General features: G+C 35.2%; 1 protein-coding gene and 1 pseudogene across 1 annotated transcript; both read right to left on the reverse strand.

Annotated features, from left to right (window-relative positions):
• Positions 1 to 24,750: 24,750 nt before the first annotated feature.
• Positions 24,751 to 25,203, reverse strand: LOC116116351. The gene has a single exon (XM_031402439.1). The coding sequence runs from the start codon at positions 25,201 to 25,203 to the stop codon at positions 24,751 to 24,753; it is 453 nt and encodes a 150-aa protein (XP_031258299.1).
• Positions 25,204 to 27,747: 2,544 nt separating this feature from the next.
• Positions 27,748 to 41,191, reverse strand: LOC116116352 (annotated as a pseudogene).
• Positions 41,192 to 68,268: the final 27,077 nt, after the last annotated feature.

Below are 68,268 nucleotides of genomic sequence, written 5' to 3' on the forward strand. Positions count from 1 at the left end.
GAGTGCTGGCGAAAGTTGATGGTCGGCGCTGGTGGTGACGCCGGCGGCCGACGCTAGTAGTGGAAGACTGCAGGCCACGGTGGTGGTGGTAGAGGATACCGGGCGGTGCTCGTGTGGTGTTTATTTTTCAGTTTCAAAGAGTTTTTATTCATTTGGGAGAGATAATTCATAATTAATATTTTGAACCACGTCAGTTGTACTGAATTTGTACACCTTATGGTAGTGCAGGTAGCTTTATTGGTGTTATAATTACCCGCAAAAAAAAAAAAATTAAAAAAAATTATATATATATATATTTTTTTTTGGGTAATTATAATATAATATCGAATTTGACAGACTTGACACCAATGTTCTGAAACCTGGTCGGACCGGACGGTCCCCAGACTTCATCAATGATTTCGATTTATTAAGTGTTAAAAACCAGTATTTTCATTTAAATCGCTTTCGATCCTTATTAGATCGTTATAATAGTATCAACCGCGCGTTTCAACCGATCAGTGAAAATCCGATCCAATAGATGTATTTTTTTTAAAAGGCAAAATCCATGCCTTTTTTTTGCTTCAGTCCTTCGTTTTTTTAATCTTTTTTTGTTTCTTTGTATTTCTCCTCTCCGCTTTCCAATCTAACTTCTTCATCTTCTCTTCCACCTTTATTCATCTTTAGTTAGATTTGAGATTAGAAAGTGAAAGAAAAGAAAGATAAAGGAAAGATCTAGAAGCAAAGAAGAAAAGAAGAGAACGGAGAGAAAGAGGAAAAAAAGATGAAGAAAAACCAAAGATGCAGAAAAAGAAAGAGAAGAGGAGGTGAGAAAAGGAGAATACGAAAGAATGAAGAAAGAAGAGAAAGACGGTGTGAAAGAGAGGGAAAAAAAATTAGACGTAAGAATAAGAAAGAGAGATGATATGACGTTTTGACATGTGAGAATATAGAAAAAGAGATGACGAAGAAGAGGGAGAACAAAAAAGTATAAAGAGAAAAAAAGAAGAGAGATAAATGACATGGAGGAAAAAATATATATATATATATTATATATATATTATTATATTATATATATATTTTTATGACATCACCACTCAAACCAAAACCGATCACTTGATCGAATCACCTTCCGTCTGGTTTCAGAATATTGTTTAGCACTATATATATATTTTTTAAATTGATAGTCATAATGATGTCACTTCTGTCAATACATGACTTGGTATCTATTTCTCGTAATTATTCATTTTCACATTTCTTAATGAGCTTTTTCGACTTACCTCCAATGTTTGAATTTGTTTGCACAAAGACTATAACAAATTAAATACACACAACATGATTCATAAATGAAAATACACTCTTAAAGGGGTGAGTGGTTCCAGGTATTTGTTGGAATTGTTAGGAACTATAATCGGTCAGTTCCTAGTAAAAGGAACTAAATCGAAACTTGAAATGTAGGTTCTGATTTATTTCTCGGGTATCTTATAAAATTACATTAGCTCTCTATTAATTTAAAAATTAATACACCTTGATAAAATAACAAATACACCTCTAACATTCAAAAAATTCACTTATAGACCCTTAGCTCCTAAACCGGTTTCCCCATAGGGTACCCAAATATAGTTTTAGTTCCGGTTCCTGGTTCCAACACTACAGAAATTGAAACCAGACTCAGGGATTCCCAAATCTAATTTTCCAAAACGAAACCTCCCCTGTGAGGGTTAGTTCTAGTTCCTACCCGTGAACCGGTAGTTTGGGTACCTGCCGGTTTTGGGTTTATCGTTTACCCATGCTCACCCTAGTTACATGTATTCCTTTGTGAATTATTTAGATATTTGCAAGTTTCATGTGCTTATTTGTGAACGTTGATTAATTTGAGATTGAGAAGATAAGTTTAAGAATATTTTTTTTTAAAAGTAATTTTAAGGACTTAATTTCTATTGACAAATGTTCAGTTTAGTGATTTGTTTTCCACTTTATTCGCATTGTAACATATGCTCATATTTTAAGGTTAAGTTTTGAAGTACTATAAGCCTAGGTTTAAGTCAACAAAATTTATTCATTGACTTGAGGTTGAATTTAGTCATAGTTGATAATTTCTTTTTTTTTTTTTTTTTTTTTTGGTGCGCACAAATATCAAATATTCTTCGAATGTAATTTACATATACTATAAAAAACTGGTGTACATTTGTTTGATCTTATGTTCATTCATGCACAGTATTACCAATCTTGGTATCATACAAAAGTTAGCAATAGATGCATAGCTACTAGATGGAAAGGCAAAGAATCTAGGGTTAGACTTGAACTTCACACGGATCAGTTTTTCTTTGAGTTTGAGTCAAAAGTAGCTATGCTTATAATGTAGGGTTTAGAAAGTAAGACCATTTGCCGTGGGTTGTTAACTAGCTAATAACTAAGTGAGGCGTTTGGTTTGGGGTAAAGGGAACATTTGGGCCGGTTAGTGGGTCAACCCTAACCCGACCCGTAAAAATACGGGTTAAACCCGACAGCAACCCCCGGGCGGGCCGAGTTGCACAATGGCAACCTGCAACCGGCAGGTTACTGTTTTGTCTCTTTTGCAAGAGACCCGCCAACCCGCCATTTGCCGAAAAAAATAAAAAGTTTATTTATTTTTCAAATTACCCCTTTACCCTTGAAATATAGCCGTTGGAGGGGCTTTTTTTGCATTTTTCTTTCCCCATTTTTTCCTATAATTGCCTTAAACTCTCACATTTTTCTCACACACTCAAATTCTCTCATCCTCTCATATTCTCTAATCTCTAATCTCTCAATTATTCATTTATTCTCTTAATTCTTTGTTATCAATTTGTTCGTATTTTTTTTTATTAGTTTTTGCAATTTTTAATTTATATTTCCAATTTTCCAAATTCCAAATTCCATTTCCATATTCCAATTCTCTTTTCTTAAATTTTTATTTCTCTACATCAATTTTTTTTTTTCAACTACAATGGATGATATTTCCTCCCCATCATTTACAATGATGATGGAACTACTATCCTAGTCCTAGTCCCCTGATTTTACTAACATAAATGCAGGAGAGTTCAAATAGTCCGGCTTTCCCATTCTCAGAATCCGATACACCTCAAAATATGCCCCCGATTACAACAGCTCCTGGTGGTTCTAGAAGTCATCCTCGTAATCGTCGTGCTCGTCTAACTTTATCTCAAGCTGAGCGGGATCATCAACTGCCGTCGAAAGTGAGACAAACACATCAAACATTTGGGCGCATTCATAAGTTTTACGAACAGAAAATGACGTTCAAGTCAAGAAAGCGAGATGCAAATACTGTGGAAATATTTATAAAGCTGATTCAGGTAATGGTACTAGTATTTTAAAAGGCATAGTAATAAACATATTAATCAACATGGGAATAGGAAAGCAATCAAACTCAAATACCTAATATGGGTACTAATTGGCGTTATAATTCTGATGTATATAGGAACAGTTAGTTTTATATATTGCTGCAATTGATCAACCTATTAATATGGCTGAAGATAAATATTTTGAAAGATTTGTTCAAAATTCATTTTTTTCTAGATTTAAAAGTTTTCTAAAACGCAACTAGAAATGATTTAATAAAATTGTTTAAAAAATGAAATTAGAATTAAAAAATAAATACATACTTGTCATGTTAGTGTGGCTCTAACTGCCGATATTTGGAGTGGTAGAGCTAAACAAGATTATATTTGTGTGACTAGTCATTATTTTGATAATGAATGTAAATTAAATAAATCTTTATTAGGATTTGATTAATGGATGTTGATCATATTGGTGAACAAATTTATAATAAAATTGTTAAAGTTTTAGAAGATTATGACGTTGTTGTAAAGTGATAAGTTTAACTTTAGATAATGCAAGTTTTAATAGTAAAGCTATAGATTATTTTCAAAGTAATTATCCTTTATATAACAATTTGAAGTTTTTTCACCAACGTTGCATGCCATGTTATTAATTTATTATGAAAAGTGGTATGAACAATTAAAGAAATATTAATAGAATTAGAGATTGTTTAGCTTGGATTACTAGTAGTATAAAGAATGCTGAATTTCAAGACGCTTATAAAATTAAATATGTCTCCTAGAACTTTTGCATTAGACATGCCTGTTGATAGAATAATACTTATTTAATGTTGATTATATTCTTATACATATATTTTTTTTATATTGTTTTTTTTAATAGCTATTATTGTAAAAATGATTTTGATTCTATTATGTATAGTCTCTACTAAGTTAATCGCCATTGTAATTTTTTTTTTCTATACCTTTACAATAATTAATTATAAATTTTCGAGTTATTTATACAAAGACAATGTAATTTTAAATGCACCAATAAAGCAATGGAATTTTTTTTTTTTTTTTAAATATGGGAACCCATTCCTTTTCTTATTTTTTAAGTGTATATTTGATCCTAGAATTAAATAGCAGGTTTAGAAAATGGTTTTGACAATTATGTAAAAATTTACAAACCGAAACATATGCCAATCAAATAGGAGAGGTAAAAAATACACTTTTCGAAGTATATTTCCATATGAAAACAGGAGGTGAACTCGCAAAGAGGCGAAACATCCAGAGAAGCTGCATCAGAAGAAACAAATGAAGACTTCACTCTTGGGGTGCACTGAATAGGCCGAAGGACCCGAATCCGAAGCACAACCTCCTCTTCAGACTCCACCACCAACAACAACTAATGTACTGTCTTCCATCAGTTGCAGAGTAATGATTTCAACAATATTTGGTAATCCCTGAAATGTTACCATTAGATCCACACAGAGACCAACATTGATCTCTTAGACTATTGGAGAGCCAGAAAATGTATTTTTCCGGTATTATCAAACTTGCCTTGGATGTTTTCGCTGTTCTTGTCTCAACCGTCTCATTCGAACAAACATTTAATGCAAGTGGAAGAATTTTAAATGAAAGGAGGACTAAACTTTCACCCAAATAATTGAAGTCTTCACTATTCTTCGAGATTGGAACAGTCGCACCATCAAGGTCAATACGAGGTTGTCGACATACTTTAATAGAATCATTTTAATTTTGTAATATAGATGATACGGATGAGGAGGTCCTAGTGACCCCAAATTAGTTGCTTTGTAAATTGTAACTTGACAAATTAATTGTCAATTCTTGCACTCTTTTTTCCTTACCAAGTTTTTGTCCTATTGGGTTTTTCTTGGTGAGGTTTTTAACGAGGCAATAATTATTGTAATTTCTTATTTTATTTTTTAATAAATGAATAAATTTAATTATTCTTATATTACAATTTTAATGTATTAAAATTGAATTAATATTTGGAATGTTAACAAAAAAAAAAAAAATTTAATTTAATTATTGATATTTGAAAAGAAATTAACAATTAACTAAAAACAATTATATTTATAAATTGTTAATTGTTCATTTGAAAAGTTAATTAAACATTTAAACTTAAACAAAATAAAACAAAAAAAAATTCAAAAAGTGGGTTAACCCGGCCCAACCCGCGCCTAACCCGGCGGGTTAGGGTTGGCAGTTCGGGTTGGGCCAGCCAATTCCTTAATATTGGCGGGCCTAACCCGGCCCGCCAATGTCACCGAGCGGGTCAGAACCGACCTGCCATTAACAGCAACCCGTCGTGGGCCAGGCCGAGTCAGGTCGGGCCGGGCAGGTTGCTTTTCCACCTCTAGTTTGGGGTCATAAAAGATCACATTGATAATCTATCCTTTAATCTGGCAATTACCACGTTTGGGTATTAAGTAATAAAAGATTCTGGTAATCGACCAATGCCAATAGTGATTACTGTAAGTAATATATGCGGTAATTCGATTATCGTCTAAAAGGGTGTTATTTTTTTATTACTGGGGTGATCCACTATTCATACCAATTTTACCCTTAACTAATAAAAATTTTGGACACAAATGCCTTCATATATCTACTAAATAACAATTAGCACAATTGTGCGGAATGACTATTGTAATCTCATATATTAATTTTTTGGACATAAATACCCTCACTATTTACATAAATAATAACCAAAATACCTCCAATCACCCAAGACGACTACCGGCCATCGGCCACCACCGTCGATCGCTATCGATTGTCATCAAAACGGCACACGAACGACTGAATCTGGTCGATCGTGCACCGATCTGCCCGTTAACGTGTTGTTCCCATGAGTTTACTTCAAAGACAGTTGATGACTATTGCACATCAATGGGAATTGATGTTGAACATATAGTACCACAAGTACATACCCAAAATGGTTTGGCAGAACTATTGCAAGAACTTGGCTATTATGTACGCAATTACATGTGCAGCGTGCTTCACTGCTCCAGTGCGACTGTGCTCCCAACTCTCCCATTTGTCATTCCCTTGTCGAGGTAAGCCACCTACTTCCTATATTTCATATTTGTTTTACAACATGTTGCTCTCGTGCTATGGATGTTAGTTGGTTGCTTGTTCTGGTGTGTCGGTGAGAGTTGGCAGTTTGCGATTTGGTGGTTGTTGGGCGTGTTGTTGTAAGTTCTTGTCTAGACTGGTGAGTGAATATATACGCTGGGTTTGTTTAGACTTGGGTAGGGACCGGTCCCAATCGGGTTCAGGTCTAGGCCCAATTGGGATCAGTCCCAACCGGGTTCAAGTCTAGGCCCAATTGGGATCAGTCGCTCATGGGCCCGGTCCTAGGCCCATGAGAAATTTCAAGGCCCGGATCGGTCCCTTGGACTAGTCCTGGGCCTATAGGACCGGTCCTATGGGCTTGGAAAATTTTTTCCACCCCCAACTTGTTTTATATTTAGGGGCCAAATAGGGGGGTTTATGTAATTTTTAGGGGCTTGGAAAATTTGTTTTACCCCTCTGGAGATTAGTAAAATTTTAATTAATTTTAAAAAATAATAAAATAACAAATAAATTAATGGTTAATTATATTAATAATTATTTATAAATATGGGGATTTAAATTTAAAATTTAAAGAGATAATATAATTAATTAATTTTAACATAAATGTAATATTCACACAATCACTCTTCACAAATAAACAATTAAATAAATTTGTTTTTATTAAATTATTCATTGTCAACAATATTTACATCGCTCAAATCTGTGTTCCTGAGGAGTTCGAATAGTTTGGGATCTTCAGAGTGCTGTTGTAGTCTTTTCTTGCATGAGTCCAATCCTGTAAATACGTTATCACTTCAATCATCTCATTGATTAAAGAACATCTTCTGTCTTCAACAATCTAGCCACTCATTGAGAATGTTGACTTGGATGCAATTATAGAAACTAGCACGATAAAATGTCATGTGCCATTTGGGCTACAATGGGGAATCGACTTTGATGTTGTTTCCACCATTGAAGCACATCCATCTCACGTTTCTCCTTCTTCATCATGTAGGACATGTATATTTATAGGTAGCGATTCAGCTCATTTGTTCCATGTATGTATGAGCTAGAGTTCCTACTTCCTCCTCCTTGTTCCATATACGTCCACATGCTCGATTCTTGATAGTTGTCTTCATCAAGGTTTTGTTGGTCATCTCTGCTAGATGTTCTAGTTCCATTGTACTTGCTCGAATATAAAGAAAAAAGGCTTTTCAATTTTTGCTCAAAGTTAATCAAATAATACGTATAATCATGTCCTAAATTTTGGCATATCTCAGTAACTATACAATTAACTACGTTTAATTGAAACCTAGGATTTACAACAAGGCCTAATCCATATAAGAGTGGAATACCTAAGGCCAATATTTCTCGTATTTTTTTTTTTTCCATCTTTGAAACAATTTCCATTAAGACGTCATTATATCTATATTTAACAAAAGTTTTAGAAATTTGAAGTAACATATCTAACGCTAAATTAGTATTAGAATAATAAATACCACTTAATGTATTAGTGGATTCATAAAAAACTTTAAGAAATGAATAAAAAAGTTCGCAAACCGTCTAATCATCATAGTTGACAACTTCTTGCGCTTCCAGTTGATGAAATCTGTAATTTGTTTTGCAGTTGACAAAACTTTTTCCAACATCAAGTAGGTGGAGTTCGAACAGATAGGCATATCTGTACATAACTTCAAAGGTCAAACTAGTGGGTCTTCTTGCTTACAATATTTGATGTACTCCTGCCATCTTTTGTTGCTACCGCCGACAATGAATCCGATAGCCACGTGCATCCTCTCAATCTTCGAATTTATAGCTTCTAAACCTGCTTTAACAATCAAATTGATGATGTGGCAAGCACATCTCTAGTGAAAAAATTTGCTTTCATCACACAGATCTAATCTCTTTTCAAATAAAAAGATAGTCGCGATGTTAGTAACTGCATTATCTAGCGTTAGCGCTATAACTTTATCAGTTAATACATATTCTTACAAAATTTCAAGTATTGTAAAATAAATAGTGTCAACATAATGTACAGTATATATTGGTCTAAAACCTATCAATTTTTTTGGTAAACCCCAACCATGATCTATGTAATGTATTATACAGCTAAAAAATCTGTTTTTGATCTATAAAAAAATCTGTTTTTGATCTATAAATCCATATGTCTGAAGTAAGTGCAATAGATAGATTCCTAAAATTTTGAAATTCGTTTTTAAGTTGAACATTTATTTGGTTATAAAGTTTTAATATGTCTCTTCTGCTTGTACTTCTACTAACAGGGGCATATGCTGGACAAAATATAGTTTTAATTATGTGAATAAAATAAGGATTTTCAGATAAAGAAAAGGGAGAGTCTGTAGCGACTATGTATTTTGCTATTTCCTCTTGTGCTTGGAGTGCATTGTATTGCCATGTTGACAAAGTTGAGGATTGTGGATTAAAATTAAGTTGAGTTTGAATTTGCTTACTAGGTGTGGTTGAAGATGAATCAGACAACTCTCCGACAACTGCATTATTTGGGGTGCTTCTTCTCCAGTGTCGTCGCATCGTCGAAATCTCCTTCTCAACGCCGATAATGGTTCCACAAAAATACATACCTGATGATTCTTCCCCCTCCCCATTTGCCTTTGCCCGTTTTGATTTGGTGAAGTCGCCATACATTAGACACAACCTCTTAACGACAGGGGGGAGGGGGGGGGGGGGGGGGGGGTGGGGTTTTGGGTCTGGAGTCGCAGCTCGCTGTGGTTGGTTGCACCCATCCCAGTTAAATGTGGTTGTTGGCGTTGAATTGCAGTTGCTGTCTCTGGAAAGGGTGAAAATGGATCGAACCCTTCAATTTCTTCGGTTGATGGAACTTAGAACTCATTTGGCCACCATTATGAATTTATGATATAATAATAAATAATTGAAGTAAAAAAACTTGAATAATAATATGAATAAGAGATGATATTGAAAAATAGAAAAAATAGAATAATAAAAATAAATAAATAAATAATATGAATAAATTATAACTATAAATATAAATTGAATTGAATGAGAATTGGATTGGAGTAGAGAGATTGAGAGTTGGTGTGAAAAAAAAATGGAAGTGTGGGGGATTATTTATAGTGTAGGTTTGAGGGGGAAAATGAAAAAAAAAGAACTTTTTCCCCCCTCAAGCACATGACCGTTAGCTGCCAACAGTTAGATAACCATTCGCAGGTCATGTGCTGTATTAATCGTATTTTTTTTTTTAATTTTGTAAAATATCAATTTAACCTCTAATATTTTTGTTAAGTTTAAAATTTATAAGGGTTTTTGGATATTTTCCAGGAGACTTTTTTGAAAATGAGTAAAGGGGTTTGGGCCTAGGCCTGGGATTGGTCCCAGGCTCGGGCCTTGGAGGAGGGCCTGATCAAGGGACTGGTCCCTCCTCCCATAGGCCTGGTCCGGTTTGAGACTAGGCCCTCCTAGGACCGATCCTTTGGGTCGGTTTTTTGGGATCGGTCCCAAATGCCCAGGTCTAGGTCTATTGGATTTTAGCATTAGGTTTTTGTGCTTGTTGTGTTGGTTGATCTTTAATTTCAAATTCGGTTCAAAACTGGGTACTTGCTTTGGTTCAGTTTGAAATCGATTTAGCCACCAAATTGGATCTGTTTTGGTTCGGCTGATTGCTTGAACTAGTTTATCGATTCAGTTAAAAAAAACACTGGACTGGTTCGGATACTCGGTTTTGCACACCCCTACATATAACATTCATAAATGACTAAAACTGCATTCAAAATCATATGTTCACAAGCACTTCTATCAATCAATGTCTTGCATACCCACCATCACTACAATTAAAGTTCAAATTTCATATGTTTCCTAATATTAGGTCAAAATATTCTTGATCATTAAATTGTCATCATAATTCTTCAAAGAACAAAAAACAGATATAAGAGTAGGATAAACGCATGCCTGAGGAATGTACCGCCTAGACTTGATTGGTTTGGACTGATAAATAGGAGAAAAAAAATTCCTTTGTAAACGGATCAGCGACTGTAGGTGCCTTAGTTTTAAACGCTAATATTGTGTCCGATTCATGTTCAACGCCTCTACCAATAGCCTTCCGGTAAGCCTCTCTCGATGAAGAGCATGACACAACTGGATTTTCTTTGCCCTTGATTTTAGCAAGTGGTTTATATATTCAACTCTAGCTAAATTAATGTTAAGATAATAAGTAAACTAAGGAAACATTTTAAACTTGCGCCCGCATGTCAGAATGCTAAACTGAGGCATATAGATGCTTGTATGTAACACAAATCTTTGAAAGTTTCACATATAAATAATATTTAATTAAGCAAAACTTTTTTTTTTATTTGAAAAATATTCTCCACCCACAAGTTTGACCCTGAAGCCGAAGTAACATCAAGATCTCTTAACCCATCTTTGCTTGTCCTTCTATAGGTATCAAGATAATGTGAAAAAAAGATATTAGAACACAAATATAGGATAGATTAAATAAATAGAGACAAATACATCGGTTATTGAATACTAAATGTTACCAAAATAAATAGAAAGTATTTAAGTCTGCCTTCTACCTTAAATTTTTGTGGCACACCCTTTAATTCTCCTTATTATTGTTAGGGTAGGTGCCCTAGAGCCAATCTAATTGTAATAGTTGACTACTTGTAAAAATATGTTGATATTAATAAAAAGGCAATTTGACTATATTATGTAAATCGTATTTCAGATATGTTAAAATATATGTCTTTAGAATGATAGAATTGTGACGAGGGTATCAAGTACTTTAAATCTTGATTGTAAGAATCCTATGATCATAGTAGATGGCCGTTCTAGAAATTGTTCGTAGCCCCAATATTATTCTGAAGTGAGGGCATGGATAATACGGTAAGACTATCATAGCGTTGAACGACCCTATCAAAAGATAGTAACGGATCTTGCATGTTAAAGTTGTTTGGTGACAACTTGGTGCGACGCTTGGGTGCTTGCAGTCGGCAAGTTCACATGATTGACCAACCAGAGGATTCCATATAGATGGTAACCCCAATGTCTATGGAATATATCCTCTAATGGACGGTGATGCATGTGATCCTTAGACTTGAAATCACCAAAGAGTCAAGTGTAAATATCGGTGTAGTTTGACGTTGGCTTGACATAGTCCCATTTAGGGTTATCAGCAAGGGAGTGATTTGCTACATTGAGAAGTACACTATGGCTATAGTGGATTGATATATGACCCATCACTCTTGAGTACAGGAGAATTTGTCTTGCTAAGTAATTTGGTACATGACAACGACCATAAATCTATGGCCACGGTGGAATTGAGTTGGTACTCAAGTTCGATTAAGTCGTTAGTTTGAATTACCGAATACGAACATAGTATATTTGAAATTGACATTATTTCTATACTTCAAACCTTGTTGAGATAATAGATAATGAAATGATTCGACTATGCAGGTAGTTGATACGTTAAATCCGAATCTATCGGGTGACCATGATGTTTGGCTAGAGGCTAATAAGGGTCGGTGTGTAATGAGACAATTGATTAAGTATCAATTGTGATATTACCCACTACCGATATGATAAGAAACCTACGGGTCACATACTTAAAAGATAATTCAAAGAAGATTTGGAGTAAGGGCAATTTCGTCATTTAAGGGAAAAAGGGTATTTTGGTATTTCTTACGATGCAATTAAATTTGCTGAAGATTGTCGCTTGGAAGGTTGTCACTTATGTCTGATTTTAATATTGGATTTTAATTTGTAAGATTATATGGTTGTTCAAATATAAATATTGGTGTATATGCATATTAAATAGTGAATTATTATTGTATAATTAAAGCAATAATAATAAAATACCAAAATGACTTTTCTTGGACACTAATTAAAGTCTAATTATTTTTTTTTTTTATAAATAATAGATATTAATGGGAATATTCTTTGGAATATGCCAAAGGAATATTTGGGTTACGGTTTGCCTATAAAAAGAGGCCTTAAACCTTATTTCCCATTTAGCTCATTCTTGCCTCCCAAGCTAAAAGTTGTAGAGAGAAAATTTCCTAGAAAATTTTCTTCCCCTTTTCTTCTTCAAACCTTCACTCTCAAATTAGCATATGGATTGTGTGGGTATTCTTGTCTTTGTGCAGATCACCATTCGTTCACTTCTCCTCTTGAAGTGGAAGTGTTTTCTACAATAAAAAATCGGTGGAGCCTCCAATAGAAGGTTTGATTATAATGTTTTTGTTAAACCCTAAGTATGGCTAAATATTCCTAGAAGGGGGGTGAATAGGAATCAATAAAAATATTTGCAAAATAAAATTTATCAATGAAAGTTAAAGCAAATGATGAGTTTATCAAGACAATGTTCAATGGCTAAACTCAACAACTCAAGAATGATAAATATATTACTAAAAACAATATGCTTTGAAGAGAGCAATAAATGCATTCAACTTGTAGCCAATAAGTATGAATAATGAATGCAAGATCAAATGCAATAAATGATGCTCAACCAACAACAATGCAATGTAATAAAGAGCCGAGAGAGAGAGAGAGAGAGAGAGAGAGAGAGAGAGAGAGAGAGAGAGAGAGAGAGAGAGAGAGAGAGAGAGAGAATTGCTCAGCAATTTATAGTGGTTCGGAGCTATATCCACAAGCCTCCTACATCCACTTCTTCAAGGCAACCTTTTAAAGTTCCACTAGAATCGGGTTTTGCCCATACAATAGTTTTCACAACGATTTCACCTCACACACATAGATTTACAAGATTACACCCAGTTTTATAGGATTTCGCCTCCAAGGAAATGATTTAAAGTTGTTTGTGACTGATTGCCTCTTTCAAGTAGGCTTAAACACACAATAAGAACAAATGATCTCTCAAAGGTTTACAAGATGAGTACAAGTGAGAGTATTGATTTGGATCTTAAGTTCTAAGGACTATATTATGATGTTTTTCTTATCTCTTCTCTGTAAAATAACCTAGGAGCATCAAACTTTTATAACCCAAAAAGAATTAGCCATTGCAGCATTTAATGCAATTCTGATAAAGCCTACAGAACCCAGAGGAACAGTCATTCCATAATCGCGAATGGTCATTCCTGACACAACGGTTATATTTTTTAGATCTAGGTTAATTGGAACGATCATTTCACCACGCTGTATGATCGTGCCAATGATCACATCCAGATGTTCTTCCAAATCTTCTTAAATTTCCATAGGAGTGAACGATCTCTTGGAACGATGTCGTGTAAAACTTCTTCAGATATGAACAGTCATTCCACCACAAGAAACGGTCGTTCCAATTTTGATCTTTGAGTTTTGACTTTGACCTTTGAGATTAAGTCAAGAGTGCAAAATGTTCTGAATTTGAATTATCTTGACTTTTGAACTTAGATGCATGATTTTGTAGGATGGTCGTGCTAGTGCAGTCTAGTCGTGCGAATGCCACTTCAAATTGGTAGCGTGTTTAACGACCAAGAGGAACGATGTCATGCGATGTTGCAAGACAACTTTTTCTTAAGGAATAGTCATGCCTTGATCACGCACAGTCATGCCTAAGCAGAAATTTGCTTATGCACAATTGAACCACCTGTTAGACTTGTTTTGGTTTGGTTATGACTTGAGTCATACCTTGACATGTTTCGGTTAGTGGTCAATCAACTTTCTGGATAGTTTTGGCACATCAAAAGATATGAGAGGTCAATAATCACCCTCTTTTTTATTGAAGACAAAACTAAACAAAAATTGAGTTCAAAACAAGCATAATAACATATATTCAACATTTCAAAACAAGCATAATAACATATATTCAACATACATTTTTGACATGCATTTTTCATAAACCAAAACTTGAGAAGAACTCCCCCTTAAACCAAGAACTCTCCTACTGAATATGCATTTTTGAAACACATGATTGAGCACAAATGATTCCCCTTTCACCAACCATATTCTCAAGTATAAGACACAACATACACACTTCTTATATTCATAAACAACACAACTTCAAAATGCACATTTCAACATAAAACAATTTTTTATCATATATCTCTCCCCCTTTTTGTCATTGATCAAAGAAGACATTAAACATCAAAGCAAGGATGAAAAGAATCGAGAAACGAAACATGTATTTGCATGAAGATATCAAAATACATACAAAGCAAAAGTAACTGTCCCAAAGGACACCAATGTTCCCCATTGTGCACTAAAAAAATAAGTAAAGGACACAAAAAATTGGAGGTTGGTGGAGGAGGTTGTGTTGCTAGAGTAGATGCCCTAGGGCCAATCAATTATTGTAGAATTGACTCTTTGTAATAATGTTCATTAATCAATAAAATGCATTTTATTCTATATCGCGTAAATCATTATTATTGCAATATGTTTTGATATATATCCTTAGAATGGTAGAACCGTGACGAGAGTATCAAGTGTTTCAAATCTTGATAGGGAGAACCCTATGAGCATAAATGATGGCCAGTCTAGAAACGTCCGTAGCCCCAGTATTATTCTGAAGTAAGGGTATAGATAATACGGTAAGGCTATCATAGTGTTGAACGACCCTGTCGAAAGGCAGTGACTGATCTCACTTGTCAAGGTTGTTTGGTGACAACCTGGTGCAACACATGGGTGCTTGCTGTAGGCAGATATACCGCAGCAAGTTCACTGGACTGACCCACCAGAGGATTCCATGTGGATGGTAACCCCAGTGTCTATGGAATAAATCCTCTAACAAATGGTGGTGCATGTGATCCTTAGACTTGAGATCACCGGAGCGCCTTTGCACCGATTGGTACAGTTTGACACTAGCCTAACGTACTTCTATTCAGAGCTGTCAATACAGTGGTGATTGGCTGCATCAAGGAGTGATCAAGACTATGGTGGATTGACAGAGGATTCATCACTCTTGGGTACGGGAGAAGTTATCTCACGACGCAATTCATTATATGGCAATGACACTAAAACTGTGGTCACAGTAGGATTGAGTTGTTGCTCTTTCCAGTTTATAATACAGGTCATTGGTCTAAAAGCTGAATACATAATATCGAGAGTAACCGGAGGTTGACACTATTTCTATGTCTTCGTGTCGTTGAGATACAATATGATGAAATGATCGAATTGTACGGTAACCATATCATTGACAGGTAGCTACTTTGCTGAATCCGAATCTATCGGGTGACCATGATCCCTTGCTAGGGGCCAATCTTGGTCTGTGTATTAGTGAGACGATTAATTGGTGTTAGTCGCGATACTATACACTGCCGGTATGATGAGGAGCCTATGGGTCACACAAATAGAAGATAATTTAAGAGCCAGGAAGAAAGAAGGGCGTTTTCGTCTTTTTGGGCGAAAGGGTATTTTGGTAATTTCACATTGTAATTAAATTTGCTGAGGTCGTAGCCTTTATTTAATTTGTTAGAAAAATTAAATAAGTTAAATTACGTTTGAATACGTGTTCGCACATATTTAATTAAATCATCATTATTGTTAAATGTTAATTAAATATTAATTGATTTTAATTGAGATAATGATGAATTAAATAAAATATCTAATTGGGAGTATTTGGTAACATGGGGTGTTTGGGTTAGAGCCCAAGCCCATTTCATATGGGAATAGGGCAACTAAGTTTGCTTGTAAAAGAAAAAAGTGTTTGTGTGATTTTAATAAGATTTTTAATTTGCCCTTTTTCAGAAAAAGAAAACACACAAGACAAAGAAAACACTCTCCCACACCAGTTTTAGTTTGTGCTAAAATCAAACACCTTTTGTTTTCTTCTTGATTTCTTAAGGTCAAGGAGGATCTAACAAATGCCTCCTTGGTTCCTTGTGATTGTCTTCGTGTAGACTTCGTGGGTTCGATCTTACACTTGGATCGGTAGCAAACACGTTCAGAGACAATATTGGAGGAGCCTCCAATGTGGGTATGGATCTAAACTCATGTTTACTTTTCTGCAGATTCTTGAAATATATAAACTGTAATATTCTGTGCCCTGATTTTGGATTCTAAGGAACGATCCATTGTTGTAAAAATTTTGTTTTCCGCTACGCAACTCGGATCGTTTCCTAACATGTGATAAATTGGCTTGGAGGCTTTGGAGGTTGTTTGTAACTTTTGAAATTTGATTGCTCAGGAGAAGGAAGTGCTTTGAAATAGTGTTGCCTAGCCTATCAAATTTTGGATCAAAATAAGATGAAACTCTGTCAAACACTTAATTTGCTAAACTGGGAGGCATTGAACTTGATCCAATTTCAACTCTTTCCCTTTTTCAATTTGTTGTAGCATCTTCATCTCTATCTTGTCCTTTAGGGGGGATTAAAACCCATGATCTATCAGCTCTAGCTATTATCAAACCCATCCTCTGAAGTGAATTGTCAAAGAACAAGTTGGAGTTGTTAAAGGTTATCCTCTACTCAGAATCCATTTCTATGATTGAGAGATTTAGACGATTACAAAAATGGGTAATAAGCATACCTAAAGGAATCTCTCTAGAGGCCTTTTGAATCTCTTCAAGCTTCCTTATCAAAAGGATGGCAAAATTGACTTTTGTCCCATTGATTGCTGCTTCCATTAGTAGTAAATCTTTGGTCATAACTTGACCATTTGACCTTTTCCTTGCATTAAAGGATAAGAGATGAACCTATGAAGAAGTCTCATCTTTGGATTTTTTAGCTTTGTCAATTTTGATATGTGAGAATCATAAATGCCTATTCCTCCTATGATGTGCCACACAATTTGTGAGGACCAACCTCTAGGTGAATCCACTAAACCTTCATTGTCATAGCCATATAGCCAATGTCTTAACAGAAATAACATGATCAATGTTTTTTAGCCTAAAAACCATTTAATAACCATTATCAACTTCAAGGCTGCTATAAAACTCATTGATGAGATGTTTATAACTAGATGTCTTCAAGTTGATCACTCTTCTCCATTTCAATTTATCAATCAATTCTAACAATTTGCCATCAATTTCTAGAGATCTAAGAGTAGTCCAATCAAAAGCTCGACCAAGATGCATACCCCTATCGTTAATGCACTCGAACTCCATTTTTTGAATTGGATTCTTGAACTCAAGTCCATAAGGCCCATGCAAATCTCCTGATCTTAGTCTTCAGCTTCCACTAGCAATGTTCTTTGTTCTAGGCATGATGTTTGGGTGATTTGAGGTATTTGGAAAGTGTTTGGAAGGATTTGGAGTGAGTTTTGAGAGAAAAGAGTTTTTGAGTTCAAAGGATTTTTGAAAATGATTTTGGTGTCAATGCAAAATGAACCGACCTTTATATAGAAAACACAGGCCACGTGTTAGAGTAGGTGCCCTAGAGCCAATCCATTTTGTAATGTTGACTCTTGTAATAATGTTTATAATCAATAAAATGATTTTTCTACATTATGTAATTCATATTTATTGTAAGTCATAATGTATGTCTTTAGAATAGTAAAATCATGACGAGGGTATCAAGTATTTCAAATCTCGATAGTGAGGACCCTATAATCACATATGGTGGCTATTCTAGAAATGTCTGTAGCCCCAGTATTATTCTAACTAAGGACAAATATAATACGGTAAGACTATCACAGCGTTGAACGACCTTGTCGAAAGGCAGTGACTGATCTCATTTGTCAACATTGTTTGTTGATAACCTGGTGCAACACATGGGTGCGTGCCATAGGTGGGTAACTAGATAGACCCACCAGAGGATTTCACATAGATGGTAACCCTAGTGTCTATGTAATAAATCCTCTAACGGATGGTAGTGCATGTGATCCTTAGACTTGGGATTATGGGAGCGCCTTGTGCACCAATTGGTGTAGCTTGAAACTAGCCCAATCTATTCAAAGCTATCAGAACGATAGTGATTGACTATGTTGAAAAATGTATCAAGACTATGGTGGATTGACAAATGATTCATCATTCCCGGGTATGGAAGAAATTATCTCACTGAGTAATTTGGTAAATGGCAACAACACTAAATCTATGGCCACAATGGGATTGAGTTGTATCTCAATCCAATATATTTCTGGTCATTGGTCAAATAACCAAATATCGAGATATCAAGGATATCTGAGGTTAACACTACTTCTATATCTCAACCTTGATGAGATAATGTATGATGAAAGCATTTAATTGCACGATAACCATATCATTGATAGGTAAGTTGTTTTGCTGAATCCAAATCTATCGGGTGGCCATGATGCCTTGCTAGAGGTCAATCATGGTCTATGTTTAGTAAGATGATTAATTGAGTATCAATCACAATATTACTCACTGCCGATATAATGAGGAGTCTTCGAGTTACACACATAGAAGACAGATTAAGGATAAATAAGTGAGAAGAGTATTTTTGTCTTTTAACTTGGAAGAGTATTTTGGTAATCTCACAGTGTAATTAAATTTGTTGAGGTTGTTGCCTATATTTAATTTCATATGGAAATTAAAATAAGTGAAATTATGTGTATATATATATATATGAATTAAATTAAGTGAGTTTATGTATGTATGTATATATATATATAGATGTTTTAGATGTTATATTAATATTAATATTAATATTTGAATAATATTAATATTAAAGATAATATAAAATCAAATTCAAGTTTGAATTTGAATTTGAAATTAAACGCCATGTGGGAAATTACCTTGATATTGGTAATTGAATATATATTTAATTTAATTTTGGAATTATATCATATAATTCCAAAATTAAATTAGGGTTTTGGTGTACACTACTTAAGTGTACTTAAAATCAAAATAAATAATATCATTCACCAAAACTAAACCCTAGCCATCCACTCTTTCTCTCTCTCTCTCACTCTCCCAAACTGTGTACACTCCATTGTTGAAGGAGGAGGGAAAATTCTGCATTCCCATCCTTGATACTTGTGGGTTTGGCTAGCACATCGAACTGCTTGGTGGTTGACATCCTGTCTTCTTATGGACACCAAAAGTTCATTTCTAACTTGGAGTGGGAGTGATTTATATCGATTGAAGGAGCCTCCAAACGCTAGTATGAAACTCTAATATTTCAATTTAATATTTGTTTCATATGCAAACACCGTAAACGGGTATTAAAATCCAGGGTTAAATGGTTTATGGATCAATTTTTTTTTTTTTTATTCTGCTGCACAAATCTGATCCGTAAACCTACAGCACAGTCATGTGGTAGTCATGCACGATTGTTCCACTAATGTTTTATATTAGGGTTAGGGTAATGTAACATGATGCACGGTCATTTGCGATAGCCAACACGAACATGTGTTGGTTTTAAAATCAGATTTAAACACACTCAACGTGCACGATCGTTCCACAGATATGCACGATCGTTCCAAAATAGACAATTTGAAAAAAATATTTGACTCTAATTGCACATTGATCAAAACATCAACAAACAATGGTTTTGACATTCTAATCACTTGGAGAGTTTCCATATATGAGAAAAAAAATGTCAAGATTGATATTAACCACATGATTGTATCATTTTGACTTTTCCTCATTCAAAACACTAATTCAACCATTCAAACACACATTTGTCAACAATTTGCCATTCATATGTTGAAAATACAATCTTAATCTTACATATGAGCTGAATGTTTTCCCATCTTCGTGAGAAGACTTACCACTTAGTGATTCTTATGTCCACTATCTAATGTACCTTATCGGTCCCCTTTGGAGAAGCATGTATAGATTTCTTTATACGGGTTGTTGCAAAATCAGATTTTTGAGTACCCAACTCATAATCCTAACCTTTTATCTTTGCAATTCGATGGATCAAGTCACTAATGGGGTTATATAAGAGTATTTGCATTTTTGACACATGCAAAAACAACCACACAAAGTATGTTATAGCAATCAACTTAAACAAATTTTCAACGTGCACACAAAACATGTCATCTCAACCAATTTCACACATAAGATAATTGCATAGGATGATGAATCATACCTGATTCGCATTTATCATACCAAGCTCTCTTCGAACGGTGTAGAATCTTTCTTTATCAAAAGATTTAGTAAAGATGTTGGCCAATTGTGATTAGTATTAACCAATTTAAGCGTAATATCACCTTTGCTAACATGATCACATATGAAATGATGTCTAATGTCTATATGCTTTGTTCTAGAATGACGTATATGATTTTTAGACAAATTTATAGCACTTGTATTATCACAATGAATATGAATGCTATGCATTTTGCAACCAAAATCTTCAAGTTGTTGCTTCATCCAAAGAAGTTGTGCACAATAACTAGCCGCTGACACATACTAAGCTTCTGTGGTTAAAGTAGCAATTGAATTTTGTTTCTTTGAAAACCATGAGACTAGCATGCTTTCTAAGAATTGACATGTTCCACTAATGCTCTTCCTATCTATCCTACATCCTCTAAAATCGGCATCTGAATATCCTATAAGACTAAAAGATGATCCTTTAGGATACCATAAACCAATATTTGGAGTTCCTTTCAAGTACTTAAGAATTATTTTCAGCATTCAAATGAGATTCTTTAGGACAAGATTGGAAACGTGTACACATGCATACACTAAATAATATGTTCGGCCTAGATATAGTTAAATACAATAAAGTGCCTATCATGCTTCTATAAAGCTTAGAATCAATACTTTTACCTCCCTCATCGGTTTCCAATTTGAGTGATGTGCTCATAGGAGTTGGTTGATCTTTTGCCTCATTCATCTTGAAACACTTGAGGAGATCAAGAGTGTACTTGGATTGATTCAACAAGATCCCTTCCTTTTGTTGCTTGATTTGTAATCCGAGAAAATAATTTAGTTCTCCCATCATGCTTTTCTCGAATTCCCTCTGTATCATCTTAGAAAATCCCTTGCAAAGGATTTCATTAGTAGCACCAAAGATGATATCATTAACATAGATTTGAACTACCAAGATGTCTTGTTTATTCTTTTTGGTGAACAAGGTAGTATCCAACTTTCCTTTTGGAAAACCATTTTGAACAAGAAAACTACTCAATCTATCATACCAAGCTGTAGGAGCTTGTTTTAGACCATAAAGTGTTTTTGAGAGTTTAAAAACATGTTCAGGAAAATTAGGGTTTTTAAATTCAGGTGGTTGTTTCACATAAAGCACTTCTTGAATGAAACCATTTAGAAATGCACTTATAACATCCATTTGAAAAAGTTTGAAATTTAAATGGAATTTATAAGCAAGTAACATTCTAATAGCTTCTAATCTAGCAACGGGGGCATAGGTTTCATCGAAATCAATACTTTCCTCTTGAGAGTAGTCTTGAGCAACTAACCTTGCTTTGTTTCTTAGCACAATACCTTTCTCATCAATCTTGTTCCGAATTACCCATTTGGTGCCAATGATTGGATGGTCTTTCGATCTAGGAACAAGTTCCTATACTTTGCATCTCTGGAATTGATTTAACTCCTATTGCATTGTTTGAACCCAATTTTCAGAACTAAGAGCTTCATCCACTTTCTTAGGTTCAACATGAGTCAAGAATGCTATGTATTGGCATGTATTCCTCATTGATGCCCTTGTTTTTACTCTTTGAGTGGGATCTCGAATGATTTGTGCATCTTTCACTCTTGGAAAAGAAATCTCCCTTATCGTTCTTTGAGGCCATGATTCTTCTTGATATTCTTATTTATTTATTTTTTTTTTTGGATTTGATAGAGATGTTTTTATCATTGATCTCTAGTTCTTTCATCATCTCATCAATCTCCTCTTCAGTATTATTTCCTACATTCTTAGAAGAAGATTCATCAAATAACACATGTATAGATTCTTCAACTAAGAGAGTTCTTTTGTTGAAGACTATATGCTTTTGAATGTGAAGAATAACCAAGGAAAGTTGCTTCATCCGATTTGACCTCGAATTTTCCAAGGTTGTCCTTACCATTATTAAGCACAAAGCATTTAGAACCAAAGGGATAAAAATATGCAATATTTGACTTTTTCCCTTTGAATAACTCATAGGGAGTTTTCTTGAGGATTGACCTAATCATGGCTTTATTGATGATATAACATGAAGTATTAACCGCTTCGGCCCAAAAATATCTAGGTATGTCATGCTCACACAACATGGTCTTAGCCATTTCTACCAAAACTCTATTTCTTCTCTCAACAACTCCATTTTGTTGAGGAGTCCTAGGTGCTGAGAAATTATGCTCAATGCCATGCTTATTGAAATATGATTCAAACAATGTGTTTTCAAATTCTTTTCCATGATCACTTCTAGTGCATGTAATTGCATAGCCTAATTGGTTTTGCAACTTCCTAATCAATGGCAAGAATGATTTGAATGCATCATTTTTGTGCGCAAGAAACAATACCCAAGTAAAACGTGAGTAATCATCAACAATCACAAAACAATAATGCTTACCTCCTAGACTAGTTGTCCTTGTGGGACCACACAAATCCATATGCAACAATTGTAAAGGTCTAGAAGTTGAAACAACATTATTGGATGTAAACAAATACGAGTTTGTTTGCCTTTAGCACATGCATTACAACTATGATCTCTTTTGAAAACAAGCTTAGGCAAACCATGCACTAAATCATTTTTAGAAAGCTTTGTAATGACATCTATGCTTGCATGACCTAGTCCTCTATACCAAAGCCAACTATTTTCATCTTTTGTAGACACAAGACAAAGATCTTTGGATGCAATGCTGCACAAATCAACAATATAAACATTTGAATGTTTATAACCTATGAATGCAATGCTATTTGTGCAAGAATTAACAACTTCACAACACATGGATTGAAAAACAACTTTAAGGCCTTTGTCACTCAATTGACTAATGTTTAACAAGTTATGCTTTAATCCATAAACAAGCAATATATCATGAATAGTTAGAGACTTGTTACCAATAGAACCAATGCTAATGATCTTTCCTTTTGAGTTGTCACAGAAAGGGAAATTTCCTTTATTCTTTGGCTTTAATGAGGTGAAAAAGCTCTTGTCTCCCGTCATATGTCTTGAGCATCCACTATCAAGAAACTACTTGTTTGCTCCAAATTTCATTGCTGCAAGACATACCTACACAAAGAAAACATTCATGTACTTTTTGGTACCCAAATGGTCTTAGGTCCATGGGAGTTAGTTCCAATCATTCCCTTAGGAATCCAAACCCTTTTTATCACATAAGGTTTGCCTTTCCTAATAGGACATTTGTGTGTGCTATGACCAATATACTTGCAAAAACCATATTTTCTAGATAATGCATTAATGGATGGTTCATGTGATTTGTCAAAAGGTTTTTCATTTGAAAACATGTTATAACCTAAACTTTTTTTGTTAAAAGCACATCTTTGTGAAGTAAGAATTTCATCAAGTCCTTTGCTTCCCGAAGTGAATTTGCTCAAAATCTCTTTTGTGTTGTCAAGCTCATTTTTCAATTCAAGATATTCCTTTTGCAAAACATCACAAATAATCTTATAATAATCTAATTCTCTTTCCAAAACAATCTTATCTCAAGAAACACAATCAATTTCATTTTTAAGCTCTGCAACATTATCCAAAAGTTGCTCATATTCAACTTTCGTTATCCATGCTTGGTTTTTCAACTTTCTATTCTTTAAAGACCATTTTTAAAATCCTTCCATTAATGATTCAAATGAACATTGCAATTCATGAAAAGAATAGTGTTGAGAGTCTTTTACCTCGGATTCGGAGTCTCCTTCCGAATTATCTTTTTTGGCCATGAAACAAAGGTTGGCTTGCTCTTCATTTGACTAATCCTCATCACTTGAATCATCACCTCCACTCCAAGTGGCGACAAGAACCTTTTTTTTTTTTTTTTTTTCCTTCTTGTCCTTCTTCTTCCATTTAGCTTGAGGAGAANTTCCATTAATGATTCAAATGAACATTGCAATTCATGAAAAGAATAGTGTTGAGAGTCTTTTACCTCGGATTCGGAGTCTCCTTCCGAATTATCTTCTTTAGCCATGAAACAAAGGTTGGCTTGCTCTTCAGTTGACTCATCCTCATCACTTGAACCATCACCTCCACTCCAAGTGGTGACAAGAACTTTTTTTTTGTAGAATTTTTCCTTCTTGTCCTTCTTCTTCCATTTAGCTTGAGGAGAATCTTGACGGATATGACTAGGCTTTTTACATCCATGATAAATTATCTTCAATTTGCCTTTATCATCTTGGTTTCTTGGTTTGAATCTTTGGAATGGCTTTCCCTTGAATCTTTTTTTCCTTCCAAGAAACTTTGTGAACCTCTTTGCTAAGAAGTTGATTTCATCTTCTTCCATAGAAGAATTATCACCTTCTTCTTCTTCATCCACAGTCTTGAGGGCAATCTCCCTCTTTGGCTTAGTCTCTTCCTCTCTTGGTTTTCTTTTCATCTCAAATGACAATAACCTACCAATGAGCTCATCCATGTTCATTTGAGTGAGATCTTTTGATTCTTCAATTATGGTCACCCTCATTGTTCAACTTTCCGGCAATGAACAAAGAATTTTCTTCACAAGCTCAAGAGTTGCAAAACTCTTTCCAAGACCTTTGAGATCATTTATTAGGTTAGAGAATCTCTTGTATATGTCAATGATGCTTTCTCTAGTTTTCATCCCAAACAACTCATAGTCACGGAATAACATCTCAATCTTTGATTCCTTCACTTGACTTGTTCCTTCATGAGTGGTTTGAAGACTTTCCCAAGCATCTTCAGTTGTTTCGCATGCCAAAACTCTTCCAAACTCTGTAGAATCAAGAGCGCAAAACAAGATGTTAAGAGCTTTATCATTTAGAATCAATTTCTTTTCATCTTCGGTCGTATAATGTTCTTCATCTTTGGCAAGGGCCGTTGACTCATTCATGGGAACAAAATTCCCTTGCTCAACTATTTTCCACAAGTTATATTCTATAGATCTAATGTGGAGTCTCATTCTAGTTCTCCATTGTGTGTAGTTAGTACCACAAAACAATAGGGGTTTAGTGGTGCGATGACCTCACTAAACAATGGTGTAGGTGAACCAGCCATGTAGATCGATTAACTCTTGAAATCGTCAGGCTTTCAACACAAGAGCTCAACCTTTGATACCAATTGTTAAACCCTAAGTATGATTAAATATTTTCCACAAGTTATCAATGAAGCTTAAAGCAAATGATGAGTCTATCAAGACAATGTTCAATGACTAAACTCAACAACTCAAGAATGATAAAGATATTACTAAAAACAATATGCTTTGAAGAGAGTAATAAATGCATTCAACTTGTAGACAATAAGTATGAATAATGAATGCAAGAACAAGTGCAATAAATGATGCTCAACCAATAACAATGCAATGTAATAAGAAGTTGAGAGAGAGAGAGAGAGAGAGAGAGAGAGAGAGAGAGAGAGAGAGAGAAATGCTCAACAATTTATAGTGGTTTGAAGCTATATCCACAAGCCTCCTACATCCACTTTTTCAAGGCAACTTCCTTGAAGTTCCATTAGAATCGGGTTTTGCCCATACAATAGTTTTCACAATGATTTTTGCCTTACACACATAGATTTACAGGATTGCACCTAGTTTTACAGGATTTCGCCACCAAGGAAAGGATTTAAAGTAGTTTGTGACTGATTGCCTCTTTCAAGTAGGCATTTACACACAATAAGAGCGAATGATCTCCCAAAGGTTTACAGGATGAGTACAAGTGAGAGTATTAATTTGGATCTTGAGCTCTAGGGATTATATTATGAAGTTTTTCTTATCTCTTCTATGTAAAATAACCTAGGAGCGTCGAACTTTTATAACCCAAAAAGAATTAGTTGTTGCAGCATTTAATACAATTCTAATAAAGCCTATAGAACCCATAGGAACGGTCGTTCCATAATTGTGAACGGCCTTTCCTAACACAACAGTCATATTTTTTAGATCTAGGTTAATTGGAACAGTAATTCCACCACGTTGTATGATTGTGCAAGACCACTACACAGTCATTCCATCATGCAAACTGATCACATCTAGATGTTCTTTCAAATCTTCTTAAATTTCTAGAGGAGTGAATGACCTCTTGGAACGATGTCGTGCAAAACTTCTTCAGATACAAATGGTCATTCCACCACAAGGAACAGTTGTTCCAATTTTGATCTTTGAGTTTTGACTTTGATCTTTGAGATTAAGTCAAGAGCGCAAAGTGTTATGAATTTGAATTATATTGACTTTTGAACTTGGGCACATGGTCGTGCAAGTGCCACTTCAAATTGGCAATGTGTTTAACGACCAAGAGGAACGATGTCATGCTATGTTGCACGACAACTTTTTCTTAAGGAACGGTCGTGCCTTGATCATGCACAATCGTACCTAAGCAAAAAATTGCTTATGCACTATTGAACCACCTATTAGACCTGTTTTGGTTTGGTTATGACTTGAGTCATACCTTAGCATGTTATGGTTAGTGTTCAATCAACTTTTTAGATAGTTTTGGCACAGCAAAACATATGAGAGGTCAACAGTTTTCAATCTTTTATATATATGTTTGTTTTGAATGGGTTATTAACATCAATCTATAATCCAAGATTAAATGGGTTTCGAATAAAATTTTTGTTTATTATTCCACACTTTATTCGATTAAAATCCTACAATTATCTCCCACTTCCAAATTTTTTTTTTTCCCTCTTTTATCATTTTCTTTCCTCAGTCTCTCTTCTTCCATTCTTGCCACTTGGTTCATAAACCAAATGAATGGCCAATGCAAATGAGAGATCATTTCTTATATAGAGGATAGAGCCACTAGTCAAGCTCCATAATAGCTTGGCTTGCTAAGTCAACAAAATTTAATGTCCTCCCTCTAGCAAATACAACAACCACCTTTAAGAGTTAAAATTTATTTCTTTATTTTTCCTCTCTTTTTCCCCATATTTCTTTCTTCTTCTTCTTCCCCTATTTCTCCCGCACTAGTGTTAATCTTAGATATGATAGGACTTCACAACAGCGTGTTGTTGGTTGCCTGCTTCTTATAAATTATATTTGCTTGCTGCTACCAGCAATCAGACTATTGTCACAGTTAGACCATTTTCTTCTTATTTAAAGCTATATATTTAATTTACGTAAAGCACATGATGAACACAAAAGAAGAAAATAAATAAATTATAAGATGTGGATATGATTTTCATCTGGTGTCTCTATAAAAATATATCTACGTGCATAATATTATATTTCAATTACTTCAAACATTGCTTTCTATGTCTACTAGATCCTCCACTGTCAATTGATCTCTAATTGAAACTTTATTAAATTAAATAAACCATTTAATAATACTGCACGAAAAAGAATTATGTACTTATCCAAGTGCAAAAAATACTCTAAACTATGAATGTATGTATATTATACCAACAAATGTATAGACAAAAAACATCATTCATGGTCCTGATCATGCTTATTAAAATACATCTCATAGTTGAATTAGGACAACATTGCATTCTTAGACCGCTTTTGTCTTGATCTTCAATGGATGATTAAATGAGAGAATGATTCATGTTTTGTTTTAGGCGCAGGTTTAGCCTTTTCAAGGGTCCCAAAGACATTCCAGATTCTCATAGTCTCATCTCTGGCCACAGATGCCACTGTGTATCCATCGGGGCTCTAGAAAAAGAAAACAATCATGCAACAGATGGAATAATTAGAACATAAATGATAAACCAATATTTCTTGAAAACGATCTATCTAGAAGGTAATGTTATGTTGAGCCTTCATGTGTTTTGATGTGCCATAACTAATCAAAAAGAGTGATTAATTAATAGATTAACATTGTTCAATGGTGTGATATAAGTCATAACCAAAAGAAAAATGCAAATTTTCCAGGTGGTGTTAGTCATTTGGGAAAAACGCAGTAGAATAAAATAAAATAAATTAAGCCCAGAACCAATCTAATCCAAGATCAAGAGCAAAGAATATGTGCATTTTAATATAAATTCATACAAGGAAATAGATTATACCTCTATTGGTGGCTCCTTCCCTTCAAAGAAACGATTTCTTCACAAGTGGTATCAAGTATAGACACGTACTTACGTAGTTCACATGAAACCAATCTGATAAGAACAAGAATCGATTGACTGGTAGATCAATCTTGTGCTATTTATGATGATAGTGACAAAAGGAGGCAGCTAGGTTTTTAATGATATAAATTAAATTCTCTCTCTTCATTTTAGCTGAACCTTTTCTTTATATAAGCCTAGGGTTTAATGCCTGATAAGAGCTTGAAAATATACGTGTACTTAGTGGTTTATGAGAATTACTTATGGGAAATTAGGTTTAATTTATTCAATCTAACTTAATTATTTCATAAATGACTTTTATGAGATCACAAGTATGTTTTGAGTGTTTTCGGGTTATAAGTTCTTAAAGATGACATTCAGATGAAGATTATGTTGACAATGGAATGTGGGACGACAAAAATCAAACAGTTTGTGATTCAGAGTTGAAACAAAGAAGTTATGGTGATTTGAAGTTAAAGTGAAAATCCTGGAAAACGCTCTAGTTTTGAACACACATTAGTAATTCAACAATAAGCTAAGCTGTATATTTTGGATTGAAATGATTCTTGAACCGTTGGAAAGCTGTTCAAAGGACTACAATTCATATCTTACCGCTTAGCCAGATTCAAACATTATCATGCTAAAAAATCACAGTATTTTCAAGATTGCAAAGTTTTGCGGTAGAATCAACTATGCATAGGCACAGTGTCGTGGCACAATTGGGATTCTAGAATTTTTAACATTGAATTTATTATGTGCATTTCCTGTTTTAAGAGTTCTAAAGTGATTAGGATAGTGGGAATCATAACCCTAAAACCCTAGGAGTATAAATATAAGTCTTTAGCTAATATTAGAAAGGAGATTAGAAAGGAGAGAAGTTTAGCCGTTCTTTGGAGATTGCAAATTCCTGCAATTTTGGGTCACCAATTAGAGAAGTTTTTCTATTATTTCTTATACTCATGTTTATGAATACAATGGTTGCTTTATTATTGAAAGTATGGACTAATTTTCTAGGGCTAAGATGTAGCCCAATTTTATGAATATGCATTGAATTATTTGTTGCTAATTTTTATTAAGTTTTGTTCTAAGTTTTATTATTAAAGCTTTCAATTCTTAAGGGCCCTAGAGTTGAACGATTTTATGGGTTAGGTTGAGATTGAAAGATGAAACCTAATTAGTCTAAGGTAATAAACCATAGATTGAGCGAACGCTAGAGCTAGGTTACCGCGATCTGTGAGGCTCTGGTAAATTCCATAGAACTTAATGATCTCCAATTGCTTAAATCTTATTAGAGATAATTTGGGTTGGTAATTAGGAGTTAATTTGTTAATTGTTCGAGAGAAAGTTAGCGAAATATTAGGGAGTTCGGCCTTTAGAATAAGCTTAATTGGGTTAACGATAATTGTCAATGCATAGGATTAAATTGGTGTGAAATCTATGCTATAGGTTTAGTCATATTGAGTTCCTACCTAAGTATTGATAAATTTTTTTTTTTTTTTTTCCTACTTTGTTTTATTTTTCATTGAATCATTCTAAAAATATGATAAATGAAATAGAAATAAGATAAGTTAGTGTGGTACTTGGTAGTAGTAATTCTCTTGAGGTTCAACACTCGTTACTTGATCTTTATTACTTGCACGATTATGTGCACTTGCGGATTTCACAACAGTGCCTTGTGTTTGGATACACACACAAAACCCTATTCCATTTAGGAATAAGGCATAACCCTATTCCAAGTAGGAATAGCCTATTCCATGGTGGAATAACTTTAATGGGTATTTTATTTTAAATGAAAAAATGTAATTTTGTTAAGTCTATTTCATAAAGAAATAGGCATGAGCGACAACTCCAGAATTAAGTAAATTTTCATTCACTTAATTACACAACAAAATTACCAAAATACCTTAAGGTCAAAATGCCTAAAATGCTTCTTTCCACTAAATAATATAAATTGCTATTCTTGACTCAGCTTATTAAACAGTCCTTACTGAATCCCAGAATTATGCAATGACATGATCCTAAAATCATGACAATCCACATCATAAGCCCCTAAAGCTCTAAAGTTTTATACTTCGAGATTTCAACTTTCTTATGTGTGTGACCCTTAGGCTCTATATTGTGTTGGTAGTGAAATAGTATCATGATTGACTACTAATCAATCCTTTTACTATTCATAGACAAAGATTGATCTCTAGCAAGACATCATGACCACCCAACAGACAGAGACTCGGCGAAGAATGCTACCTCTCAATGTTATGATTACTATGCAATCAATCCTCTCATCATCTGTTATCTCATTAAGACTAAGGTATAGAAATACACTACAACATTATGCATTTCTAACCATGGCGTTCATTGTAGCTAAAAATATGAATTTGTATAGCTAAATAGTTTAGCTACAAATGCAATGTTTTATAGCTTGTTGTAGCTAGAAGTGGCGTAGCTAAAAGTTAGCCATGTAACTTTTTGCTTGCGTAGCTAACAATTTATATTTTTTGCTATGAATGAAATTAATATGTAACTAAAAACTTAAATGTTTTTGCCATAACAATAGTAAGCTTATAGCAAAAGTTTTGCCTTTATAGCCGTGGAGAATAGTCTTGTATAGCTATGTTTGCATTTTAGCTACACAAATATAAATTTGTTACTAAAACTTGAAAAATTTTGCTACAAAAATAATATCCATAGCAAATATATTGACATTTTAGCTACGTAACCACTAAATTCGTAACTAAATAAAAAGATTATTTGCTACAGACATATAGAAGTCATATCTATATATGAAAAGATATTGCTATAGACATAGTGTGTTAATAGCTAAATATTGAAATTACTTGTTATGAATACTTTTAATTTATAGCTAAATATTATTATTATTTGCAATGGAACAAATAATTTATATCAAGAATTTATAATTTATCGCTTTGTTTAAAATTAATTGTAACAAATATTACTATAATTAACAAATTTAATAATAATTACAAATTTATAGCAAATTTTTATATTAAATAGATAATACGACATCATAAGAAAAATTCTAATATAAACAATAAAACATGAATAAAGTCATTTTCAACCAAATAATTGTCTACTCATAAAATCCTTCATCCTAGTAATTTAAAATGTTATCAACTAATTTTTGTTACAAAATATGAATGCTTCAATGTCATTACTACCAACACCAAAACTTCTCTTATTAACCTCAGTGTAGTTCCTAACCACCAAACTGAGACCACCACTACTGCTGTTTCATTTGTATGTATAACAGCCACATCATCCTATTGCTTCTTTAACAATTTCTCTGTCTCATCATTTCTCAGGAACTGAACTTTCTTCCTCTTATCCCCCTTGAGCACCCCTCTACTCTTAAGCTTATTCCAGCACCATCCTTTCTTGGAAGGTTCCAGTAAGACGATTTTAGGAATCTCAACAGGTGATGATGAGAGTCTACTATAAAGTAGTAGTTCATGACCGACTTCCTCGGGTTCCATCACATGCTTTTCGTCCAGTGAAGGCATCTTCGCCTTGAGCTCTTTTTCAATCTTGTTGTTAATCGAGTGTGTGATTGTGTATGCGCTAAGAGAGTAATAAGATAAATGTGCTTCGTATCAATACAAACTGGGATAATTATTAAGTACTTGTCTACCCAAACCAAGCATTTTGCGACGTCGTTTTAGTTTACCTACAAAACAGTAATATTAATTAATAATTATTTAAAATACTAATAAAAATGAATATTCGGTTTGACTGAGTGCAGAGAATAAAAGTGGATTGCAAATTACATAATAATTATGTTTAATGATACATCATCTAAGACTAACAAAAAGTCATACTTCTTGTGAACTTTCACAAGTTCAACCATTGGTGCAAAGTCTCCATCCATACACTATCAAGATTTTCAGCAGTAAAAACATTAAAAAAATAAATAAATAACACAACATATCATGTCAAACTAAAAATATATAGTGTCAACCTTAGATATCCTTGATATCTTGTTATTCGGTTACTTGACCAATGATCAGAATAACAAATTGGATTGAACAATAACTCAATCCCGCTATGGCCATAGATTTATTATTGTTGCCAATTACCAAACTGCGTAGTGAGATAACTTCTCTTGTACCTAGAAGTGATGAATCATTTGTTAATCCACCATCTATTGATACACTTTTCAATGCAGCCAACCATTACCATTCTGATAGTCTTGAATAGAATTATGTTGAGCTAGTGTCAAACTACACCAATTAATGTACAAGACGCTCCGATGATCTCAAGTCTAAGGATCACATGCACCATCATCCGTTAGAGGATTTATTCCAAAGACATTGAGATTACCATCTATGTGGAATCCTCTAGTGGGTTAGTATGGTAAACTTGCCTACAACAAGCACTCATGTGTTGCACTAGGTTGTCATCAAACAACCTTGACAAGTGAAATCAGTCACTGTCTTTTAAAAGGGTCTTTCAACACTATCATAGTCTTACCGTATTATATGTGCCCTTAATCAAAATAATACTGGAGCTATAAACATTTCTAGAATGGCCACCATATGTGATCATAGGGTTCTCACTATCGAGATTTAAAATACTTGATACCCTTGTCACGGTTCCACCATCCTAAGAACATATATGAAGACATACAATTATAAATTACATGATATAGAAGAAAATGTCTTTTATTGATAAATAGACATGATTTACAAAAAGTCAATATTACAATAATTAATTGGCTCTAGGGCACCTACTTTAACAGGTGGAACGACCGTTCACGCAAATGGGATGCTTGTCCAATCTAGTTTTTCTAGAAAATAATCTCTAGTCAGGTCGCTCAATTTTGGAACTACACCGTTCCCCATGCCCATTCACAATTTGTCCAAAATGAAGCACAAATCCTTTTGAAGAAAACTCAAGTCAGAATTGGAATGACCAATCTGCACGACCATCCTAGCTAGTCATCCTAAACATGTCAAGTCTAATTCAAAAAGGTTAACACACATTAGTGATCTGAACATCATTTGTGATGTAAGAAGGAATGACTAAGATGCACGACCATTCATTCAGCCCATTCCATAAGAATGACGTTGTTCCATCAAGTCGTTCACAACTCTGGAATCTTGACACTTTTGCAACCTGAAGAGGAACATGATGCATGCTTTCATAAACATGCATATGTAGCAAGTGCACTAGTTAGTCACAAAAAGTATAAAGTGATAAGTAGAGTATCGTTCCCATTAGGATAGTGTTACTAGGTAATGATTTCTCTAGTTTAAGTCCTAATTGAAGCAACAATAAATTGGATTGATGGCAAATTAACAAACTAAATACAAATTAACAAAATATTAATGAATGATAATAAAATTAAAGCAAAACCCAACAACTTAACTAATTAAACAATGCTAAAAAATGCGAGGGTGTTGATTTCACCTAGATACGCTAACACAAATCGTAAAATCTATTACCCAAGTTCTAATTACTTGATTGAAAATCGAATTCCCTAAGTTGTTTGGTACTCCTTCTCAGGCTATACCACCCACCTATTCCTATTAACCTTCCGAACCCAATAATTTAAGTTTAATAGTTCAAGTCTCTTAAGCTGTGTGGAATTCTATCTAGATTTCATAGATCGCGTTTATTTATCTCTAGCTTTCGCTCAATCTATGGTATTTATCTCTAACTTTCGCTCAATCTATGGTATTTATCTCAAGAGGCACATATCACAAATCACTTCTCAGTCTCATTGTGAACAACACACATTTGAATGGTGATCAAGTATTCAAAATTCATTAAGCAAAGAGATAAACACTCAATCATGAAATTAAAACTCAAAGTAAGTCAATTCATATAAAATTGAATAATTGTATCAAGTTTACATCAAACCCTAGCTAAACAACTCAGTTCATACTAAAAAACAAAATAAAATAACAAAAACAAACTGAATCAAGGTTTATCATTGAAAAACAAGCAAAAGATGGAGAAATCTTCTCTAATTTGAAGCCCAAATCTCCAATAATCTTCTCCTTCCAAGAGCTGCCTCCCAAATGATGAACCAAGACCCTTTTCCCTTCCCTTTTCATGCCAATTTATACCTGTTTGACTTAAGGATGAAGCCCTAGTAAGCTAAAACGCGTTGCTTTATTTTTTTTCGCATCTGACACAGTTTCACCGCGGTGAAGATTTTTCCTTGCCGCGGTGAAGATCTTTCAGGCCAAATTTGAGCATGATAACATCTGAATCTAGAAAAGTGGTAAAGTGATTAATTGTTTACCTTTAAATTATATTTCTACTAGTTTCAAAATCAGCCCAATCCGAGGTCAACAGCTCAAGTTATGGCCAAAATCCTGAAGCACGTCCTAAGACGTTTTTCTTCAGTTCCCAACATACTGTTCACTATTTCAAGCAAAGTTTTCACCCTCTTCCAGTAAGAATTAGGAAACACCCAAAACATAAAAGTTGTAGCTCTGCTTCTCAGCTTTCCAAAGATTCTAAATTCAAGTCATTCCAAGTTTCCAAACTCAAGTTACGTAATTTACGCTCAAAACTGTCATTTATGCTCAAAATCATTGTTTAGGCCTACAAAGAAAAATTAATAGAATTAGGTAGCAATTATGGCCAAAATTGTATAAGAAGTATCCTAAATCCTATCAAAATTCAATGCAAAATTGTTAGGGCCAAAAATCGTCTTGGGCTTGATAAGACCCAATAACGAAATAAACATGTCACGGCCCAAGGCCTCAACCCAATCCCGATTAGGCTTACGCTTAAAATCACCTTGTAAACTACTCACTCTATGAGTTGGGCTATCCTATAAGTTAAGCTAAAGTGGGTTTCAACCCATTAGCCTGCAACAGTCCATAAATAGGAAATCAGAATCCCATTCTATTTCCTCTTCTACCAAGATTTCAAATCTTACTCAAACTATCAAACTTAATCTGATAAAGTCAAGAAATCATATCTCTTTCATGATAGGGATTATCTCCCAAAATAAGACTTAGTGTCCTACTAGGATTCCAACCCCTTGGTTTCACTATAAAAACAAAAGCTTGCCCTCTCATTAGGCATGCTATCTCCCATAGTCAATCTACACTACTCAAAACCATTTATTTGCTCCTAAAGTTCTTGCTCCCGAGAACCCGACACCTCCGCCGTAGTCCTAGCTTCCGACAAGACTCCTGGTAATTCTTCATCTTCTTAATTCTTATCAAATAATATCTTTCAGCCTTGTTGACTTGAGCATCGGAGTGCCTACGAAAAACACCACCTCGGTGTTTTCTAGAAGCTTCACGCTTGTCCTTTCATGTGTACAAATCTAGCGGATTGTCAGTGACCTCAACCTCACGAGATTAGACCCTATTTTCATGACAGTAGATTTTTTGCATCTACAGTTTGGCGCCCACCATGGGGCCCTGACAATCATCTGCCAACGACGACTTATAACATGGGAGGCGACATGGAACTCCTTTTGATTGACAATGTTAATCAGAAAATCCCATCACGATAAGAATTTTTTTTTCTTCGTTTGTTTTATCTATTCACATGCCATATTATATCTATTCGGCATATATAATTTATTTTATATTATATCCATTCAGCGGGTAGTTAAAGACCTTGAAGCTCATATTATTGTTCTAAATTAATAATAGAATAATAATGTGTTAGAGTTTAAAGTGGTGTTCCTTAACCAGTTGATTCATTGACTTTGCTTCAACAATCTCTCTTCTCTAATCCTCTGTTCAGATAAGGCAATAGCTTTTATCTCTAACCTCTTTACAAGTGCCTTTTCACTTCAATCATCAAACCACCAGGTGGTCTACCACCGTCATCAGAGCTTTGCAATTACCCGCCATAAAACCAGTCAATTTGTTCATTCAAGAAGATACCGCAATACGCCAATATCTCTAGGACCTCCGCTCCATTGGAAGGTAACTCAAACTCGACCAACCTTGATCCCATCTCAATTCAACTTCGAGGAGATTTGCCACCACTTTGAAACCCAAAACCCGTCCACCTGTTCTCCTAAAATTGCCCTAACAGCTTCTCCAATTACACAGTTGAATCCTAAAAACAAAGCAGTAATCCTCTCAAAACACCCAAAGTCATCTACTAAACACAAAGAGAAACCGCCCAAACAAAACCTGCTTAAGTGACGCCACCCCACTCTCGCCTAATCTCCTTGCTCCACCATATTCCAAAACTCCAAACTCAAACAATCGCCCCTTCCCAACCAATACATATCAACTCAAACCACCTTCACATCACAATCTCCAGCACACCTGTCACAAAAGGCCTCACGCTCCCCACTGTTTGCAAACTATCCATTCCTCACTGCAACTTAGCACCACTAAACAACATGAGTAGTCCACTCAATGATATTTGGGTCTGCACATACAATATCAACGTGCCCAATCGGGTCAGCCCAAAAATAAATCACGTGCCCACTCAACTTCAATTGGTTCAGCTCCCACATAGAAAGCAACACCCCTCTCTCCACTCAGTCCAACAAGCATGGGTGGCAACACTCGAAGGGGAAAGGTATGTGTCATTATCTCCTTTTAACTAACACTCTATTTGGTTAAATCTTTCTCTATTCAGCCCATTACTTAAATACATGCAGCCCATTTTTCCATTTAGCTCACTCTTCATTCAGTCCATAACACATGCACATCATGCATATTGACTCTCCATTCGACACTTTGCTTAAAACATGCACGCCATGCATGTCACTGCTCCAGCTTTAATCAAATGTTTTCAACTACAAAGTCGGTCACGTCGACTGGGCCACATAACCCTCAAAGGTTTTAAACTACAAAGTCAGTCACGTCGATAGGGTCTTGATACTTAGTATCTATAATTTTTTCAACTACAATTGGTTTACATCGACTCGGCCACAAGGCCCAATACATTGATTTTCAACTACAAGTCGGTCACGCTGACTCGACCACAAGCTCCATACAATCTCCACTTGGCATACACCTTCGATCGGCCCAGATCGATTCATAAGTTACACCTTCGACGATCCAAACTATTCATAAGTTTACACATTCGATCGGCCCAGACCGATTCATAAGTTTACATCTTCAATTGGCCCAGACCGATTCATAAGTTACACCTTCGATCGGCCCAAACCGATTCATAATTTACATCTTCGATCAGCCCATACCGATTCATAAGTTTACACCTTCGATCAGCTCAAATCGATTCATAAGTCTACACCTTTGATTGGCTCATAAGTCTACACCTTCGATCAGCCTTGACCGATTCATAAGTTACACCTTCGATCAGCCCTGACTGATTCATAAGTCCACACCTTCGATTGGTCCATACCGATTCATAAGTTTACACCTTCGAACGGCCTAGACCGATTCATAAGTTTACACCTTCGATTGGCCCAAACCGATTCATAAGTTTACACCTTCGATCGGCCTAGACCGATTCATAAGTCTACACCTTCGATCGGTCCAGATCGATTCATAAGTTTACACCTGCGATCGGCCCAGACTAATTCATAAGTTACACATTCGATTGGCCCAGACTGATTCATAAGTTACACCTTCGATCGGCCCATACCGATTCATAAGTTTACACCTTCGATCGGCCCAGACCGATTCATAAGTTTACACATTTGATTCGGCCTAGACGGATTCATAAGTTTACACATTTGATCAGCCCATACCGATTTGTAAGTTTACACCTTTGAACGGCCCAGACTGATTCATAAGTTTACACACCGATTCATAAGTTTACACCTTCGATTGGCCCAAATCGATTCATAAGTTTACACCTTCGATTGGCCCAGACCGATTCATAAGTTACACCTTCGATCTGCCCAGACCGATTCATAAGTTTACACTTTCGATCAGCCCAGACCGATTCATAAGTTTACAGCTTCGATCAGTCCAGACCGATTCATAAGTATACACCTTCGATCGACCCAGACCGATTTACAGATTTACACATTCAATCGGCCCAGATCGATTGAAGGACTTGCACCTCAAATCTACAAGTCATCAACCCAATCCATACAATGATCCATTCGACCTAACGAGCTACTATCACTAATCCACTCAGTCTACACTCATTCGATTAAATCAACTCTCTAAGCTAAATACTCTTTAACTTAGAGAGTGGGGGGCTAACTATTAGGGCCAAAAATCGTCTTGGGCTTGACAAGGCCCAATAACGAAATAAACATGTCACAGCCCAAGGCCTTAACTCAATCCCGATTGGGCCTACGCTTACAATCACCTTGTGAACTACTCACTCTATGAGTTGGGTTATCCCATAAGTTAAGATAAACTGGGTTTCAACCCATTAGCCTGCAACAGTCCATAAATAGGAAATCAGAATCTCATTCTATTTCCTCTTCTACCAAGATTTCAAATCTTACTCAAACTATCAAACTTAATCTGATAAAGTCAAGAAATCATATCTCTTTCATGATAGGGATTATCTCCCAAAATAAGACTTAGTGTCCTACTAGGATTCTAACCCCTTGGGTTCACTATAAAAGCAAAAGCTTGCCCTCTCATTAGGCATGCTATCTCCCATAGTCAATCTACACTACTCAAAACCATTTATTTGCTCCTAAAGTTCTTGCTCCCGAGAACCCGACACCTCCGCCGTAGTCCTAGCTTCCGACAAGACTCCTGGTAATTCTTCATCTCCTTAATTCTTATCAAATAATCTCTTTCAACCTTGTTGACTTGAGCATCGGAGTGCTTACGGCAAGCACCACCCCTGTGTTTTTTGGAAGTTTCACGATTGTCCTTTCATGTGTACAGGTCTAGCGGATTGTCAGTGGTCTCAACCTCACGGGATCAGACCCTATTTTCATGATGATAGATTTTTTGCATCTACAAAAATCATAGGGAAAAATAGGATTATTAGAGCACCCGTTCCAAGCTGAAGTCAAGATTTTGGACCCTAGAATTTTCGAGCTCAAGTCAAGGTTGATAGATCTTCAAGTAAATCAAGAACGGCCTTGACGAATGCCTGTTCCTAGTTGTCTTCAAGCCATTCCAGGAAGGAGCAACACCATTGCATAAAGTCGTTCAAGGTTCTAGAATTTGTGGACTTTAAGAGATCTAGAATGGAACAACAACTTGTGATAGGGTAACGCCCATTCGCGATAGGGTAACAACCATTCCATTTAAGGGACCGACCATTCCAAACCCTAGAATTCAAATTAAAGTGATCGTTATTGTCAGGAACATCCGTTCCCAATATTGGAATGACCATTCCTCTAGATTATGTAACTTTTCAGAAGTGCATTAAATGCAACAACAGCTCTAATCTTTCAAGGGTTGGTGAAGACTTTAAAAGGACGAGTTATTGCAAGAATTAAAGAGAGAGAACCTAGCATCATCCAACATTCAATCTTGCAAACCCTAGAGCTCAAAATCAATATCTCATTTTGTACTAAACTAACATCTTTAGAGATAACACTTGAATCCATTATGTATTAGCCTAGCTTAGAGGCAATCATTCACAAAACCTTTATCTAATATCCTTAGGTGAAATCCTATAAATCTAAAGGCGAAAACATGTGAAAACTATTGTACTAGTGTAAAGGCGAAATCCGATTCTAGTGAAACCTTAAGGAAGTTACCTTTTAGAAGTGGATATAGGAGGCTTGTGGATATAGCTTCGGACCACTATAAATCTCTGAACATTTTTCTTTTCTCTATCATTTATTGCTTAGAGTAATGCTACAGTTACCAACGGGTGTGCATCGAATTTGTGCACCGAATGACATGGCAAAATCTTGACCGTTGATTCATTATAAGTTAATATTAATCAACTGTTAGGATTTTGTCACGTCATTCGGTGTACAATTTTGGTGTACACTTTTGGATAACTCTATCCTTTTCCTATTGCTTATCTTTGAGGTTACTTATAGTTCTTGTTGTTGGGGTTTTATTATTATACATTTTAATCTCCTATTCACCTCCCCTCTGGGAGTATTTGCCATATTTGGATTTTACTTGTTCGATCAATGTGATATTAGTGTTCCCGAGCCACGAAAAGAACCCTAGAGGTATGACTAGTGGAATCTGTCATCTTCACCATTGATGGGTATTTCCAAAGGGTGGGCTGATTTTTTGTAAATCCATGTGAGCTAAGCAATTCATGCTCATGTCTTTTCCAAAGAATAGCACAAATCTCAGAGCCAGTGTCCACTGAATTGAAGCAAGAACATGTGTGGGTTTTCCAGAACTTAATGCATGGGTCACTCCCACCTCCACTAGAGGCTAATAAATTCCGCTGGAATGGACACCAAGCTGTGGCTTTTACTGTAGCCGTATGGTCTTCTAGTTTGTGAAGCCACTGGTTTGGGGAATATGTAGAGGCCATGGAACTCTCCCATATGTAAAGGATATTATCGTTTCCCCTACTTGCTAACTACCAGCCTGAAGGTGGCCATTTGAGCCCACGACCTCTTGTCGGTGTCCCCTATAGGTATCAATGATGTGTTCTCTGACACAAAAATAATAATTAATTAAAAAACCATACATACAAAAAAAAGTATGTAACAGTTCCAAGCCAGTGAATTAACTCGTAATCTATGACCACCTCTCAATGTTGTTGGCTACAAAAAAGAAAGAAAAATAAATACAAAGAAAATCAATGAAACAATTAAATTAAAAGACGTTATTGGCAAATTCGAAACCAAAATATACTAGTTCAAGAACAACAAAAAACAAATAGAACAAATCACAAGCCAGTCTATTGAAACCAGAATCTCGTTTCTGGACATGTGAAATATTCGAGCCAATGGCTAAGTGTTGCCCTTCAGGAGCCCAACTAATGCTTGTAACTGGCCCATCTTCATCATCAATGGTAACAAGTTATGAAGTGGAACTATTTGAAGTATCCCAGAGATACACTTTGTTGGTCAGAGCAATAGCCAAGTTCATGAATTTTTTAAACAAGAAAAAAAAAACACCTTCAATTAAAATTCTGGTTTTCTAGAGAAAGAGATTGTTTCTCTGCTAGTTGTAGCTGACATGCTTTATATTTATAATGCCAACAATCTAATAATTCGTTATTAAATAAATTAATTAAAATTGGCTGGTTGTTGAGAACTTATAGTGGAGTAATTAATTGTCAGTTATTGGGCAATTAAGTGTAGTAATTAATACAAATTCAAACTAGAAGTTATAAAATTATAACAATGTATTATACAATTAAGAAGAAGTAAATGCGATTAATGTTGAAATTTTTTAATAGATTTCATTATAATTAATAATTAATAGCACAACATTTAATTGGTAGGTTCCGTTATATTGAAACTTTTCCATAATATCTAACATACAAATTGTTGGTGGGGTTACTATGTCAAGGGCAAAACAGTCTAACTACATATAGGTCCAAGCGGCCCCAATAATAAATTGCACTAGGTATTGACCCAAATGAGGCCCATGGCAAGCCTGAGGGATGATGGATCCAACCTGTATCCATCATGTGGTCCTATGAAGTGAGCTTGTAGGTGCCCTCCAATGCAGCCATGTCAATGAGCTGAGATTAGCCGAGGAGGGTTAGCCCAAACCATGACTTCCTAGCCATAGGAAAGAGTATTTGCCCAATCTCATTGCATGCAAAGTTGACGGTTAGGATATTAAGGATAGAGGCGCCCTCAAACTTTGTTAAGCTTTAGACAATGCATTTATTGCTTGTAGAAAAGTTTAGTAACTAAGATGGGGTTGACAAGCTAAGGTGTTGCATGAGTGTCACCTACGCAAAGTCATAAGGCATGCAACAAGTATGCCTACATGAGTGCCACGTTGCATAGCCCAATGTGAGTATAAACTAAAGCCTTTTGGTTAGTGAAGGAAAAAATAGAGAAACAAAGTAAAACAAAACATAAAACGAGATAAAAATACAAGTAAAAGGGTTCATTACATGCATTAACGAGTTCTTATTGCAAATAAAAATTCTCTTTTCTATGAATCCAAGAAATCTCTAATTAGAATTTACTTCCCTGTTTTTCCATTACTCAGCTCTCTCAAAAATACCAACAAACAACTCTATTAAGTCTATCCTTGTACAAAATATTGAATGCATTCAACAAGCCTTTAACAAGCCTAATAGGCCTGCGTGTGCTGGTCAAAATTATGGTATTACCCTCCTATGACTTGGTTGGTTGCAAGACCCTAAATACGACATGTTTGACATGAGTGCCAGAGGGTTAATGCTAATTGCACAACCATTGGGCCCTTTTGACCTATTTTTTGTGTTCGTAGGAAGAGATATTACCCATGACGTTGGCAAGAATGCTTCTAGGACTACAATTCCAAGCATGAAGACCATAGGCCCAAGTTTGCGAGTTTTTAGCATCAATAGTTTAGCGCTAGAAGGAAAGCTAGATAATTCTGCTAGTGGTTTCTTACTTGAAATTAATGACTAATCAAACAGATGAAAGGCATGATCACATGGAGAAAGTCAAGATTGAAGATGTAAACATAGAAGAGAAGATTTGACGTTCTACTTAGTTTGAAGAAAGGTCACTTATGCTATTGCAACCATTTCTTTCTATCTGATTTTTTGGTTGCCTTTACCTAATTTCCTTTGGCTAGGTAATCATTCTATTGTAATCATTTATTTTTCTTTTCATTTCATTTCTTTCTTTTTCAGGATAAAAAATATTTGACACATTTTGTGGCCAGGTGATTATCTATTGCAACCATTTATTACTTGAATAACATTTGAGATTGATAAATGTTCATTAATATCTTGTAATTTTGGTGACTGTTTAATGAACAAGTGACTCATGGATCTATTGAGATTGTGGAGCCAAATTCAATCCAAATTAGAGTTGGATTAGGGCATGGGTTTTCCTAATTTGTGTTTAAGTATAATTGTTTTCTTTTAGGAATACAATTAGGAATATGATTATAATTGTATTAGGAATTAAAATATAATTCCTATTAGGATGTGGGTTTGAGTCCTATTAGGAATAGTATCTCATGTATTACCTATAAAAAGGGGTTAAGTGCTAGAGTTATACAACACAAATTGAATAGAAGGCAAAGCCACAATCAGAGTGAGAGCCACCAAATGGGGTTTAGTGAGTGAACCCATTTGTTAGGCTTGAGAGATTCTTGTAATTTTTCTTCTTCTTCATAGTGAAATTCTGCAACAACAAAGTGGACGTAGCTCTCATACGGAGATTGAACCACTATAAATCTTGTGTGTGTGATTATTTTGTGTCATTTGTTTGCATTATTTTTCGCTTTCAAGGATTTAGGATTTACTAGTACTAAATTAAATCCCCACAACAACTGGTATCAGAGTAAGGTTCAAGGAAGAAAGCAATGGTTGGAGAAGAAAGAGGATATGCGCTTGGGATCAACAAGTTTGATGGAACATATTACGCGTTTTGGAATATGTAGATTGAAGATCATCTATATGGCAGAAAATTACATCTACCTCTCTTAGGAGAAAAACCCGAAAAGATGTCAGATGAAGATTGGGCACTCCTTGATAGACAAGTATTATAAGTCATTTGATTGACATTGACCAAGAACGTGGCAAGTAACGTGGCGAAAGAGACAACCACAACAGGATTGATGAAGATCTTATCTGATATATATGAGAAGCCTTCTGCGAATAGCAAGGTATATCTTATGAAAAAATTGTTTAATCTTAAGATGAGAGAAGATGCTTCCGTGATAGAGCATATGAATGATTTTAATATAATCATTAATCAATTGTCATCTATAAAAATATATTTTGATGAAGAAGTCTGTGCCCTAATTCTTATGGGCTCCCTACCAAATAATTGGGAGCCTATGAGAGCAGCAATTAGTAATTAAACAGGTAGTGCGAAATTAAAACTCATGGATGTCAGAGATAAAATTCTCGCTAAGAAGGTTCGCATGAAAGATTCGGGTGATAACGTTGAATGCTTTGAATGTTGAAACAAGAGATAGGGCCTACGATAGGAATTCAAACCGAGGCAGAGGAAAATCAAAACCAAGGAACGGAAGAAGCAAGTCCAAGTTTGGGAAAAAAATAGAGTGCTAGAATTGTGGCAATAAATGCCACATACAGAGGAATTTCAAAGCACAAAAGAAAGAGGTGAACAACAATGATGATGTCGCTAATGCTATAACTAAAGAGGTATAAGATGGTTTACTTTCATTTGCTGATAATTCTATTGACTTTTGGGTTTTAGATTCAGGAGCTTCATTCCATACCACTACATACCGTTAAATTCTAGAAAATTATGTGATTGAAAATCATGGAAAGGTATACCTAGCAGATGGAGAACCTTTGGATATTGTAGGTATGGGTGATGTCAAGTTGAAGATGACAAACGGATTTGTGTGGAAAATCCAAAAAGTAAGGCATGGACCAAAATTGATGCGCAATCTAATATCAGTTGGGCAATTTGACGATGAAGGGCATAGTGTGTCATTTCTAGGCGGTGTATGGAAAGCTACTAAAGGAGCCATGGTGGTTGCTCGTGGAAATAAAACTAGAACTTTTTACACAACTTCTAGTTGCAGAGATTCAGTTGCATTCGTAGATGCTAGTGTTACCTCGAGTTTGTGACATTGTAAACTTGGGCATATGAGCGTGAAAGGAATGAAGGAGCTTTAATCAAAGGGAAGATTACTAAAGTTGAAGTTGATTGATCACAATTTGTGTGAAGGTTGCATCATTGGCAAACAAAGAAGAGTAGGTTTTTCCAAAGTAGCAAGGGAACCAAAGGCAAAGAAGTTGGAGTTAGTTCATACAAATGTGTAGGGACCCACTCCTGTGTCATCCCTTGGAGGCTCAAAGTACTATGTGACGTTCATTGATGATGCAAGCAAAAAGGCATGGGTTTATTTTTTGAAAAATAAATTTGATGTTTTTGATACTTTTAAAAAGTGGAGAGCCATGGTTGCAAATGAGACAAATTTAAGGGTAAAGTGCTTGCGATCCGATAATGGGGGAGAGTACATTGATTAAGGGTTCAAAAAATATTGTGCCAATAATGGGATTAAGATAGAGAAGACCATTCCTGCAACTCCTCAACATAATGGTGTTGTTGAAAGATAGAACATAACCATAAATGAGCGTGCAAGAAGCATGAGATTACATGTTGGACTACCACATACATTTTGGGCTGAGGCAATTACAACTGCAGCCTACTTGTTTTACAGAGGACCCTCTGTACCACTAAATTACAAGATCCCATAAGAAGTTTGGAGTGGCAAAGAGGTAAATTATTCTTTCTTAAGAGTGTTTGGTTGTTTAGCATATGTTCACATTGACTCCACTCTTAGAAGTAAGCTTGATGCTAAATCTAACAAATGTTTTTTCATTGGTTATGGTGACGCTGAGTTTGGTTATCGTTTCTGGGATGACCAAAACCGCAAAATTATAAGGAGCAGAGACGTCATATTCAATGAAGAAGTGATGTACAAGGATAGGCTCAACATGAAGTTAGAAAATCCAAGCACTGAAGTGAAGAAGCAAGAGGTAGTTCCTTTGAAAGACTTCCCAATGAATGGCATGCAAGAAAATGACCAAGAAGATCAAGATAATATAACTCATGAAGTTGAACCACAAACTCCCGTATTCGAACCTAGAAGATCTTTTAGGACTATAAGACCACCACAGAAGTACTCCCATTCTTTGCACTATATTTTACTAACTGATGGTGGTGAACCAGAGTGTTACGAGGAAGCAATGTAAGTTGATGACTCAATCAAGTAGGAGCTAGCTATGAAGGATGAGATAGACTCACTATTAACAAATCAAACCTAACAATTGACCGAGCTGCCACAAGGGAATAAGGTATTGCAAAACCAGTGGGTTTATTGGGTGAAAGATGAACATGATGGTAGCAACCGATATAAAGCAAGACTGGTCGTGAAAGGATTTCAGTAGAAAAAAGGCACTGACTATACTGAAATTTTCTCTCCAATTGTCAAGTTAACTACAATAAGAACAGTACTTGGGTTAGCGGCAAAAGATAATCTTCATCTTGAGCAGTTAGATGTTAAGACAACGTTTCTTCATGGAGAACTAGATGAATAAATTTATATGTAGCAACCACAGGGTTTTAAAGTACAAGGAAATGAGAGAATGATGTGCAAACTTCAAAAGAGCCTATATGGGCTAAAAGAGGCACATAGACAGTGGTACAAGAAGTTTGATGGGTTTATGTGTCGTAACGGTTTCCTCAAATGCCAAGTAGACCATTGCTATTATTTCAAGAAACTTGGTAACTCCTATATCATCCTATTATTATATGTAGATAACATGTTGATTGCAGGCGCTTGTAAACAAGAAATAGACAAGCAATTGTCAAAGGAGTTTGTTATGAAGGATTTGGGAGCTGCAAAACAAAGCCTTGGTATGAGGATTACTAGAGATAGAGCCAAAGGTTTCTTGAAGTTGTCACAAGAAGTGTATGTGAAGAAAGTACTCAATAGGTTCAACATGGATGGAGCAAAGCCTATAAGTACTCCTTTGGTAGTCACTTTAAACTATACAAAGATCAGTCACCTACAATAGAGCATGAGCGAGACTACATGGCTAAGGTACCCTATGCATCTGTTAGCAAACGGTCCCATATACGCAGCGGAAACAAAACAAATACAATATAGAGATCATTTACATGAGCCAAGATCAAGGGTATAATTTTGCAATTCATATTAAAATAAAATCTGCAGAAAATAAATCTGAGTTTAAAGAAAACAAACGCACGTTGGAGGCTCCTCCAAATTTGTCAACGAATGTTTTGCTACCGATCCAAGTGTAGGATCGAACCCACGTAGTCCACACAAAGACAATCTCAAAAGAACCAAAGAGGGATTTGCTAGATCCTCTTTGGCTTCAAGATTAAGAAGAAAGCAAATCAATTGAATTGATTTTAGGCCAAAAGGTGTTGCTGCCGTGGCAGTGTTTATCAAAGGGGTTGTTGTGTGTGTTTTTTCTTTTAAAAGAGAAATCAAAATTCCTTAAAACAATTAACACACACTTTTCTTTTTATAGTAAATTAAGTTGCCCTAATCCCATATGGAATAGGCTTGGGCTTCAACCCAAATGCCCCATGTTGCCAAACACTCCCAATTTGATATTTTATTTTTTTTCATCATTATCTCAATTAAAATCAATTAATATATATTTAAATATATATTAATATTTAACAATAATGATAATATATATAAATATGTGCGAATACACATTTAAACGTAATTTCACTTATTTAATTTTTCTAACAAATTAAATAAAGGCTACGACCTCAGCAAATTTAATTGCACTGTGAAATTACCAAAATACCTTTTCATCTTAAAAGACGAAAATGCCCTTCTTTCTTTTAGGATCTTAAATTATCTTATATATGTGTGACCCATAGGCTCCTCATCATATCGACAGTGTATAGTATCATGATTAACACCAATTAATCGTCTCACTAATACACAGACCAAGATCGGCCCCTAGCAAGGCATCATGGCCACCCAATAGATTCGGATTCAGCAAAGTAGCTACCTGTCAACGATATGGTTACCGTGCAATTCGACCCTTTTATCATTCGTTATCTCGACGAGATGAGGGCATAAAAATAGTGTCAACCTTCGGTTACTCTCGATATTATGTATTCAGTTTCTGGACCAATGACCTGTATTATAAACTGGATAGAGCAACAACTCAATCCCACTGTGGCCACAGTTTTAACGTCATTGCCATATACTGAATTGCGCTGTGAGATAACTTCTCCCATACTCGGAAGTGATGAATCCTCTGTCAATCCACCATAGTCTTGATACACTCCTCGATGCAGCCAATCACCACCGTATTGACAGCTCTGAAAAGAACTGCGTTAGGCTAGTGTCTAACTGCACCAATCAGTGCACAAGGCGCTTTGGTGATCTCAAATCTAAGGATCACATACGTCACCATTCGTTAGAGGATTTGTTCCATAGACACTAGGGTTACCATCCATATGGAATCCTCTGGTAGGTCAGTCCAGTGAACTTGTTGCGCCTACAGCAAGCACCTATGTGTTGCATCAAGTTGTCACCAAACAACCTTGACAAGTGAGATCAGTCACTGCCTTTCAGCAGGGTCGTTCAACACTATGATAGCCTTACTGTATTATATGTGCCCTTACTTTAGAATAATACTGGGGCTACAGACGTTTCTAGAATGGCCATCATATGTGCTCATAGGGTTCTCACTATCCAGATTTGAAGCACTTGATACCCTCGTCACGGTTCTACCATTCTAAGGACATATATCAATACATATTGCAATAATGATGATTTACGCGATATAGAATAAAATACCTTTTATTATTGATTAATGAACATTATTACAAAGAGTCAATTCCACAATAATTGATTGGCTCTAGGGCACCTACTCCAACAATATCAACGATTGATAGTCTTATGTATGCCATGGTGTGTACAAGGCTAGACATAGCACATGCAATGGGAGTTGTGAGTAGGTACATGAGCAATCCATGAAAGCAACATTGAGAAGCAGTAAAGTGGATTATCAAATATTTGAAAGGTACTAAAGATTCAACATTATGCTTTAGGAAGCCAGACTTGAGCTATAAAGTTATGTGGATGCTGATATGGCTGGTGATATCGATAGCCGTAAGAGTACCACAGTTTATGTCCTTAAGTTAGGTGGTACAACAGTCAGTTGGGTTTCAAAGTTACAGAAGATTGTTGTTCTTTCTACAGAGGCAAAGTATTTGCTATGACAGAAGCTAGTAAGGAGTTAATATAGTTACAACAATTCCTAGAAGAATTGGGTCAGAATTATGAAAAGAGCGATTTGTATTGTGATAGTTAAAGTGCAATTCACCTGGCAAAGAACCTAGTCTACCATGCTAGGACAAAACACATAGAAGTTCATTACCATTTCATACGCTTAGCTTTGGAAAATGGAGTTATAGCACTCGAGAAGATTCAAGGGAGTAAAAATCCAGTTGATATGTTGACAAAGGTGGTTACACTTGAGAAACTGAAGTTGTGTACAACTTCAGTTGGACTTCTCGCTTGAAGAAAGAGAAGTTGATGCAACTGCTGATGGAAGTGAAGAATTGAAGACATGTTGAATTAGTCTCCAAGTGGGAGATTGTTGAGATTGTGGAGCCAAATTCAATCCAAACTAAAGTTAAATTAGCATATAGGTTTTCCTAATTTGTGTTTAAGTAGAATTGTTTCCTTTTAGAAATATAATTGGGAATAAGATTATAATTGTATTAGGAATTAAAATATAATTCCTATTAGGATAAGGGTTTGAGTCCTATTAGGAATAGTATCTCATGTATTACCTATAAAAAAGGGTCAAGTGCTAGAGTTATACAACACAAATTGAATAGAAGGCAAAGCCACAATCAAAATGAGAGCCACAAAATAGAGTTTAGTGAGTGAGCCAATTTGTGAGGCTTGACGTATTCTTCTAATTTTTCTTCTTCTTCTTCATAGTGAAATTCTGCAACGGTAAAGTGGACGTAGCTCTCATACGGAGAGTGAACCATTATAAATCTTGTGTTTGTGTGTGTGGTTATTTTGTGTCATTTGTTCACATTATTTTTTGCTTTCAGGGATTTAGGATTTACTAGTATTCAATCAAATCCCCCCAACAGGATCATGGTGTAATGTTAACTTTGTTTAAGAAAATACTATAGTTGTAGGCTAATAACAAGTGTCAAATCTTAAAATTGACAGATATTGAGTCTTGCCAAAATGTTTGCAAGCTAATTTTGATTAGACAATCTGAAGCTTGCATCCCTTTTACAAGATATGATACAAGTTTTGATATATGAAAATGATCACATCCTTTTGGATCTTCCCAAGTTTTTTCACATAGTTATATAGAAGTGGGACACATGTATTATTACCCATGCCTATTTCTTAGTATATACAAATTAGTTTTGTAAAGGCATAATTTTATCATGATAGAATTGTCTATGAACCCAAGTTTGATTGTTCAAAACTGAAATACTCAAGGTAACAAATTTATGATAGGATTATGAAATAATGAATGAAATTGGCGTTGCTGTTATTGATAAAACATTTCTATTTTTAGCTCTAGACTATTAGTAACACTTCATTTTTTGCTAGACTATCACCTGGCTTTGCATATATGTGATATTCAGAATAAGAGAAGAAACTAAACACAACTAATACTTGGAGCTTTGGATATTTTCAAGCTCCTTGGCAATTTGAAGAGCATGTAACTAGAGAAATAATACAAACATATCAATTATATTGTCTAATATAAAGTCACTTGTATACGTTGTATTGGATAGTGTTATGGCTTGCTAATGTAATATCGAAATTTCATGCTATCAATCTCATATTCTGATGGCTTTTGAAAATAGTGGAAAAGACAACTAAAAAACAAATCATGCCAAAATAAACTTTTTTGAATGAGGCCCATAATGCACCTGAGCTTGTCCCTTTAGCTCATTTCATTTTGTCATTATATATTTCAAGATCAAAATTTCCCTCTAAAAAACCCTAACACTAAACCTCTTGTTATAAATCCAACCTAAATCAATCTACTCATCAACAACAATCTAAACACACAATCAATCGCAAAAACAAACCATAACAGCAAGAATTTTACGGTGGTTCAACTTCTTTAAGAGATAGCTTATATCCACGTTGAGCTTCACAATTGAGGGGCTCTCTGCACTAATTTATCCCTTGTTCAATTTACACATACAACACTCAACTCCTCTCTACAGATCTCACAACACTCTCACCACTCTCGTGATACACAATTGTAGACTAATCACAAGGAAATACTCAACCTGGCACTTCCTAACCCAAGAGTAAACAAACCCCCAATATGTGATCACTTGATCACAATCCAGAATAAAACAATCAAGAAAAAATTTCAGATGCAAGAATAAATAACACTAACAGAGCAAAAATTTGCACAATATGAGAGAGAAAGAAATTCTATTGCTTTTTTTTTTTTTAGTTGCCACGTGAGAGAGGGCTGCTTTTATATGGGTGTCACAATGGGAGCCGTTGGATCACTCTTTGAATCAATAGTCAATAAGGTGCAAGCAAAAACGGCAATGTTTTGACTTCACCTTTAACAATCTCCACCTTGAAGTCAGTCTTCAGCAGTAACACATCAACCCATTCTAGTGCAAAGAACCTTCCTATAACAACTTCTTAGCTCTATCAACCCTTTCATCCAATGTGTAGCAAATTCAAGCAGTGTTTGAATTTTGCTGTAGTAACCACTTTTGTTTCCATGTCTGCAAGGTTGTCTTCAGTTGAAATCTTCCTCAATTCTATCATGCCCTTTGCAATTAAGTCTCCAATGAAATGGAACCTAACATCAACATGTTTGGTTCTCTGATGGTATACCAGAGTTTTGCTTAAGTGTATGGCATTCTGACTATCTGAATAAATGACTGCCATACTATAACGCCCCACTTAAGGTACATACTTGAGATTTGTTGTATTACTTAAAGGTTCACTGTTTCAGTTTCAATTGAGTTTGTATGTTGTTATGGTTGGTTGGTTGGCCTTTATATTACATGGTATGTTGAATTGGTTGAGTGTTTGCCTTGAAATTGGTTGAGACTTGAGGAATTTTGGAAGAACAGTCTTCGTCGAGGCGAAGAATAGTCTTCGCCGCGGCGACGTTAGCTTTGTAATGGCGGTGTTGGTTCTGTAAGTTTTCGTCGGGGCGACGGAAAATCTTCGCCGCGGCAATGGGACGGCAGAAAAGTTTCTTGAGTTTTCTAGAGAATTCTTCATAGGGGTGAAAATGACCTTTCTACCCCTAATTAGCAGGAAAAGTGTGGAGTAAAATGTAAGGAAATTTAGTAGAGAATGTGTTGGTAATAGGGGTGTATTTGCAAATAATCCAAGGATATTGATGGAATTTCCAAGGAAGAGCAAGGGCAAAATGAGAAATGATGATTATAATATGAGCTAAAAAGGGTTAAGTGTAGAGAACCCTTCATTTCACCCATTTCCACCGACATACCCATTCTCTCATTTCTCTCAATTCTCCATTCAATCTTCCAAGATTTCTAAGGAGTTTTAGGGAGCTTTTGGGAAATTTTTAGTAGAGATTTCATCTAAAACATCATAAGGTAAGGAATCTTGCTTTAGATATAGATTTGCTTATTCTTGTATCTTGAAGTCTGATGGTTTTATGGTTTAAAGGTGTAGAGAAGGGACAAGGTACTAAAGAAGAGTAGTAGTGGAATCTCTCCATTAAAAGTAAGTAAATCCTAACTAAGTTGAGATTTTTGAGAATTTAATTGAGTAGAGATTGTGTATGTATATGTATGTTTTATATTTGTTGGGATGAGATGAGATGAGATTAGTAGTTATGTATGAGTCTTGAATATGTTTGGATATGAGAAGTGTTGAACTTCTATGATGTGGAGTTGGGTTGATAGGAGATGGAGAGAGTTTTGAGCAAAACTTATGAAAGTGTGTTTATTTGACAGGAATCTAGAGATTATGAGGGAGTGTTCTCCCATTGTTTGGATGATTAAAGAAAGGAGAGTGATTATAGTTAGAGTAGAGTTTTATATGCACATGAGTTGTATAATGAAATGCCTAAGAGAAGTATGAGAATGAATTATGAACCCTAATTCTTGCAACATTGCATATTGGCATTTTCTTAGTGCATTAATGAGCATGAATCATTCTTATGCATTAACTATGCATTATAGAAAGAGTAGGAAAAGAGTAGAGAACTCTATGAATAGACTACTCTAAGAGTTAAGCTACACTATGAGTAGTAGGTTGAGAAAGAGATGAGTATTAGCTTGAGAAAGAGGATAGAGTAGGTTGTGCGATGGGGAACCCGTGAGTAATGGGTAGAGTATTCCCGCATTGAGAGAGTGGCACGAGTATGAGAAAGAAAAGTGGTGTAGCCTGTGAGAGTGCATGCGGATGAGGCTATACCCGAGAGTACCCGAGAGAGAGATTATACACTCACATGGCCAAGGGTTCTGAATCCATGCATAACAAAGTCCGATCGGTTAAGGATGAGTAGAAGTCACGGAGAGCGGGAGTGAGCCCCGGCCATGCCCCTGGTAAGATGGGGCCGTGATTTACTAAAGAGAGTTAATAGAAAAGAGTTCTAAGAAAGATAAACAGAGAGAAACACAAAAGAGAAAGTGAATGAGAAGTTGTAAGGAAAGAAATTAGAGAGAGAGTTACGGGGTTAGACAAGTAGAGGATTTACTTACTGAGCATTGTTTTAGTGCTCACCCTGTTGTTTTCCTATGTTTTGCAGGATCTAGGTGAGGACATGGTTGGATGGACGTCGACACGCGAGGGGAAGCGGTTACACTGTCCACCATGTTTTTGATAACTTTTGTACATGATATAATTTTGTGTAAAAAATGTATATGTTTAATAAAAAGAAAATTTTGGGCCCAATTCTTTATACTATTTTATATGTATTTTATTATGTATATTATATGAGTATTTGAGTAGAAAGTGGCTATTACACATACTGTCCAGTAGACTTGCCTCCGTCAAAATCCCTTGCAGCCATAGAACTTCCTTGAACACATCCGTCACAGCCATATATTTTGCCTTTGTGGTTGACAAAGCTACTAATGGTTGCAGTTGTGACTTCCAACTGACACAATTACCTCCCAAGGTAAAATAGTAAGAAGTTGTAGACTTTCTTGTGTCTCTATCCCCGCAAAATCAGAATCTACAAAGCCAACTAGATCAAGAGCAGAGTTTATTTTACAATAATTCAATCCCACATGCAAAGAGCCATTAATATATCTAAGTAGCCATTTCATTGCATTCCAATGTTCCATTCCAGGATTAGCCATAAACCGACTAAGTAATGAAATAGTAAAGAAAAATCTGGTCTTGTGCTTATCATAGCATACATTATAGACCCTATTGTGTTAGATTAGGGCACATTTTCCATTTTAATTAACTTAGTGTCAGATTTGGGACTTTGCAACTTGCTAAGGGTGAAATGACTTGCAAGTGGTGGGTTTACTAGTTTAGAATTTGAAATTCCAAATTTCAAGACTAGTTTTTGTAGGTAAGAACATTGCTGGATCCTTAATTCACGGTTTTTTCTATTCATTTCAATAACCATTCCTAGGATCTTCTTAGCATACCCTAAATTTTTCATAGCAAATTCTGAATTTAGCTTTGATTTCAACTCAATTATCTTTGATACAAATTTACTTATTAAAAGCATATCATCTACATATAGCAGCAGGTATATAAGCATTTTATCAATAAAGGCAAAGTAAAAACATCTATCATATTTGCTCCTAGAGAACCCAATACTCAAAACAAAGGAGTCAAACCTCTTATACTACTGCTTAGGTGATTGTTTGAGGCCATACAATGACTTATACAGCATACAAACATGATGAGGCAATTCTTTATCTATGAAACCAGTGGATTGTCTCATGAATATTTTTTCTTCTAACTCACCATGTAAGAATTCAGTTTTCACATCTAGTTGTTCTAACTCTATTTCTTGGTGAGCTACTATGAATAACATTATCCTAATGGTTTTAAACATGACAAGGGGCGAAAAAAATCTCATTGAAATCTATCCCATTCCGTTTATGTATACTCCTTAGCAACTAAACGGGTCTTATATCCTAAAGGTTCAAAAGGAGTCATACCTTCTTTCACTTTGAAGAGCCATTTGTGCTCTACTCATTTGTGATCTTTGGGTTTGGGGACCAAAGACCACATGCCATTCACCTTTAAAAATTCCATTTCCCCATTCATTGTTGCCAGCTACTTTTCTTTCTATTTGGACCTTATTGCCTCTTCATAAGTCTCTGGTTCTATCCTTTATACTTCCGTACCTACAAAAGGAATAGTGTAAATTAAATATGCATAAGAGTACCTAGCAGGTAGCTTTACCTCTCTCCTTGTCATGTCCCTTGCCAATTGATATGGGGACAAGTCTTCTAGTTAGGGTTCTTTACCTTCCCTTTCTTTTTCTTCAGCTACTTAATCAGGTTGAATAGGCTAGGTAGGTTTTGCAGTAGCTTGATCAGGTTCTTCATCACGATGGAGCAACTCAAGGTAATGTCCTGATGACTCCACCTCAATCTATGCAGTCTTTGGTTGAGTGGGATGTTGACTGATATTGTTCAATGTACTAGCATCAGTATTAGTGGATTTGCAAGGAAATACCACTTCATTAAACACCACGTCCTTGCTCACAATTACTTTTACTCCTGAGGATTCTCTATCCCATAGCCATTTGTCCCCTTTTGGTATCCTAGGAAGACACACCTAATTGATCTAGGTTCTAACTTCCCTTCAACTATGTGTGCATATGCTACACACCCAAAAATTCTTAAATAGTCCAAGTTTGGCTTCCTTTCTAACCATTTCCCCTTAGAACACATGAACTCTATGGCACTAGATAGGCTTCTATTTACTATGTAAGCTACTGTGGCTAAAGCTTCTCCCCAAAATGTTTTTGGTAAGCCTGAAGTGAACAAAAGGCACCTCAGTTTTTCTAGTAAAGTTATATTCATCCTCTCAGCAACTCCATTTTGCTGAGGGGTTTTTCTTATAGTTCTATGCCACAAAATACCCTGATCAGTGCAGAATTTATCAAATTCAGTGTTATAGAATTCCAGGCCATTGTAATCCTAAGGGCTTTGACCTTCATATCTGTTTAGTTTTCTACAAACAATTTCCAACTCTTGAACTTAACTAAGGCCTCATCCTTGGTTCTAAGTAGGTAAATCCAAACCTTTCTACTATAATCATCTAGCCCCATGTGATTTGACCTTTTCTTGTCCCCACAAATCATTGTGTAGGTATTCTAAACAGTTGGTAGCTAGGTTAGTTCCTTTTGTGAAACTCACCTTATGTTGTTTACCAGGAACACAGTTTTCACAAAAGTCAAGGTTGGTTATGTTATATTTATGAAACAGCCCCTGTTGATAAAGGATGTCCATTCCCTTTTAGCTCATGTGGCCCATCCTTAGATGCCACTTTTCAGTTACATTAGGTTTTGTAGAGACAAGTGCAGTGTTAGGGTTCTCAGTGCAGTGTTGTCCACATAGTATATACAGGTCATTCCTCTATATACCCTTTAAGACTATATTGTTATTTTTATAAACATTCAAACAACCATTTTCAACCCTATAACAACAACTAGATTCATTTAGGGTACCTAGGGAGATGAGGTTTTGTTTGAGTTCAGGGATGTATCCAACCTTAGTTAGCATTACCAACCTACCATCATTCAATTTTAGAGTTATACTGCCCACCCCCTGAACTATACATGAATTATTATTCCCCATATATATTGTTTCATGTTAATCCATTTTAAAATTTTGAAACCACTCTTTATTAGGGCTCATATGGAATGAACATCCTGAGTCTAAAACCCACTCATGAACCTGATTAGTCTTGGATACAATGAGATCTTCAATTTTATTTATGTTGCCATTATTAGAAGCTAGGTTACTTTCAATGTTTACTTGCTTCTGTTTTCTAATCCAGTCATAACAGTTCTTCTTTAGGTGTCTTGGCTTGTTATAGTGAAAACACTTCCTAGTTTCAGACTTGTTCTTATTAAAACCCTTCATTTTCTTTCTATTTTTAGCATTAGTATTTTTGGAACACTACTTCCTGACTGACCTGAGTCTGATCTACCTTTCACAAATAGATTACTCCTATTACGTATTTAAACATTCAATTCTAACTCTCTAGCTTTTAACCCAACAATGATTAAATCAAGACTGGGAACAGTTCCATTATATTGTAAGGCATTCTTAACTTCCTAGTAATCCTCAGTTAAAGAATTAAGCAAAATCATGGCCAGACTAGTATCCCCTAATTCTTGGTCAGTCCCTTTTCAATATTATGGTCATTTTTAAAAATTCATCCAGGTTATCCTATATTAACTTAGAACTTTCCATTTTATATGCAAATAAAGCACCCTTTAAGAAAGCTAAGTTTGGAGCAGACTGTAAAGCATAGAGAGATTCTAATTTACCACATAACGTCATTGGTCTATTCATACCATCTACCTTTCTGAGGATGTAATCTGACAGGTTTATCACAATGAGGTTGTGAGCTTCCTCATCAACCTTTGCCTTTTTCTTCAGCTTCTCTTCTAGCCACTTCATTGCATCCTTCTCTAATGCAATAACAACCTTATTATGTGAGAGCAACACCTTTATTTTCTTCTTCCAACTGTTGAAGTCTATTTTCCCATCATATTGGGTAATCTCCATGCATGTCGTAGTCATGGAGAAATTTTGTTTAGTCATGGAGAAATTTTGTTTGGTACTGGTTTTGAAAGATTTCAAGAAACCCTAGTGTTCTACCCAAGATTGTTTGATATTCTAACAATTGACTACCTGGCTAGGATCCTTAACTGATCTAGAGTAGCAAAATTGTAACAGATCAAGAAAGCCCCAAATTTGACAAACCCTAAGAATTCAAGAACCACTTTGATTGCTAATCCCTAGAGATTGAAAACACCCTAGATTATTAGGAAACGATGGATCAAGAACTCTTTAACAATTGTCAAACTTTGGACTAAAGAAATCTTTCAAGATTGTGAAACCTAAACTTTCAAGATTTGACAAAATCAACTATTCAGCTCTAATACCGCTGTTATAAATCCAACCTAAATCAATATAATTATCAACAGCAATCTAAACACACAATCAATCACAAAAACAAACCACAACAACAAGAATTTTACCATGGTTCAACTATCCTTTAAGGGATAGCTTACATCCACGTTGAGCACCACAATTGAGGGGCTCTCTGCACTAATTTATCATTTGTTCAGTTTACACATACAACACTTAACTCCTCTCTATAGATCTAACAACACTCTCACCACTCTCTTAATACACAATGTAGACTAATTACAAGGAAATACTCAATCTGGCACTTCCTAACCCGAGAGCACACAAAACCCCTAATATGTGATCACTTAATCACAACCCAGAGGGAGTAATCAAGACCACACACATACGTACCTCAGAACAACCAACATACATTTTTACTATGCCATTATGTAGTCGACAACATTCATATTTACTTGGCAAGCTTGGAGTTTTCGGCATCTACAAACCACCGGCTTAAAGGGGAGAGGTGAAATATGGAAAGCTAATATTGTGACATTACAAATGGAATGCTGGAATACAGCCTTGATTACAAATTATTACATCCCGATTTCATGTAATCTCATCTTTATGATGAGATATTGTGTTTCCATGTTTACATTATATGTTTGTGTATAAATACAACACTTGTAAAGCATACAAAATACATAATACAGAAGGATTCAATTGAATCACTCTCTTCTCTCTTCTTTAAGCATACTCTTGGCAACATATTGCATCTCTCTCTGATTAGTTTCTTACACATGTGAATCATGCCCAAAAAAAAAAAAAAATTGAATGAGGCCAATGCACCCGAACTTGTCCCTTTTGCTCATATCATCTTGTTAATACATAATTCATGATCAAAATTTCCCTTTAAAAACCTTAACCCTAAACCTCTCAATTGTAGAAAATTCTCAGATCCATTCTCGAAAACAACTGTAAAGAGATTGTTGATTGATTAATGACATTTTTACATTCAAGATACAGGAGATGAACAACATTCCTTTTTTAAATTTTTTCTTGTTACACGATACAACAAGAAAATGAGGTGGACTAGTGACGAAGAATGTACAAAATATGTGAGTGGAAACATCTAGGCAATGTGTATACATAATAGTTTTTTATATACAAATAAAATTTATGTCAATTTAAAATCATTTCACAACTATTTATTTACTTGATCTAATTAAAATTGGATTTTCATATGACAGGAAGATTTGAAAACTTTGGTTGAAGAACGTATATGAGATAAGCCATTGATGATAAGTGCTTGCAAATGCACTTTTACTTGGTGATTTATCGGTATTATTTGTGGGAAATTAGGTTCAAGTTGTGTGTTTTGGCTTAATTATTTTATATGATCACGGGTATGTTTTGTGTGTTTCTTCTATTATTTTTAGATGTCTTTAGCTATTTTTAGGAAGAAAAAAAAGGGGGGGAAGAAGAGAGAGAGAAGCTTGGCCGCAATTTTGGAAGACAAATTAAAGCAGTCATTCGCGAAGCTTTGGATCATCAATTAGAGAAAAATTCTTTTATCTTTTTCTTGAACTTATGTCTATTATTTTTATAATGGTTGTTTCTTTTAATTCAATTATGAACTAAATAATATTTTCTAATTATGAATATGTGTTGATGGATTGTTGTTAATTTTTGTTAAGCATATATTGTCTAAGTTTTATTATGGTTCTTAATGTTTCAATTCTTTTAAGCCTGAGAGACGATTGATTTAATGAACTAGGTTGAGATCGAGAGAAGAAATCTTCTTGGTCTAATGTATTAAAACCATAGATTGAGCGAACATTAGAGATGAGTTATCGCGATCTGTGAGGCTTTGGTAAACTCCATAGAACGTAATGATCTTTTAAGACTTAAATCCAATTTAGAGATATCTTGGGTTGATAATAAAGGGTTAATCTGGTAATTATTCAAGAGAAAGTTATTGGAATTTTAATGAGTTTAACCTTTAGAAAAAAACTTAATGATATTAGTAATAATTGTCAATGCATAGGAGTAAATTGATGTAAAATTTATGTCCTAGGTTTAATCATATTGCTTCACAACCAAACTACTATTTAAAAGTTTGCTCTTGTTTAGTTTTTAATTTGTTTTAATTTCAGTTAATTCATTCTTTAAAGTTCCGATAATCAAATAGTAATAAAATATGTTAATTTGGTACTTGGTGATTGTAATTATCTTGGGATTCGATATTAGTTACTCATTTTTTATTACTTTCATGATTTCGTACGCTTGCGAGAGTCATGATCAATTGACTGCCTAGGAAATGTTGGAGAGGGTTTCTAGAATGCACAGTAGTTATATGGTTGGTCTAGGTATTTGACTTAAGTCAACGAGGAACGACACCGAGAGTTTGGTGAATTCGTCATTGCGTGAGGAGGTTGTATCACAGCGAGACGAGATACAATCAAAACGTGAGCTCATATAATCGATGAGGCAAGACTTTGCTTCAATGTCTACAACAGTTTAGCTCCAGGTATTTGACAAATATTGGTGGAAGCAACATTGTTCACGGTAACTGATTCTCAACTACTAATCGTAGTAGGTAGGTCTAGTTGGATGTTTTGTATAAATATGATAGTACTCTCTATTTTGCTTTAACTGTGAACTTGCAAGTTGGATTTTAGAATATGTTAAACTTGTTTTGCTTGCAAGTTGGATTTTAGAATATGTTAAACTTGTTTTGCTTGCAAGTTGGATTTGAGTAGACGGTAAACTTATTATGTGATGGGTAACTATAATTCACGGTGTCGATACATGGTTGTAGGGGCTTACACCGATGCATGTAGTGTCAAAATAAACCCCTTTGTTTTGTCGCTACATATAGGAAACATAGTGCAAAATCAAGGCAACACCGTAATAGGTTGACTAGAAGTAGTAAAATTGACGCTAATCGCACCGTTTTGTTCCCTTCTGTTTCACCACAAAACTCAAACAACCTATTATGGCGTCGTTTGTGTCAAACCATTGCATTGTAGTACAACACAAATGGAAATAAGAACACCCGAAAATCTGATGTAAAACGCGTGAGAGAAGAAGATAGAGTTGTGTGCATTTTCTCAGATCTGCTGCCTTTATACTTTGACTTAATGGACTGATAATAGCCGTCAGATCTGAATGGAATCGATGGCTGAGGATTGTCACTTGAGCTAACACCAAGACATCAGCGTTTCACTTCAGGCGCAAGACGACACCATTAAAGATTCACTCAAAAATACTTTGATTTCATGTAATCTCATCTTTATGATGAGATATTGTGTTTCCATGTTTACATTATATGTTTGTGTATAAATACAACACTTGTGAAGCATACAAAGTACATAATACGAAAGGATTCAATTGAATACTCTCTTCTCTCTTCCTTAGGCATTCTCTTGGCAACATATTGCCCCTCTTTGCCTCTCTCTCTGATCAATTTCTTACATGGTATCAAAGCACTTCTTTTAGTCTCGCTTCCACCCAATGCAATCTTCTCCAACCTTAGTTTTGTAAACTTGTAAAATAAAGCACTCAAATTAGCTTCTTTTTCTCAAAAGTAAACTATTGCTTTACCTTTTTCATGGAAACAACCAAAACACCACCAGCCCCAAATCACAGCCAAAGCAACACACAAATTACTAGCCAAATCGAGTCCACAAGCAATACTGATGGGCTTACACAATCAAACCCAACCAACCAACAAACCATTGAATCCAGCCCAAACATAACAAACCAGCAAAACCAAACCACTAGGCCAAACCCAAAAACTGGTTCACACGGCCCAATCCCTTTTGGGTTTATGGGTCAACATCTAAACCCGTCAGGTTTGAATACCAATCCGACAGGCCCAAATCCTTACCCGTTTCTACAATTCATTTAACCTACCATCAAACGCCCAAAACCAAAAGATCCCCTCTATTCTCCGACATCGATAGCTCTAAACTTGTACTTGTCAAACAACCTCTCACTGGCACAAACAATTACGCAACCTGGGCTTGCAATTTCTGGCAAGCCTTAATCACTGAAGATAAAAAAAAAAGGTTCATCGATGGAACCTTTCACCCACCAGATGACCCACAACTCCTTAAACATTAGATTCGATGTAATACACTTGTCCGGGCATGGGTAAGCAACTCCTTGACCTAGGAGATTATTGTCGGACTTTCTCAACCATAAAAAGCCCAAGAAATGTGGGCGAATATTAAGGAGATGTATGGGCAACTCGACCTCGCCAAGTTATTCACCCTTCGGCAGAAACTTACCAAAATCAAACAAGGTAACGTCTTGGTTGGTACATAATTCAATCGCTTATACACGATTTGGAATGAATTGGATGCTATAGAAAAACCATTTGAAGGGTCGCTAGCAACACTCCATCAATTTCAACGTGCCAAAGATCAGGATAGACTCATACACCTCCTGATGGGTTTAAATGAATCATTCATCCCATTTTGATCCCAAATGCTAGTGACATCGCCAACACCCTCCCTTCGTCAAACATATCAGTTGGCAGTGCAGGACAAAAGTCAACATACCACCTCTCAAGAAAATCTCTAATTAGTCAACTTTACTACTTTTTTCGTCGACCGAGGGAAACATGATGGTGGGAGGTGTGAGAGAGATAGGTTGAATCAAAATGGGTTAGTAAGGGTAGATGGTTTTTCGTGAGATGGGGGAAATGGGTTTATGCGGCTAGGGTTCTCTAAAGGGCAAAGGATGAATTCATATGAAGGAGGAAAAGGGATGAACGGTCAGGATTAAAACTCCTTATCCAACGATCAAAGTTCTTTTTCCCTAGTTAATGCATCTAATGGGCCATTTTTTAATCCATCAAATGGGCCATATCCAACCACTGGCCAAAATAGTTATGGATCATCAAAATCTAGCAAAGGGAAATTATTTTGTGATTATTGTAGAAGGAAAAAACACGATCACGACCACTGTTGGAAAATTTATGGGCGCCCACCTAATCAGAAATCTAGAAATGCAACTGCCAACCAATTCATTACAAATGAACATTCAGGAAACGTGATTTCCGCACCCATGACCAATCCTGACCAATACCAACAACTCATCTAGATGCTGAATCACATTCCCCAAGCAAATACGACATCCTATGCAGGTACATCTTTTTGTTTAAGAACCCTAAAAATCTGATGTAAAACGCGTAAGAGAAGAACATAAAGTTGCTGTGCATTTTCTCAGATCTGCTACCTTTTATACTTTGACTTAATGGACTGATAATAGTTATCAGATCTGAATGGAATCAATGGCTGAGGATTGTCACTTGAGCTAACACCAAGACGACAGCGTTTCACTTCAGGCACAAGACGACACCGTTAAAGATTCACTCAACAATATTGCAGTTTAAAACAGAATTCAAACCTGTCAATCAACACTCACAAACACAATCACAAGACTTAATCTACCAAGAACACAATCAAGAACACAATATTTTTACCGTTGTTCGCTTATTCCAATGGAATAAACTACATCCACGTTGAGCTCCAAACAAATTGGGACTCATTGCACTATAAGGATCAAAGTATTACAAGTGCAACTCAATCACAACCCAAATCGCTCAACTATTACACTGATACAACAATCACTCTAACTTCCTTGTAATCACAATAAGTTAACCAGAAAAACCAAAAGCCTATCCCAGAAAAATCACCCTATAATTTCTGCTAACAAGATTCTCAAGAATCTAAAACCTGATTACAATATTTGAAAGAGTAGAAAATAAGAACCCCGAAAATCTGATGTAAAACGCGTGAGAGAAGAAGATAGAGTTGCTGTGCATTTTCTCAGATCTGCTGCCTTTTATACTTTGACTTAATGGACTGATAATAGCCGTCAGATCTGAATGGAATCGATGGCTGAGGATTGTCACTTGAGCTAACACCAAGACATCAGCGTTTCACTTCAGGCGCAAGACGACACCATTAAAGATTCACTCAACACATACTTTATTACTTTCATGATTTCGTACGCTTGTGGAAGTCATGGTAAATTGACTGCCTAGGAAATGTTGGAGAGGGTTCTAGAATGCACAGTGGTTATATGGTTGGTCTAGGTATTTTACTTAAGTCAACGAGGAACGACACCGAGAGTTTGGTGAATTCGTCATTGCATGAGGAGGTTGTATCACAGCGAGATGAGATACAATCAAAACGTGAACTCGTATAATCGATGAGGCAAGACTTTGCTTCAATGTCTACAACAATTTAACTCTAGGTATTTGACAAATATTGGTGGAAGCAACATTGTTGACGGTAACTGATTCGCAACTACTAATCGTAGTAGGTAGGTCTAGTTGGATGTTTTGTATAAATATGATAGTACTCTCTATTTTGCTTTAACTGTGAACTTGCAAGTTGGATTTGAGAATATGTTAAACTTGTTTTGCTTGCAAGTTGGATTTGAGTAGACGGTAAACTTATTATGTAATGGGTAACTGTAATTCACGGTGTCGATACATGGTTGTAGGGGCTTACACCGATGCATGTAGTGTCAAAATAAACCCCTTTGTTTTGTCGCTACATATAGGAAACATAGTGCAAAATCAAGACAACACCGTAATAGGTTGACTAGAAGTAGTAAAAATGACGCTAATCGCACCGTTTTGTTCCCTTCTGTTTCACCACAAAACTCAAACAACCTATTATGGCGTCGTTTGTGTCAAACCATTGCATTGTAGTACAACACAAATGGCGTTGGTTAACTATATATCTACAATGAGATAGACATGTCAGCAGTTGAGATCAAATATATGAGATATATAGTCAATATAAATGTTCCCAGAATGTTGGCACCAAATTCAGCTTCCTTTGACAGCTACCCTGCACCTGAAGAAAGGTAAGCCTTTTAAAAAAGATATAGCTAATTAAATCCAAGAAATTAACCAGATGACTTCATCGAAGCCCAAGGAACCAGTTGACCAATAGATAATGTTAAATAATTATGTCAATATCAATAGTGTCCTTCAATTATTATTTTTCTTACATTAATAATATTCTTTGTTTGATTGATTGTACCATGTGGTCATTAAATAATAGTGAAATCCCATCATCTATATCTTATGATGATGTGAATGCATAACTTTTTCGCCCTTTTTGGACCAGAAAGAAACATACATGAAATTTACTATCTTTCATTTACTTAGATTTCAAGCTAGTTACAGGTAACTGTTACATTGAGTGATTTTGTTACCATTTCAATTTCTTCGCTAAATGGAAGTTTATTCTCATAGACTCATTTTTTTTTTTTTTTTTAATTTGTTCTTGTACTTAAGCATTGCTTAGTTTTATTTTCTACAGCTGTATGTTTGACTATAAAGTCTATCATCTGCAGTGTACTCCTGGCCATATTTATAAATTCGTAGTTATATATAAGTAGATAGGAAGATTCATTGCTTTAATTCCCTTCGCTTCATGAAACGTACATTAATCAGTTTGAGATTTGATTAACCTTAAATGTTGAAATCTTATCTCATCTACATTGTTAACTGTAGAACGACTATATATATATATATATATATATGAGTTTATTTCAAAATAGCTACCACGAAATTAACACGTAAAGGTAAAGTTGATTGCTACAGTTTTGCTTCTTAATAAGTAAACCCTACAAGGACAGTTATATATATATATATATATATATATAACTGTTCATTTAAAAATAGCTACCACGAAATTAACACATAAAGGTAAAGTTGATTGCTACAGTTTTGCTTCTTAATAAGTAAACCCTACAAGGACAGTTAATTAACTTTAATACAGAGTTTTCCTTGGATCAAAACCTTTTTCAATTATATCAACTGGATCAGTCATAGCTTCTACGAATGAAAAAGAAAAGTGTATTTTCTATCATTTTATGGAGATCATCTTATTTATGACATAAATATTCTTACTAAAAATACAATCAATTTGTTGTTCGGTTAATTAAAAGTGGTTTTACATCTATATATTTAATTATAATATTTGATTGAATTAAATAAACAATTAGAATAAATTAACAAGATAAACAATTATAAGATTATTGTTTCAGTAGTTTAAAATAAACCTTCTCATTTATATAAAAATTCTATGATGATACGGCGATAAATATGTGTTAATCATGGGATAACCATAACATATACTAAAGTAACTTTGTTTAATGCTGATAAACACTAGTATAATAGTATCCCGTACGTATAACGTATGGTAGAAATGGGCATTATTTGAATATTTTCGGCAGTGATCTTTAAGAATAAAATGCTAATAATTTACGCAGTGTGTAGATTGTCAATAGTAGCAGAAATAATATTAATGAAGTGTACAATTTGATCCATTAAAGAAGTTTGAAAAAGATTTATGGGGATTTGCAATGGCAGGGCAGAGATGTTTGAAAATCTAAGAGCAAACCAAGACATAAACATGGAAACTCGAAGTGGTGTTTTATTATTCACAAAGGAAGCACACTCGTGCTGTCTTGGAAACATAACAAATAAGAGAGATAAAAAAACAGCGGCATGGGATTTCTGGTCAACAGAAAAGGGCTTTCTGCAACATGTTCGATTTTGTTCCCAATTATTTTAATAAGATATCCATTTAGGATTTATTTATATGTAATGTAATCTTTGTATAGCAGCAATATTAGAAAAAGTTGCATATTCAGATGCTTATAGTGCTTCCCCCACTTCATGTACTGAAAATATGCTAACATGTTTGCATGCCGAAATGCTACTTGTTTTCTGAGCACAAGAAATTGTTAAAAGCAAAGGTTAAAACCCTAGGAGCTTTGAACTTGGTGAGGATATTTTCACAAATAGAGACGGGATGATAATCCATAAACATTTCACTCTATTTGTCTGTCTTTTAACAACCATAAGTTTTTTAATTACTTCTAATATGAAGATGAATTTAAAAAAAAAAAGAAGCTTGTAATTTTTGACCACCTGACTTGTCTGGAAATTTGAGCCACTGGCACAACTTGGAACTATGCACTTAGCACTTTAGAAAGGACTTAAACTTTATCAATTACCAACTGAGAAGAAAGAGCTCAAAGTTTACTGGACATGAACATGTGCAATCCTTAGCATATTTACATCCTTATTTGAAATTTAAATGATAATCTCTGTGATGAATATTTCAAAATATGGAGGCTTGCTCATGTTCCCGCTGATAACTAACGGGCGTTTGGGTGGACACCTAAACTTTATTCCATAGTCCAAAATACCCTCATTTTGTCTCGTTTATTTTAATCAATTTTTCTCACTCCATTTATTAAAAGTTGATCTATGACTTCTATCCTCTCTCCTCATTGATCAGAATCAATTTATTACAACCACTCGCACCTTATTAATTAAAAAGTCAAAAGAATATTTCATTTCTCTCACCTTATTTTTCATTCCAGATCAAAATAATTAATGTTAATTTACGAAGAACTAATATCATACTCTCTTTTTTTCCTCCAGTCCAGTTCATTAATTAAAAAAAATTAGAGTAAAGATGGGTTTACAAAACCATTCTTATAAATTTTCTCCCTATCTTATAAATTTCTTCTTATAATTATAACGTGTCTATTTATCATTGATAATCTCATAATTAGATAAATAAGATTTATAAGCTAATTATCAATTATCTTATTGAAGTTGTAAGAAAAGATTTATAAAATTATATTGCAAAATATAGTATTTAAAAAAAAATTATCCCTTCTCGTCGTTTATTTTTTATTTATTTAAAAGAAAACACATGTAAAATCAAGAGTTATATTTTTCATTTAAAGAAAAAAATCCCAGAAAAAACTCTCAACTTTCCGCACAAACTTATACCAACTATTAAAACATCATCAATCTCAATCATCCAGAGAAAAGAAGAAAATCCGAAAACCATGAAAACCCGTATCCTTCAAAGCTACCAGCCTACCACAACCACAACCATCACCAAATCGGCAACCGTTCACCGCATTACCACACCAGCGCAACCAAGAACACATTCACCGATGGTGGCATGGCTATGGAGAGACCGAAAATTATGGGGAAGGAGAGATGAAAAGAGATGGAGCCATGGAGAGAGAGAAAAGAGGGATAAATTAATTGACTTGGGAATTCGTGTTTTTTTTTTTTTCCAGGAGATGGCAGGAGAGAGTGAGTGCTTCTTTAATAATAGAAAAGTTCAATGACAAAATTGCCCTTATATCTGTTAAAGTTAACTAACATCTATTACATCTATGGACTTAAGTGTTTGTTAAAATTCGCCAGGATGAGTATGTTACTCTTGGCAAACCTCAAGGGGGAAAGTGTCTTTTAACTCCAAAATATGAAAATTGTCCTATATAATGTAGAGATTAAAGATAAGCTGACAGCCTGACACACCTACATTTCTCACTAATTACAGTTGACCATTAGTTAGCTTGCAT

This window comes from Pistacia vera, unplaced genomic scaffold, assembly GCF_008641045.1.
Source record: "Pistacia vera cultivar Batoury unplaced genomic scaffold, PisVer_v2 Contig77, whole genome shotgun sequence".
NCBI lineage: Eukaryota > Viridiplantae > Streptophyta > Magnoliopsida > Sapindales > Anacardiaceae > Pistacia > Pistacia vera.

What these genes read in the sequence shown, in the direction of transcription:
- LOC116116351 (XM_031402439.1), bottom strand. Translation starts at nt 25,203, where the DNA reads ATGAGACTCCACATTAGATCTATAGAATATAACTTGTGGAAAATAGTT.